A 72089-nucleotide genomic window follows, 5' to 3' on the forward strand; every position below is an offset into this window, starting at 1 on the left:
CGCAAAGGACCTACACACTGACACCGGAGAGGGATGAGGAAGCTGGTGTTACCGGGGTTGCTAGGAAAAAACAGTCTCCCTTCAAAAAGCTAATCCCTCAGCTCATCCTTCATGTGGATGTGGGATCCTTAGTTATACTCTACTTAGGATACAGGAATCTGCAAGCAAAATATAACAGAATTCCAGATTGAGCAAATCACTTGGAGCCTAAGGATAAGCAACACAGATTTGTTCTCTAGGGAAACTTTTATAAACCGGGGTTCATGGGACAATCACAGGAAATAAAATAATCCTCGCTAAAGAGAAACTCACACAATTCTACACACACACACACACACACACACACACGGACTAAGAACAGCCAAACATAATTTACTGTGAGTAGAAGAAGCAAACCCGAAATAAAATAATCCTCGCTAAAGAGAAACTCACACAATTCTACACACACACACACACACACACACACACACGAAGAACAGCCAAACCTAATTTACTGTGAGTAGAAGAAGCAAACCCTAAAACCCTAGGATGCTTCGTATTCCAGAGCCTAAAATTACCACATGAAGCAACCTAAAAGAGAGCCTGGAGGAAGTATGGATGAATCATTTTAAAAATAAATCATAGAAAGTGTAATAAAATCAGGACACCAGGTAAAAAGAACAGAACATATTTTTAAAAAAGAACAAATAGCCTCTGGCTGGTGTAGCTCAGTTGGTTGGAGTGCTGTCCCATGCACCCCAGGGTCACGGGTTCGATTCCCATTCAGGGCACTACCCACGTTGCAAGTTCAGTACCCAGGTGGGGCGCGTATGGCGTATGGGAGGAAACTGATCACATCGCTGTTTCTTTCTTCTCTTTCTCCCTTCCTCTCTCTAAAATCAATTTAAAAAACCCAGACCTTATGAAAATAAAATATATATAACAATTGATATACAATTCAATTGGGTGGATTAAACAACAGACTTTAACTTTTAACATCTAGTGTGTTCATTAAAATTCAGGAGTAATCTCTAAAATACTTGCTTAAAAAGAGAATAAATACAAAGGCACTAAAATGGAATGTGTAGGCTAGGCCAGTCACTATTCTAAGTGTTTTATATATTTTATTACTTAATGCTCACAAACTTTGAGTTGGGTAGTACCCCTTTTTTGTATAGAGGAAACTGAATCTCAAAGAGATGAGGTGTCCTGGTTAAGGCTGCACCGTTAGCAAGGGATGGATCCGAGCCCCGATAGGCTATCTATAGGCCCGTGCTCTTGGCCATGACTACATGATACAAAGCAGGAAAAATGGAGGCCATTAAATAAAAATCACGAAACAGATGTGAGAAATGAAACATCATCAGGAATCACAATATGTTTAGACGGAATAAACTTGCAAGTAAAAGATAGCCTCACAGATTTCATTTATTTGCCTGAAACAAAGTAAAAATTAAAACATAGATTTAAAGTTAAAAAGAATGACAGACAAAGGTCCAAAGTTAGAGACAGAAAAAAGATATACCAGATAACTACTAACCAACAGAAGGAATCATTCAAGCCTCCCAGAGATTCGTTATTTACTCGAAGCCCAGCTTGGCCTGACCTGCGCTTTGCAATACACTAAGTGTCCCAGAGCCTTAGTTGTCCTCCTGTACCACACAGAAGCAGGTCTCCAAGTAATGTTGTTTTGTTCAGCGGTGTTATGTTCTAATGTCTAATGTTGGTCAGAGAAAATACGGATCCCTGGCTGGGGCCACTGTGTGTGTGGGATCTGCATGTTTTTCCCATGTCTGTGCGGGGTTTTCTCCACGTAGTACAGATATTTGGGGACCAATCCTTTGTTCCTTGGTTTTACAGGTCCACAGACGGAGTTTTCCCCATGATGGAGCTGACCCAGGGTCTCACCCGAACCTGACTTAGGTGATTAAAATGATGAGATTTGGGACTTGTGAGTTGATAAGATTTAGTGTATATATAGGACACTGAGTTGATGCTATAATAATTGAGACTTCGGAAGATGTTGGGATGAGATCAGTGTATTCTACATGTGGAATGGGTATGAATCTTTGGGACCAAATGGAAGACTGTTGGTAGGCTAATGTCCCCCAAACACGTCCATGTCTTACTCCGAGAATCTGAACCCATTACCTTACACTGACTAAGGATCCTGAGATGGGAGATTACCCAGGTGATCAATCCACTGTAACCAATCCCAGGGCCTTTAGAAGCGGGGAGGCCTGATGGTCAGAGACAGAGACAAAAAGGAGAAGCAGAGGTCACAGTGAGAGGGACCAGGAGCTGGAAACGGCAAGGAGATGGATTCTTCACTGGATCCTCAGGTGGAACACAGCCCTGGCCACACCTTGACTTGCGCCCAGGAAGACTGCTTTTGGAGTCTGCACCCCAGAACTCTAAGAGAAGAAATCTGTGTTTCTTTAAGCCCCACAGTGTTATCTTTTGGTCAAACAGCAATGGCAAATGAATTCAGGAACCACCAGGAACAGGAAGCGCTGCTGCCTGCTGGGCTGTAATGAAATTCGTTGTTCCCGACTCAGGAGTCTTCCGTCTTCCATGCACCCACGCAATGGAGCCAGCTGGCTGGTTAGCCACGGGGGGTAAGACCTTAGATCTTCCCAGTCCTTGACATTTACTTCACAAAAACGACAGGAGTCATGGGTATTTTTCCAACTTTTAAATATCCTTCAGTCTTTTAATAAATCCACTTCTAAATCAAATACCATTTGAAGAGCTTTTACTCTTAATAAAAATAGTTTAATTTGGTTAATTATGAAGAATGTCCATATTAGAAGTTAATAAAATCAGCATTCTTTGCTACTCTTGCTCTTTCCTGAAAATATTCATCAAAAACAGCAGGTCTCTATTTGCAAGAATGTGTTATAGCAGCTTTAGTTACAAAAAACATTTCACTCCTTGTTCTGTTTAGTGTTAGATTCTCAAAAAAGAGTATTTTCCTCAAAAGACATTATGGGAAAGGGATTTCTTTTAATGGAATAATTCCTAAATGAAAGCTGACGTGACTTGGACTACTAGGCTCCTAGAGATAGTAGAAGTTAGGAGGCATTATAAACAAGGAATAGTTATACGAAGGAAATAAAAAACACTGGATGTGTGAAAACAAAGAACCAAAGAAAATTCCTGTGCAATCAAACGTATTTATTTTTTAACTTAAGCAAGCCAGGTGGTGAACAAATCCATAATGAATACATCACCGAGATTAGCAGTTGGCCATGCATGCAACCTGGAAGTGTAAAACCGAATTATTTCTGATACCAGGGGCATGTTTAAGTGTGTTGTACCAGGCCAACCTGAATATCTATTAGTGGGGTATTTACAACCCATTCGCCATCTTAACTCACAGCCGCATACTAGCCAGATGACCATCCCCTACACATCTGCCAAGTAAGCAGACTGCATGGCAAAGAGCACTTTACTTGTTCAGTGGCCAAGGGGACAACAGTGTGACCAGACACAGACAGACCAACACAGAGACACACACAGGTCACCTCCCTCACTCAGCTGATAACCTCGCTTACATTTCTTGGGGACTGGAGTTCTATGAGATATACCATGGACTGAAATTCATTGTAGGACTGTCCCCTGGTTTGAGCATGGGTGGCCAGAGGTCCTCAGAAAAGCTGTTTTGGCACAGCCGACAGAAATGTTGTCCACAGTGATGTGTGAGACGAGTGTCCTGGCACCCTGGTAGGCATTTGGGCCCGGAAAAAGCTGAGCTCAGTTAAGGGTTGAGTGCAGATACAGACATTTGCAGGGGTGGGGGTCCTACAATAAGAAATAGGATCCAGTGCCTTAGTTTATGCGGCTTTATGTATACCCCAGCCTCGTCTGCATGCACGGTCAGAAATTCACAAAATATTAGAGCCAGCGGGGAACATCTACTCCAGACTCCTCACCTTACAGGAAAAGGATGCGGCAGCCCAGAGGGAAAGCAATTTGCTAAAGGCAGAGAATGACCGTGGCAGGAACACAGAAGATAACCCCCATTCGAGAACGCTGATGCCCAGTATGTGGCCCAATTCCTCAGCATTAAGGAAGGTGAGACGGTTACTTTATTCCCCCCAAAGCCCCACCCAGATGTGTTTAAAGGCATAAAAACTCAGCTGAATCAGCTCCCTTCTGAGGGGGCTCTCCTCTCTCTCTCTCTCTCTCTCTCTCTCTCTCTCTCTCTCTCTCTCTCTCTCTCTCTCTCTCTCTCTCTCTGACACACACCACTTTGGTAAATGAAGATTTCTTGCTATACAAACACACCCCAACATCTTCAGGAAGAAAATTACAGAGCACGTTTCTCAATCCAGGTCTCTGTGTGAGGTCTGGGAAACTGGCTTATTTTCCAGAACAACAGACAACAGGTGGTTCTGAAATCAGAAGATCATCGTCCCCAAAGGAGGAGTTCTGGTCCGTGTTCACAAAGTTGGGGATGTCAAATTTCATGAGCCTGTTCAGCTCCTCCTCTGGCCGCCCGCTGCTTCTGGTGACTTCCTGCAGCTGCACGTCGCTGTCGAGGGCTGTGGTCTGCTGGCCAGCTCTGGCCTTCTCCAGGGGCTCCACCTCATTGATGTAGCAGTGAAAGAGAGACCGGGACTCCTCATTGCCCTTATCTGGCTCCAGTGGTCTTCCGAAGTCTGACACAAAGCTGTTCATTCTGAATCTCTTCTCCGAAGGCTCTGCGTTGCTATAGAGAAAAGGGAAAGAAAGGACTGCTTACACTCTGCCTCATTCTCCTGCTGAATCGTGGTTTGGGGCATGTAGGGCAGGCCAGGCCGGCAGATTTTCACTGAGCACACACGGAGTGCAAGTCCCTGTACAGAGCGTGCAGCCAAACATCAGAACTGAGAGACATCACTTCTGAACATGCATAAGTAAACCCAAGGCAAAGGCTCCAACATGAGGGCCCCTGGACCTCCCTGGAAAGAGACATCTTGTGGAGGAATCAGAGGATTTGCAGTGGGACTCCCAGATCTCCTGCATCAGGATTACTTCAAGTGCTTCTTAAATGCAGAGTCCTGAGCTACAGCCCCCAGAAACTCCAGAGGCAGGGCCCGCTAATCTGTATTTTCATAGAATCCTCCAGGATCACTGCTCATGGTCAGGTCTAGAACCACTGGCCTATATCAGGCTGTCTGAACAAAGACGATATTATCTCACAGAGGTTTCTTTTTAAAAAAATATATTTTATTGATTTTTTACAGAGAGGAAGGGAGAGGGACAGAGAATTAGAAACATCAATGAGAGAGAAACATTGATCAGCTGCCTCCTGCACACCCCCTACTGGGGATGTGCCGGCAACCAAGGTACATGCCCTTGACCTGGGACCCCTCAGTCTACAGGCTGACACTCTATCCACTGAGTCAAACCAGTTAGGGCCAGAGGTGAGTTTCTTATTTGTCAACGCTGTTTGTATCCATTTATCTCATTTGACTCTCAAAACTGACCAGCACAGCCTGACCAGCATGGCTCAGTGGTTGAGCATCGACCCATGACCTATGAACCAGGCAGGAGGTCACAGTTTGATTCCCCATCAGGTCACATGCCTGGATTGTGGGCTCGATTCCCAGTAGGGAGTGTGCAGGAGGCACTGATGGATGATTCTCATCATTGATGTTTCTATCTCTCTCTCCCTCTCCCTTCCTCTCTGAAATATATATGCTGGCCAGCAAGTCACTTGGAGCAAGAATTACTATACCAATTTTACAAACACAGAAGTTAAGGCAGGGAACAGACTACCCACTGGAGTCACAAAGCCAGTTAGTGATAGAAACAGGAATGAAACCCAGGTTTCTAATCTCTTATTTCATTCAGTGTGAAACAAATGAGCGATTTAATGGCAATAAGCCAATAAATGAATGAATGAATAAAATAGCTCTCAATTAGTCCTACAAGGACATTAAATATTCAATAGGTTGTCCTTTTATTCCTCCTTTCTTTCCTTGACTGATAAACTAAAAGACTTTTATGGGTATGTTGAATACCCTAATATTCCATGGTCTTTAACCCCTTCTTCCCAAATGTATACAAAGGTTGCTTACACACAATCAGCTCCTTAATGGCAAGAATCATGTCTGATTGTGTTTTCAAATCCAAACTGAAACTAACAAAAAGTAGGCTGTGTTCAAGGAGTGTGTAACTTTCTCCATCTCAGTTGACTCTCTTCCTTCCCATCCCATCACTCAGGGTAAAGTGCTGACGGCCAAATTCCCCCGGGGTGGGGGGACAGAGATTCAATGGACAGGTCTGGAAAATATGATCATATACACAAACCTCCAAATTAGCAAGAATCACCTGGATTTCAGAGATCGGTAATCCTAGAAGCTTTGGAATCCAGCCAGTTGAGGGACTTTTCTATCAGATTGTATGGGTTACATCAAACACAGAATTTCTCTCAGAAGCCCGAGCTGTTCCTTGTAGAAAAAAAGCCTGGTTAACATATTTCATCGTCTGCCAAGCAAATGTGATCTGAAGATCATTGATTTACACAAAAGTAAATCATTAAACATTCAGTAGGTCCTGTATTCAGAATTTAAAAAAAAAATGTCTTTGGAGAGATGCTGAATGACCGCTGCTCTAATGCAAATTTAAGTGGTCTTGTCATTTGTAGGGAGCGGCTGTAGGGTTAAGCCTTGGACTGACCTGTTGGCAAAGCCACAAACAAGTCCCAGCTTAGAGGGCACAGTCCTCTTAGCATAATTAGGCTTGACCTTATGATGGTCCCTAGATCTTATCTGGGTAGCTAATGGGCTGTGGGAGGTGCAGCAAGTGCTGCCAAAACAAGTGAAACTCACAAGAACACTGTAACTATGGTGACCACTACCTTGTTTACCTCTGGCTATAAAATAAAGGCTCAGCTTGCCTCTGGATCTCTCTCTGTGGCCTCAGCCAGGCTCAGGAAGATCACCCAGCTTCTACTGTCTGTCTTTTCTACATCCTTTGCTGCCCCCCCCCCCCACACCACATCTTTCAGTAGGTGATTTTTCTCCTCTGATTGTCTTCACTCAAGTTTTAAAAGATGTTTGAGAACAACGATGAGTATGCCAGCAACATGTGACCTCATACGCTGATATACTACCTGGCAAAAAGAAGGGCTTAACATGTTTGAAAAGGCATGATTAAGATTGCTGGGGCCCGCACTCTTCTCCAGTTGGAAGACTAAGAAGCTATGAAGAATAGCTTCCACCTGCCCTGGGCATCAGCTGAGCGGGAAAGCAGACCCAGAAACCCAGCTGTGTGCAGCGGTACACAGCTACATGGGGTCCGTTACGCACCCTTACTGAAGAACAAAGGCAGGGAGTGCAAGAGTTTCCTCCCTCCCCACAGCAAATCCCAGGTCTCTGAGATTCCCTCTCTCCCCCTTCTCTCCCCCTAAGCTTTTCCCTGAAGTTCTCTTAGTGTGAGAACAGTGTGACTTATCTGATTCTCCTCTGAGAACAAGGGAAAAGTTCGTCTTTGTACTCTCACTCTGGTAAACATTAAATATTCAGTAGGTTGTCTTTCTATTCTTTTCTTTCATTGACTGATAAACTAAAGGAATTATATGTGAAAACCTATGATCATGGATGGACACATCTTGCTTCAATGTAGTTTCTATTCATCCTATCACTGGGTAAAATTTACATACAGAAATCCATAGATCTTAAGTATAAAATTCAATGTATTTTTATTAATTTATACATCCATGTAACCACCATCTTCAGTCAAGATATAGATTATGTCCTTTTCCCTAGGAAGTATTCTTTCATTCATTTTCCATCCCCTTTGGGTAACACTACTCTCATCTCATTTCCATTGGTTAGCTTTGCCTGTTCTTGAACTTCCAATTCATTCCACTTCCTATAGGCAATCTGTCTTGAAATTTTCTTACCACAGATTAGTTTAGCCTTTTCTTGAAGTGGAATCACACAATATTCAGCCTTTTGTGTCTGCATTCCTTTGCTCAGCATGTTCTTTGAGATTCATCCACGTTGATCAATGTAACAACCATCTGTCTTTTTTTTTTTTTGCTCAGTATAATTCCACTGTATAAATACACTACAATTCATTTATTATCTTTTTAAAGGTTATTTGGGTTGTTTCTAGTTTGTGAGTAAAACTGCAGTGAACATTCTTGAAAAGTCTCTTTGTACACCTATGTTTTTATTGCTCTTGAGTACATGCCTCAGAGTAGAATTACTAGGTCATATGGTAGATACGTGTTTAACTTCATAAGAAAGCACAAAGTTTTCCAAAGTGGTCATGCCATTCTCCACCCTCACCACAGTGTATGACAGGGGTCCTCAAACGTTTTAAACAGGGGGGCCAGTTCACTGTCCCTCAGACCATTGGAGGGCCGGACTATAGTTTAAAAAAAACACAACTATGAACAAATTCCTATGCACACTGCACATATCTTATTTTAAAGTAAAAAAACAAAACAGGAACAAATACAATATTTGTATTTGCATGTGGCCTGCTGGCCGTAGTTTGAGGACCCCTGGTATATGAGAATTAGAGTTGCTCCACATCCTTGTCAGCATTTGGTGTCGTCAGTCGTTTTAATGTTAGCCATTCTCATGGGAGTGAAATGGCATCTCACTGTGGTTTTAATGTGTATTTCTCTGATAGCTAGTAATATTGAGCATCTCTTCCTGTCCTTATTGGCTATTAGTTTAACTTCTTTTGTGAAGTGTCTGTGTGAGTCCTTTGCCCATTTTAAAAGTTGTATTGTTTTTTGTTTTTGCTTTTATTTGTAGAAGGCTGGTAATATATTCTGAATACAGGGCCTTTGCCAGATATATGTATCGCAAGCACTCTTTCTTGAGTTTTGTAATATATTCTGCATACAGGTTTTTTGGTAGATATATGTGTTGCAAACATTTTCTCTTGATCTGTGACTTGTATTTTCGTTTTCTTAAATGAGCAGAAACTTTGAATTTCAGTTAAGTTCAATTTATTAACTTTTTTCTTTGTTTATTGCTTTTTTATATCCTCTCTATAAAATAATTGCCAAACCTCAAATCACAAAGGTATTTTCTTATGCCTTCTTCTAGAACCATGCTAGTTCTAGAAGCCACTAGCCACAGGTGACTATTTAAATTTGAATTAAGAAAAATTTAAGACTTGATTTCTCAGTCAGCTTACTCCCCTATCAGCTGCTCAACAGCCACATGTGCCAAGTGGCTGCCTAACTGGACAGCACAGAGAACATTTCCATCCTCACAGAAAGTTACCCTGAACAGAGCTGTTCTAGGAGCTTCTACTTTGGGTATATGATCTATGTCGAGAAAGGGGTCAAGGTTCATTCTTTTCCTTATGTTTATTTCATTGTTCCAACACTGTCGTCAAAAAGATTTTCCTTTTAATTAATCTCATAGAAAATTCATTGTAGTATGTCTATAGACTAGTAACAAACAATAATAAAATGGAAAAATAATTCCATTCATAATAGCATCAAAAATACAATACTTAGGAATAAATTTAACAAAGAATGTATAAGTCCTATAAACTGGACATTTCCAAGCACTGCAAAGGGAATTAAAGGAGACTGGCAGACTTCAGGTGGAAAGTCTTCTGACCATATACGAATAGACATAAACTAACAGAGCTTCTTCCTCCCAGGGTCAGAAGCCCTTCTGGTTTTGCCTACTAATATTTATTCTTCAGTGCCTTCCAACAGTCATTCTTTATATTTTGCCCAGATTTTATCATTGTTATTTGCAAGGCAATTCTGAAACAAGCAAATCTGCCTTACTCCTCTTGGTAAACATGAATCATGTGTGGTGCCACCTCCTGCAAGAAACCTTTCCTGACTCCTCCAATCTGAATTAGGTTGTTCACCTGGAGGTCTGGGTGGTTCTCTCCATTTGTCTTCTCATTCTGTATTACACCCCCCCCTTTTTTTTCACTTGGCTGGCACCCTGATTAAGATTATGAATTCTGTGTTTCTGCCTAGGTCATAGTAGATGCTCAATAAATTTTTTAAGTGAATAAGTGAATGCATCCATCATGAAAAGATCTTAAAACTAAAGCAACTCTTGCTTTTGAAGGAGGCCTCTTCCATAGTTCCTACAGGGTCAGAATTCCACTAAGGCCTAAAATCAAAAATATGTGAGATATATATATATATATTTTTTTTCATTGATTTCTGAGAGGAAGAGAGAGACAGAAACATCAATGATGAGAGGAAACCACTGATTAGCTGCCTTCTGCACATTGGACCGAGCCCACAACCCAGGCATGTGCCCCCGACCAGAATCAAACCCGGGACTCTTCGGTCCGTAGGCTGACACTCTATCCCCTGAACCAAACCAGCGAGGGCAAGAATATGTTCTTTAAAAGAAGTTACCCTGAGTGTGGGCTTCAGAGCCATAGTTACAGGAGATCCTCGATGCACTCAGACTGTCCCTCTGTGTGTCTTTGCTTGTGCTGTTCCTTCTACCCTGCTTTGTCTGTCAAATCAAATCCCGTCTTCACTGTGCAACTCGAAAGTCACTGCCTCATGGAGAATCTCTAATATCCCTCCTCTGTGCTTGCTGAATTTCACTGACCATCTCTTCCAGGATGCATCCTTTCCCACCTCCTGTCAGAGCTACTTGTGTAGTCTACTCTCTCCTATATGCTGCTATGCTATATTTTGTGCATCTTCGCATCTCTCAAAGGGCCTTGCAGCCACTAGACCCTAAGTCAGTGTACTGAGTGGCTGTTTCAGCAGCGTGTTCCAAAGTCCTGATATCAGAGAGGCACAGCCACCTCTAGCGTTTAGAGACATGCTCCTTCCTCTGTCACCAAAAGACAAGTCAGACCAGGAGGTAAGACTCCTCTGTTTGCCGAAGAAAAATACCCATAATGCTCTGGATTATTCCCCTAGGAATTTTCCAGACTTATGGCAAGATTTTACAAATGAAGCGGCTACTGCTGTGCTAAGAGTATTCGCATGCCCACTGCTGTACTCAGGTTGGTCTCATTTGTGAAAACTGGCAGGCAGATCAGCTGCAGCATCTGGTGTTTCCAGCAGTCACTTCCAGTGGACTTTGAAAGATGAATAAGTTACAAAGATGCATGAAGAGTTAAAGTTTCTACCCTAGCCAGTTTGGCCCTGTGGATAGAGCATAGGCCTTCGGACTGGAGTGTCTCAGGATCAGTTCCTATCAAGGGCACGCACCTCAGCTGTAGCCTCGATCCCTGGCACTGGGCATGTGTGGGAGGCAACCAACTGATGTGTCTCTCTCACATCGATGTTTCTCTCTCTCAGTCTCTCCCTCTCCCTTCCACTCTAAAAATCAATGGAACCTCAGGTGAGGATTTTTAAAAATAAAGTGTGAAAGCTTCTATACTTAACAACCTGAGAAAATCATAATAACCGCTAACATTTCTGAAACCATAGCCTGAACTGAGAGCTTTATCTCAGGTAGCAAGCCCAGAGGTGCCAACCAAACCCTCTGTGTGTGTGGAAGTACCTCTGGTTGCATTAGTGGGTAGTACTGCCTTTCAGGAAGATGTCAGTTTCTCTGGAAAGTTCCACTACCTTAGTACAACCCTCAGTACAGTCCTGAACAAGTCCATCACTGTGCACTTGCCTCTTAATTGACGGGAAATCAAAAGTAACTCCTGAACTAAGGTATAAATTTATAAATTGAATCAAATACATAAAATAGTCAGATTTTCTACCCGTTGCTATGGGTAGACCTCTTGGAGCGGCAGAACTTCTGTGGGCCCCACTCACTACACCCGCACTTTGCCAGCTAGCTCCTGGGGCCTTGGCCATTCTCAAAGACCTTGAGCAGGGACATTTTCCTGCTGTTAGCTTTCAGTTGCATTATATGCATCCTCTAGTCAGTGCCATATTCAGGTCATTGCAACCCAAGGTAAAATGTAATTTCCATTTTTACAAGGTCCTGAGAAATCCTGCTCTCACCCCTAAATAAAGAACATCCTCACCTGGACAAAGTCCACTTAGCAAAGGCTCCAAAAGGGTGGTATGTGAGGTGTACGATGTCTGTGGTTTGATAATTTTTTTTTTTAAATTAAATCTTTATTGTTCAGATTATTACATTTGTTCCTTTTTTCCCCCCCCATAACTCCCCTCCTCCCAGTTCCCGCCCCACCCTCCGCCCTCACTCCCCACCCACTGTCCTCATCCATAGGTGCACGATTTTTGTCCAGTCTCTTCCCACATCTCCCACACCCCTTTCCCCCCCAAGAATAGTCAGTCCATTCCCTTTCTATGTCCCTGATTCTATTATAATCAACAGTTCATTCTGTTCATCAGATTATTTATTCACTTGATTCTTAGATTCACTTGTTGATAGATGCATATTTGTTGTTCATAATTTGTATCTTTACCTTTTTCTTCCTCTTCTTAAAGGATACCTTTCAGCATTTCATATAATGCTGGTTTGGTGGTGATGAACTCCTTTAGCTTTTCCTTATCTGTGAAGCTCTTTATCTGACCTTCAATTCTGAATGATAGCTTTGCTAGATAAAGTAATCTTGGTTGTAGGTTCTTGGTATTCATCACTTTGAATATTTCTTGCCACTCCCTTCTGGCCTGCAAAGTTTCTGTTGAGAAATCAGCTGACAGTCGTATGGGTATTCCCTTGTAGGTAACTGAGTTTCTTTCTCTTGCTGTTTTTAAGATTCTCTCTTTATCTTTTGCTCTTGGCATTTTAATTATGATGTGTCTTGGTGTGGTCCTCTTTGGATTCCTTTTGTTTGGGGTTCTCCGCGCTTCTTGGACCTGTAAGTCCATTTCTTTCACCAGGTGGGGGAAGTTTTCTGTCATTATTTCTTCAAATAGGTTTTCAATATCTTGGTCTCTCTCATCTTCTGGCACCCCTATAATTCTGATGTTGGTACGCTTGAAGCTGTCCCAGAGGCTCCTTACACTATCCTCGCATTTTTGGATTCTTTTTTCATTTTGCTTTTCCGGTTGGATGTTTTTTGCTTCCTCGCATTTCAAATCATTGACTTGATTCTTGCGCTCCTCTGGTCTGCTGTCGGGCGTCTGTATAATATTCGTTATTTCAGTCCGTGTGTGCTTAATTTCTAGTTGGTTCCCCAATATAAGATCGAGGGTCTTATTAGTTTTCGTGTAGATCTCATTAAGTTTATCGGCAGCTTCTAAACAGTTCTTGAGAGACCTTAAAAGTGTGGTTCTGAACTCTATTTCTTCCATTGACAATTTTGTCCTGTTTCTTTGTCTCCGCATTTTGTTATGCTTCCTTGGTGCACCCCCTAGTGGTCTTTGTTCGCAGTCTTATAGATAAATCTTGATTGTTGTAGCTAAATCCAGGGAGGGTTTGACCTCCAGGCCAAGTGGCTATGAGAATCAGCTGTGTCAGCAGTGAGAGAACTTCTGTCCTCTAGGGAGGTGCTAATCTAGCCTTTGCCTGAGGCTATCCGGCAAATGCCTCTGTGCAGGGCTTGGGCGGGGCGGGTCGCACAGGATCAACAGGGTGGGCCGGAGAGAGCAGTTATGGCGGCTCTCAGTCCTGTCCCCAGGGGCTCTGCCTCTCTGAGTCCCAGCACCCCCTGCAAAGCTGGGAGAGAAAGCTGCACTCGCTCTGACCGAAGCCAGACAGTCCCGTTTGAGTCTGGGTCCCTAAAGACTCGCCCGGATCTGGAGCTCAGAGTCTGCGACTCCCTCCCAATTGAAAACGCCAACCACGCCCTCCGCCGCCAGCCCGCTCCACACACTCCGCACCTCAGAATTTGACTTCAGCACTGCGCCTCCTCTGAGTGTCGGTATGCGTTTCTCTTTCCTCCTAGTTGTAGGACTTCCACTCAGCCAGCGTTCCTGTGGTTCTGGGTGATGTTCCTTCCGTTTTTTGGTTTCACTTTTGAAGTAGTTGTTCAAAGCAGCAAACTCCGGCGTTAACCTATGCCGCCATCTTGGTTCTCTCTCTGATAATTTTTAAAGAAGTCTAAAATAGCCAACATAAAGCTGTGATCCAAGCCTTTCCTGCTGCTCTTTCTCTCTGGCGGATTATGATAATAGAGCCATAATGCTCTAACAAGACACCACAGACAGTGAATGGCTCCTTAGTTGAGAAAGCAGGGGAAATGGTTCTTTCACCTTCCTTCTCCATAAAGGACCCAGGTAAGAGGGTTTCCCCACAGAACAACCGCGAACATTCCATGGGGGAAATAGCCCCCTTAAAGCTGCTTCTCGGCCCTAAAAGCTTTTACGAAAGGTGATGGCAACTTTCTAAGAGTCTTTATCCCTCTTCAGTGGACTCCACTAGGGTGTACTGATACCCGGTTCTCTTCTCCTGGGCAGATTACCCTTCCCAGGCTGGGCAGCCAGGGGTGTGCGGCTAGCTCTGCCCACTGAGCTCTGAGAGGAGGGGATGTGTTCCTCCAGGATGAAGAATGGAAGGGCACAGGTGAGCTCTCCAGGCTTCCTCTTTCCTGTTACTGTGACCAGCGAGCTGAGTGTGGGAGATAGTGCAGCTCCAAGTGGAGAAGCTTCTGTCCACCCCTTGCCAACCCTCAGTAGACATGTAGACTGTGCAAGAAGTACACCCATGTTGTGTTGTCCTGAGCTGTGGAGAATGATTTTTACTGTCTTATAACCTAGTCTAACTCTTGCACACTCCCTCCCTTAACAGAAGCCACTGAGTAGTCAGTGATTCCAATTGAAGTTCTTATCCTAATATGATCCCGAGTTGAAAACTTTAGGGGGAAAAACTTGCCTGTTTTATTATGTCCTGAGTTCTGTGCAGGTGAAGAGATTTCAACTCTTGCCATCCAAAGAGATGACAAATATCTGTTCTCTCTCAGGTGAACTGTGATTGATTCCCGATGGCTATCTGGAGTGGTGTTTTGAAAATGATTCGGAGGCAAAGTCTTGGCCACGCATGGAGGATAACACAATTGATTAGCAATGTTTGTTGTGGGGATGGGCACAGGGAGCGGGGGCAGAGGTGGTGGTCTCTGTCATCCTTGTGTCTCACCACTGTCGAAGGGATACACATACCCTTCCCATTCTCAGCAATGATAAGACCCCAGTGAGCCATTCAAACCCACCCACCCACCCCGGAGATGCCTCCATGGGAAAAAAGAATTAAGTAGTACGTTCACCACTGATCTGTTTGGAGCTTGCAGACTTGGTCAGGTATCTTAACCAGAACATTGGAATCATATTCGTGATATCCTACTTGAGGAAGTAACTGTCCTTAGGACAAACCAACCAGAGAGTTTTAAAGCAACCAGAACTCAGACATAACCGTCCTTTCTATCCATCACCAAGACTCTCTACGTAGATTCTCTCTATTCATCTTACTGTTTTACTGAGAGACACACCCAAGCTGGCTCTGGGGGAGAATGAGGCACCAGTCTGACAAGTGTAGATGCTACGTGAATGTTTCTGGTCTGGTTGTCCCATGTGAGGTGGGTTTTTCTTCTCCCTCCTGCTCTTCACCTGGACCCCTGAGCTGCCACCAGGACTTCCACCAGCACTGAAGGGGTGGCCTAATCTTCACGGACCATTGTGAGCACAGCGTATGCCTGTGGCGCCATAGGCATTAGCTTGCTTAATCTTTACTTTAATCCTAGGAGGCAGGAATGACTGTATTTTTACAAATGAGGAATGTCAAAATCTCAGCAAGTCAATCTGGAAATATTTGATCCTAGAGCACACACTTGATTAGCTATGTGATAAAAGAAAACAAATCTGACTGCTTCCTATCTTTGATTCAACGTAGTGGTTAATAACAGGAGCTCCAGAGTCTAAGAGGCTTTGCCTGGTTCACAGCATTTTCCTGTTTGTTTTACCTGTGAGACCTCAGACAAACGATTCTGCCTCATTTTTCTTATCTGTAAAGTGGGAACACTTACAGGGTTTATTTCATCTTCCTGTGGGGATTTAGTGAGATTACACATATAAAGGGATTAGTAGACCCTGGCATATAATAAACATGTTTTTAAAAGGTTTTTATTAGTATTCTCAATGATTTCATCATTCTTTCCTCCATGCCTGATTACCACAGGAAAAATTAAAATGGTTTATTTCATATTAAAGTTGGCTGAATGGAAAAAATAATGGCCATTTTAGATAAAATTTCTGCCAAATAAATGTCAAGTTTATTAAGATCAAAAAGCCTTTTTAACTGATCCATTTAGGGATTTTTTGCATGTCTGTTTCTTTCAGTTTTCTATTGATATACTGCAACAAAATGCCATGTCTTACATTGCCCTAGACTCAAAAAAATACTTAAAATTAGTATTAGATTAGCCCTCTGAGACACACTTTATTAAAAGTAAAACAAAAAGGTAAGACGTTCTCCTTAACCTCATTGAAAGCATGTGGAGTTACAATGACCCGTTCTTTGATTGAGATTATTCAGAAACGCCATCAAATGAGAAACCATTTGCAGTTGAACTGAATGAACTGCCAATCAGAAGACTGGAAATGCAAGTCTCAGCTATCCAGGGTCAACATGACACGTTAAGGAAATGTACTAGTCAGATTCTCCAGAGAAACAGTAAACAGGATCCGTGCGTGTGTGTGTATGTGTGTGTGTTGTGTATCACCTGTTTTTTCTCTCCTCTTCCTTCTTTCCTTCTTTCCTTCCTTCCTTCCTTCCTTCCTTCCTTCCTTCCTTCCTTCCTTCCTTCCTTCCTTCCTCCCTCCCTCCCTCCCTCCCTCCCTCCCTCCCTCCCTCTTCTTTCTTTCTTTTCTTCTTTCTTTCTTTCTTTCTTTCTTTCTTTCTTTCTTTCTTTCTTTTTCTTTCTTTCTTTCTTTCTTTCTTTTTCTTTCTTTCATTTTTTCCTTCCTTCCTATTTATCTATCTATCTATCTATCTATCTATCTATCTATCTATCTATCATCTTTCTATCCTATAGAGAGAGAGGGATACAGATTTATTTTAAGGAATTGGTCCATGTGATTGTGGAGACTGGCAAGTCCAAAATCTGCAGGTAGACTGGCAGGCTGCAGACCCAGGGCAGAGTTGCAGTTCGAGTGTGAAGCAGTCTGCAGCATTCCTTTTAGCTTGAGGCAGATTAATCTGTTTCTAGAAAGGCCTTCTACTGATTAAATGAAAACCACCCATATAATAGGGATGTTCTGCTTTACTCAAAGAATACTGACTTAAATGTTCATCTCATTTAAACACACACACACATACACACAAGACCTTCACAGAAACATCTGGGATAATGTTTGACCAAATATCTGAGTACCATGGCCTGGCCAAGTTGACCCATAAAATTAACCATCACAGGAAGTCATGCTATACTTTGAGGTAGGGTGCCCATCTGTACAATCACCTGCATCCCACATCAGACAAATCCATCTCAGTAAGTACATCATAAGAATCCATCTGTCCCACTAAGGTGTTATTATTCCCTGACCACTCTATGAGATGTGCCCTAATCTGAGTTTGTACTCGACTTCTCTTACTACTGTTGTAATCTACATCATATTTCCAAATTCATGGACCAATATAATAGAAGAAAAGGTATGTGCAGATGTCCATAAGGACATGGAGAGAGAAAGGGGGAAGTTTGTGTCTTTTTAAAGTGTCTATTAATGAGATTCTCAACCATATAGCTCCCTATGCTTCAATAAAATGGTATTATCCTTTCATGTAAAATGCGTTTAATTTTTTTTCCAGATCCTGATGTCTGGACATAGCTGAGTATGGACAGAGCTGCTCCCTTTACCCAGACATTTGTTATAGTTCAAGTGTAGGCTGAAGACTGAACAACAGACACTGGAGACTGTATAGTGAAATGGTAATAAGAATATGGTAATTATACACCAATAATGAACTCTAAGAAAGAGAAACTTAAACAACAACACACAATCCCATTTACCATTGCAAAAAAAAAAATAAGATACCAAGGAATAAACATAACCAAGGAGGTAAAAGACCTGTACTTGGAAAACAACAGGACATTGAAAAAAGAGGTAGAGGAAGATACAAGCAAGAGGCAGAATACACCATGTTCATGGGTTGGAAGAATTAATATCATTAAAATGTCCGTACTACCCAAAGCAATCTATAGATCCAATTCAATCCCTATTAAAATACCAATGGCATATTTCACAGATCTAGAATAAATATTCCAAAAATTTATATGGAACCAAAAATACCCACAAATAGCCTCACCAAGAATAAAAGAATAAAGTTGGAGGGATCATAATACTGGATATCAAACTATACTACAAAGTCATTATAATAATAATAATAATAATAATAATAATAAAAAAGCCTGGTACTGGCACAAGAATAGGTATATAGAACAGAAATCAACCCACACCATTATGGTCAAATACTATTTGACAAAAGAGGCAAGGGCACACAATAGGATAAAGATAGTCTCTTTAATAAATGGTGCTGGGAAAATTGAACAGATACATGCAAAAAAATGAAACTAGACCAGGATGGCGAACCTATGACACAAATGTCAGAGGTGACACATGAACTCATTTTTTTGGTTGATTTTTCTTTGTTAAATGGCATTTAAATATATAAAATAAATATCAAAAATATGTCTTTGTTTTACTATGGTTGCAAATATCAAAAAATTTCTATATGTGACACGGCACCAGAGTTAAGTTAGGGTTTTTCAAAATGCTGACACGCCGAGCTCAAAAGGTTCGCCATCACTGAACTAGACCATCATCTTACAATGATGCACTATCCTGTGGGGTTGTCCTTCTCCCTGGCCACAACTTATGAATAGCCCCTTCATTAAACGCTCTTCTAATTACCTAATTTTAGTATGCTACTGTGTCTGCTGGAGCCAACTAAAACAGTATTCAACATATGTTTTATTTCCCTATTTTAAAAAAGTTGGGGAAAAAAATTCTCCAAAACATTTCTGAGTTTTTGAAAACCATAACTGAACAAATTCCTTCTAATGTTGCTCAGTATTCTTTAAGCAACCACGTAATAATTTTCTCCGTAAATCCAAAGCCCAACACAAATATTCTTTGTCCTGCCATGAATAACACATAATCTTTACTATTTCCTTTTTTAATCCTAGATCCAAGGAAACTCAGCATTAAACTCAATGTTTATTGGCAATGATAAATTCAATAGAATAGTCAGTAAAAATTATTTCTCTACTTCTTGACATGTTTTTAAAAACTAGTTTTCATCCTACTTAGTAGTCGTTGTCCTTGTTCAGTGTTTTTAATCTGGCGAGTCATCTAAATTCTCTTGGGACTAAGCAGAGAATATATCCTAATTAATAAGCACTTCAACATAAAAATCAGGCCTACATCAGCATTAAACTGTAAGAACGAACCAAGAAACCCAGGTTCACAAGGATCCACTTGAAAACAAGCCCCAGAGGCCAGAGACCAGGAGGAAGGCAGATCCCACCCACAGGTGCCTAGATGCAGGCAGTTATCCATAACCAAGCCCTTCTCTCCACACCCCGGGAAGTAACCCCAGCCCTGGATACTATTTCTGTTTCTTCAGTTCCCTGTGGAGCTCTATAGATATTTAGGAACAGCCCAAACTTACTCTTGGTGTGGGGCTCCTGTCTTGGTCAGCAAAGTCAGCACAAAAAACATGAAAATCACGAAGACTGCGAGACCAACCCAAAATCCAATCACAATAGAATCTGCAAGACAGTGAATACTGGGATTAGCATTTCACAGGAGCTGAAAACTGGAACATTCAAGAAATCTGAACTTTTTGATGCATGAAATGATTGTTGGTACATCAACAATCTATGGGACAACCCTGACCCATCCATCAACTGGGGACAGGTAAGATGCAGGGATGAGACAGAGAGAAGAGTCTGGGTCACCTCCATGTTCCTATCTCAGGTAACACTGAGAGACTTCTGCCTTATTGACCGCTGGGTTCCATTTCCCAGTAAAGGAACTGAGGACAGAACATGGGCCATCTAGGAGCCCAAGATTCCATTGAAGTATCTTGAGTTAGAAAATGCCATTTTTAGCAGAAACCGCAATATACAGTTTTAAGTGAATTCTGATTCAAACCAACCCATTTTTTTTTCACTGCTGTTCATGCTGGAATAGTTGAGGTCCTCGTTGTCTCTTGCTGAGAACATGCAAATGGCCTCCTGCGTTCTCTTCTATTTTTCCTTGTGCAGCCCAGTGTGAACCTGCTTTATCCCAGCTCTGATAATATTGCTCTCTTATGAAAAACTCTTCAACAAAGATAGTGTAGGGAGTGGCTATAGGGTTAAGCCTCAGACTGACCTATTGGCAAAGCCACAAACAAGTCCCAGTTTAGAGGGCACAGCCCTCTTAGCATAACTAGGCTTGACCTTATGACACTCCCTAGATCTTATCTGGGAAGCTAATGGGCTGAGGGAGATGCAGCAAGTGCTGCCAAAACAAGTGAAACTCACAAGAACATTGTAGCTATGGTGGTCACTACCTTGTTTACCTCTGGCTATAAAATAAAGGCTCAGGTTGCTGTCTGAGTCTCTCTCTGTGGCCTCAGCCAGGCACAGGAAGATGCACCTAGACCAGTGATGGTGAACCTTTTGAGCTCGGCGTGTCAGCATTTTAAAAACCCTAACTTGGAGCTCCAGTGGCGCAATCGGTTAGCGCGCGGTACTTATAAAAAACCCTAACTTAACTCTGGTGCCGTGTCACATATAGAAATTTTTTGATATTTGCAACCATAGTAAAACAAAAACGTATTTTTGATATTTATTTTATATATTTAAATGCCATTTAACAAAGAAAAATCAACCAAAAAAATGAGTTCGCATGTCACCTCTGACACACGTGTCATAGGTTCGCCATCACTGTCCTAGACCCAGCTTATTCTCTTTGTCTGTCTTTTCTACATCCTTTGCCGCCCCTCCTCAGGCTCACCAAACCCCTTGGCTGTGCTGGCATGGCACAGATAGACCCAACCTTCTCCAGGTTAAAAAAGTTTCCATACATAAAGCACGTTATACAATGCCTGGCATCTGGGAAAAAGATAATCTACATTTGCCAGCTATTATTGTTAAATTATTTCCTCCCAGCCTACCCCTACCTTAAAACCCATGTTTCACATCAGACTAGGGAACATTGTGTCCCTGTATTGACCTTAACCTTAGCCACAAATTCCTAATCCCCATGCCTTTTCAGGGGCTCTTACCTTTACCTGGCTACAACAACTGTCCCCAACCTAGAGCTGATGCAGGTCCATCCACCCTCAAAGCCATGCCTTACACCATCTCCTTCACCATGCCTGGGCGAATTTCCCCCGCTGATGAGCTCTCTCCTGTCCTTGAACCCCACGGCATTTTTGTCTGTGCTTCACTACGTGGGCCTGTCTTGGGAGATAGTCATGTGTATGTCCCTAGGACAGGGATGAGACTGGACTGTCTACAGACCCTCGCACAAATACACTAGGGTCTCAAATCTGGAGGAGACAACTGAGCTGAATTATTTTACATTTTCTGATTTATTCTTCTAAGAAGTCAACCTATGTGGGCATGCAGTGAGAATGCTTAGCAATTTTAAAAAAACGAATGGCTTAGACACTAAATGTATAAATGCAAAGCATTGCTCTAATTAAATTCTAATTCATTTTTTCTAAAGCAAAGAAAGCAGATTAGCAGTTTACCTTGTATAATTATACTTTCATTCTACATATACTACTGCCTAAAGGTTAACAGCTATTATTCAACAATGTGATGAACAGTCAGCATTCTGGATGCAAAACCCATATATCTTTCCTGGGGTTAAGCGGGCCAAGGAAATAGAAATTGTACACTTTGCCTTATAATGGAAATGAGGCCTAAAAAAGACACAAGAACAAGGCTCAAAAAAACACATGTAAGCAAGTGCAACTGACAGGTAACAATAACAACTCAATGATGGGGGCACCGACTGTGCAACACCATTGTACAAATAAGTGACAGCACACCATACTTCATCCGCTGCCTGCAGAACCAGAGCAAATTCTACAACGACACACACCAGCATCTCATTCAGCTGAGAGGTGAATCTAGTTTCATGGCTTCACTTTTAAATTCTGTGTATGAGGAAGGGGTTTTCAGGAGGGTGGCTTTCCTGCAATGGGAGCTGCATCTCCATCGGTCCTCTGCTTCCCAAACCCAAGGTAGGCAGAGGTGGGAGAGGGTGCGTTCACCCAGCCCAGACCCTTCCCTCTGTCCTTCTAGGGCCCCAGAGCCCTGATCAAAAAGCAGCAATAATGTGGGCATGGGAGGGTCCCAGCATAGGAGGAGTCTTAGGGGGGCAGAGCCGGGAGGTTCTGTGGTTAGAATTTCAGAATCTCTGTGATTCAACAGCATTTCCAAATGTTTCCTTGATAATGCAGCACCTATGTTTCTCATCAGAATGTTTCTTTTTTCCTTGCTCATTTATGCAGTTTTGCTTATTTACATTCCCCTTCAAACAAAATTCTACTTCCTTAAATTATTTCCTTTATTTCTTCTCTACTGCATCCTCTGCTGTGTGGTCCAACCCCAAGGTATATTCTCACCCTAAGCCCCTTTCAGGGATGAATGGAGAATCCCATTGTACCCTAGGAATATACAAGCTCTCCTGAAATTATATTTATATGCGAACTTTCATGGGCATGGGCACTGGTAAACTGGGGGACACACAGCTCCTGGTCTTCATGAAAATACCCTTTCTTGGGAGGAAGTCAGCGTAGAGGTTCAAACAGAGTGAGGTTCTGAAGAGTGCCATGGTTCAGGAAACCAAGGGAAGCCTTCCAGAGTGGCTTTGAGCAGCAGCTCCTGTCCTGTCTAGAGATGGAGCTTCTAAGAGAGCATTACAGTAAAGGGTAGAGCACATGGCCAGTGGAGTTCTAAATGGTGTGCATCATAATAAAATAATTTCCCCTCAAGTTGACCTTGCAAGGAACAGCAAATCAGTGTGAGGGATGATGAATGCCAAGGTCAGCATGGGAGTGGCCAGGAAATACTAAACGAGCAAATGCTTTTCCTTTGCCACATCTATATCCCCAGTTCTAATCTGTCTTATATTTCCTAATGTGTCCCATTAATCTGAGCCAGTTACAAACCTAAAATATTGGTGGTGCTGCAGATAGATATTCATTCTGAAACAAGCACACATCTCTGGACTATTTATGGGGTAATCAGGACAGGACCTGGGAGTGGGCAGCAGTTCCTGCTTGTTAGGTCAACTCTACTTAAGAAAACATGGATGCTTCACACAGGACAGTCAGCTTTCAGTTATGACTGGAATTGGACAGTAACCTCTCACATAATTATATTTCCTTGCTCTGTGCTCTCTGTGCTGGATCATTAATCAGTCCAATAACATGACACATGAGTCAAATAACACAGAGTTAGGAATGATCACAGGCTATTCTTGCCCATCATCATGAACATACACAGAGAATGCTCTCCTAGCTCCAGTTCCAGAAAACTAATTGACTGAAAGATGTCGATGACCATGTGTTACGTAACAAGGTTCTTCAGAATTAATAGTTCCAGATTCTACTTTTGTCGCATTTATACAACATTTGAAGGTCCAAATGTTTACACAGATTGGGAGAGCTGGAATTGTTAGAGCTTTAATGTAATATCTCAGCTTAATACTGACATTGATTCATGTTTCCCCATCTTTCAATTCCTTGTCACTCAGAATCATCAAGGCCCTCATGTAATACCATCCATGAGCAATCAGGGTGTTTAAAGGGGGTGTTTTCTGGGACTTTGTGGGGTAGAGGACAGAGTTCTGCAAAAAGATAGAATGTTCAGGAAAAGTAATCACTGGGGATTTCACAGGTTAAGACAAATACATATCATGCTTACAATGGAGAATTGTAAACGACTTACATTTATGAGCCTTCAGTCCTTCAAAGGAAACTGGTCCAATCTCATAATACTCATATTCCCAGGAGTCGTCAGCGTTAGATGCAGACTGCTGAGATGTTCTGTTAGAAATTGACCTCTGGGCAGACATCTCCACTGTGCACACATGGAGAAAGGTAAGTGCAGAACCTGTTAATTCACCCACAGCTGCTCAGGGACTCCGATTGCTCTTGACCACCTTTGATACTTCAGCAGGAAAATCCCTCGGGGAGGTCCTACCCACTAGGTCAGGGAGAGGCCCTCATGGCTGCCCACACCTCATACAAAGTGGCCGTTATTTCCTGTTCTCTCTCCACTAGACTAGAATGTATTTGATATCAGACACCATGTCTTCTTTTGTTGTTGACCCCCACTCCGCATAACTTACCCTAATACCTGGCACATAATCAACTTTCAATAACTGATGAAAGAACAAAAGGAAGGGGAGAGAGAGTACATCAATACCTCTGAGTTTTCGATCCAGGAGCCAGGAAACCCAGAGGTCAGAGTGGGACCATCCAGTTTGCAGCTCCGTGGAACCATAAAGGACACACTCACGGGGCAGACTCACTGAGCACCAAAGCCCCATTGAAGCAAGTCTTGCCCCAGAGGGGTGTCTCCAGCACAGAAGTTCTCCCACTGCAGACATAGCTGATTCTCACAGCCAATTGGCCTGGAGGTCAATTCCTCCCAGTGATAACTACAACAATCAAGGCTTAACTACAACAAGACTGTGCACAAAGACCACAAGGGGGTGCACCAAGAGTGTCCTCCTCAGGTAATTGAGGAGGCTGAACCACTGGGCTCTAGAGGACACTCAGCACAGAAAACCACTTTATCAACACAGGGAAGCATAAAAAATGTGGAGACAAAGAAAAAGGACACAAATGAGAAATGGAAGAAAGCAAACGACTGGATATAGAGTTCAAAACCACACTTTTAAGGTTTTTCAAGAATTTTATAGAAACTGCTGTTAAACTTAATGAGATCTACAAGAAATCTAATGAGACCCTTGATGTTGTGATAAAGGACCAACTCGAAATTAAGCATACACTAACTGAAATAAAGAATATTATACAGATTCCCAACAGCAGACTAGAGGATCGCAAGAATCAAGTCAAAGATTTGAAATATGAAGAAGCAAAAAACACCCAACCAGAAAAGCAAAATGAAAAAAGAATCCAAAAATACGAAGATAGTGTAAGGAGCCTCTGGGACAGCTTCAAGCGTACCAACATCCGAATTATAGGAGTGCCAGAAGAAGAGAGAGAGCAAGATATTGAAAACCTATTTGAAGAAATAATGACAGAAAACTTCCCCTACCTGGGGAAAGAAATAGACTTACAAGTCCAGGAAGCGCAGAGAACCCCAAACAAAAGGAATCCAAAGAGGACCACACCAAGACACATCATCATTAAAATGCCAAGAGCAAAAGACAAAGAGAGAATCTTAAAAGCAGCAAGAGAAAGACAGTCAGTTACCTACAAGGGAGTACCCATACGACTGTCAGCTGATTTCTCAACAGAAACCATGCAGGCCAGAAGAGAGTGGCAAGAAATATTCAAAGTGATGAACAGCAAGAACCTACAACCAAGATTACTTTATCCAGCAAAGCTATCATTCAGAATTGAAGGTCAGATAAAGAGCTTCACAGATAAGAAAAAGCTAAAGGAGTTCATCACCACCAAACCAGTATTATATGAAATGCTGAAAGGTATCCTTTAAGAAGAGGAAGAAGAAGAAAAAGGTAAAGATACAAATTATGAACAATAAATACACATCTATCAACAAGTGAATCTGAAAATCAAGAGAATAATCTGATGAACAGAATGAACTGTGATTATAATAGAATCAGGGGCATAGAAAGGGAGTGGACTGGCTATTCTTGGGGGGAAAGGGGTGAGGAGGATGTGGGAAGAGACTGTACAAAAATCGTGCACCTATGGATGAGGACGGTGGATGGGGAGTGAGGGAGGAGGGTGGGGTGGGAACTGGGTGGAGGGGAGTTATGGGGAGAAAAAAGAGGAACAAATGTAATAGAACAATAAAGATTTAATTAATAAAAAAAAAATACCTCTGAGCTTGCAACTTCAGCCTCATCACCTATACCTGAGTGAATATGTAAAGAACCTATAGTGCCCCAGCTGGTTTGGCTCAGTGGATAGAGTGTAGGCCTGTGGACCAAAGGGTCCTGAGTTTGATTCCAGTCAAGGGCATGTACCTTGGTTGCAGGCTCCTCCCTGACTGGGCCCTGGTCAGGGCATGTGTAGAAGGCAACCAATCGATGTGTTTCTCTCACTTAGATGTTTCTCTCTTTCCGTCTCTCTTCTACTCTCTCTAAAACAGAGGTTCTTAACCTGTGGGTCGCGACCCCTTTGCGGGGGTCGAAAGACCCTTTCACAGGGGTTACCTAAGACCATCGGAAAACACATATATAATTACATATTGTTTTGTGATTAATCACTATGCTTTAATTATGTTCAATTTGTAACAATGAAATTGGGGGTCACCACAACATGAGGAACTGTATTAAAGGGTAGCGAAATTAGAGAAGGTGAGAACCACTGCTCTAAAAGATCAATGGAAAAATATCCTCAGGTGAGGATTAACAACAAAAAAAGAGCCTACAGAGAATAAATAAAATCAGTATCAGGAGTGAACTAACTCAGCATATCTCTACTGAGCATCTACTATACAACAATAAAGACATGCAACCTAAGTCTAGTCAAAAGGGGTGAAGAAAAGAGAAGTGGACAACATAAGTTGCACAAAGGGAGAAGATCCTCAATGGATGATCCTCCTAAAATTTGTCCTGTTTTTGGGATATCCCAAATGTCTTCTTTCTGAAGACTTCAGATTAGAAAATTCTGACATTTTGGAGAGAAGAGGTTGCACTGTGCAGCATGGACGCCAAAGGTGACAGGTCAACAGAGCCAGTATTAAATACTGAACATCTGCTGTGTGCAAGACACTGTCCACTGTGGGTGATAAAGAATAACTGGCACTTTAAGCAAACATGTCGGGAGGTTCTATGCGAGGAGCTAGGGCTTAGGGAAGCGTTGTGAGAGCCCTACAAGGGAGAGCTCTGTGTTTGTAGTAAAGCTCTATGGTTCTAGTTTCCATTCCCTTGACTCCCTTTCCCTCCTTTAAATACCTTTCATATTGGCACAGGCCAGAACTTGCGCATGACTTGCTCAGTCTGCATGCCCTGGTTTGCAAGCCTTTCTTTTTCCTGAATAAATCCTTTCTGCTGATCATATTGTTCAAAAGATGGAGTGCTCTGAGCCAGAGTTATGTATATGCCTGTGTCAGAACTGGTGTGACTCAGGCCCAGTCAGACGAATTATTCCTCCAAAGGTAGAAGAGAGCGAGCCAATTCTCACTTGGAAAAGAAAGCTATGCAAATTTTAAGAAAAGCTGGCCTTTAAAGAAGTATTCAGCTCCCTGACAAATGCCAGCACAAAAATAACAAAGCCATCCCCACAGTATCATCTTTGGCCTTTTTCTTATTTGAACAAGGGGTTATTTCCCTCAACAACAAAAAATTAATTTCCTCAGAAAATGAGAATTAATGACTCAAACCTAAGAGGCACTATCCTCATTCATGAGAATTTTATGAGAGACAGAGAGGAGTAGCTAGCTCTTCAGTTGGAGGGTCAGAGATAAATGACAGATTAAGATAAACGTAATTTTAATTGTAGAATGTTAAGAATTTCACACCGCACAGGGGAAAAGTCACCGAAAGACCAAGGTCTTCATCTTTGCTCTACTTCCATTTGCTATGTGGCCAGGCAAGACACTCGTCTCTCCCAGCCACATTTTCCTCCTCTGCAAACCTGCTCATCCCCGCTGCCCGAAGATGCTGTTGTCAAGAAACGGTCTGGCTACGTTCACTAATAGCTACCATGATCACCCAGCTGGTTTTTTTGCTTCTACTGTTACTAACCCACTGTAATCCTTTCTCCACACATCAGCCAATGATCTTTTTTTTTTAAAAAAATTGCTCTTTTCATTCCTTTGCCTAATTCTTTTAATGCCTTCTCACTGATCTAAGGATAAAGTCCAAAATCATTAAAATGTCCTACAAGGTCATAACTTGGGCCTGGATGTCTCCTCCAATCATACCACACACCCTATCAAACTGTACTTGCATTGACTGCATTTCCTCAAACACTTCATGCTCTCTGCTACCTGCACACATGCTGTTCCCTCTGGAAGGAGTGTCCTTCCTACCACTACATTCCAACCCATTCTTCCTTCTCTGCTCATCATCTACATCAGGGATCAGCAAACCTTGCCAACCACCGGCTCCTGTACTGACTGCAAGTGAAGAATGATTTTTACATTTTTAATGGTTAGAAAAGTCAAAAGAATGGTAATATTATGTGACATGAGAAAAGTACATGAAACCCAAATATCAGTGTCAGAAATAAAGTTTTATTTGGAACACAGCCACCTTCGTTTGGTTTTGCATTTTTTAAGGCTTCTGTAGTATTACAATAACAGAGCTGAGGAGTTGTCACAGAGATAGTGTGGCCCAAAGGCTAAAATATTTACTTTCTGTTCTTCTATAGAAAGAGTTTGCCAACCTAGAGCAATGAAAAAGAAAAAAAGAAAGATGTGAGCTTCAGTTTTTCCATCAGGAAAACGAAGATGGCATCAGTACCTACTTCACGGGATTGCTGTTAAAGTTTAAATGTGATATTGCATGAAATGTCACTCGCCTGGATCTAGGTAAGATCAATCAATAGTAGCCGGGACTATTATTATTATTAATTATTAGCTAAGCAATGCTAGTTTGGGACAGAAAAGCCTAGGCTTGTTCTTCAGACATCAGCCACTCCCCTGTCAGCCAATTCTACCAAGTTCACCACGTAGTTAATTGATCTATGTGTTCTAGACAAATGAATAAAATTACAATAAAAATAACTCAGAAGACATTTGTTTAGTTTGCTTGAAAGTTATCATGAGAAACATGTACATCCTGGAATTCATGCTGCTCCATCCATCAAAAAGATGGTAATAATCTCTCTGTTTACAGAAGGGAAATAAGATGAGGTCTGGCTTGAACATATCATTTTTATTGGAAATCAGTATTACAGACAATGTAATAAGCTGAGCAGAGGAAAGCACCAGGCTTCATCTAATGTCAAGACTGTTAATAGAAAAACAGCAAAAGTGCATAAAACAATGAAAATAAAGCCAGGATAGTGTTTTCCGTGTTCTGCCTCAGCTGCTGGCCCCTGGCTATACTGTTCTCCACATCTGCACACATTGCTGGCCACAGCTGTGGTTTTCCTGTCACCCTCTAGGGACAGAAAGAAACACTGACACCCCCTCATTGGGCTGATCAAGGACCAGCATAAACAATAGCCGTGAAAGAGACAGACCCAAGAAATATCAACCACTTACCTACCATAGAGAAAATGTTTCTTAAATCCTCCTTTTTCTCCTCCTTACACCACCCCTGCTTATCTAATGAACCATTTAGGGATGGGGAGAGACCAAACGTAATGAAAGTCACATCTGCAAAGACCCTGAAAGTGGAAAGGCTGATCTTTGTGCTGACAAACACACCTAGAGACAAGAGTGAGTGAATAACAGAGCCAAAGGTTCTGGGCAAATAACAGTATCAGAGGTTCTTCAGGGAATGAAATGCTAGACAACCCCGCCCCAGCAGCCACCATTTCGGCAGTCTTCGCATAAAAGCAGGGGGTTTTGTTTCCACTGTTTTTCCCTCTCAGTTCTTGAATCCCAGAGACAAAGGTTTGGAGGACAGACCTCTGGCCCCTCCTTTAAAGCAGTCACCTCGCACCCTTGCAAAAGTCCACGAGGCATTATTTTTTTCATCCACGAGTGATCAGCTTGGGCGGTCAACAACACAATGACACACAGCAAGCAGGTGGCTTAGCCAGGACAGATTTTGTATAGCATCCGTTATCGAAAACAAGGCTGCCTTTCTGAGCTTTGCGGAAACATAAACTCACTGTGTCACCATACGGAAGCTGCCAGCCTGTCTGGGTAGCAGCCCCAGAGGCTGATATTCTCACCAGGAACATCTGGCTCACAGCAGGCGGTGAGGGAAAGGTCGTCTGGCACCAGCTCACTCGTGCCTGGGGGTGCTGAGAGGCAGGCAGGTGCTCTCTCTGAACACAGCAAACAGGAAACGCAGCACTTGAAGGAGCCCTCTGCGCCTCTGCTTCTCACATATTTTCATAATGTAGGATCCATGATGTCAGCATCATTAAAAATAACTTCTTCAAGAGGAAACATCCTAACCAAGCTTCCCGGAGCAGCAATAAGAGATTAATTGTTCTTCTGAGCAGCTAAAAGCAGCCTTGCCAGCCATAATGAAAAGTTACCACCTCACCTCAAAGCCACACCTGTAAAGGAAGTCTACCTGTGCATGGGGTAGTTTAGGCCAGCTTCTGGGGAGGAGAGGGATACAAATATATCTCAAATCCAGTTAGAAAGAACATGATTAGCAGGCCCCAGACACTTTTCGTGGCTATGTAAACATCACCCCTTCTCCCATGCATGGCCCCAACACTTTCATCCCTCTGCTGACTATCCAGTCTTTCCTCCTCCAACCTAGGTTCCCACAGCACTCCCTGGCACTCAGCTTCTTAAAGACACAGGTCAAGCAATGCTCTCCATCTCCCCAATTTAGTGAGATGTTGTCCTGGGACATGCAACCTTCTATGGGGTGAATAAAGGCTCTTCATCAATATCCTTGGTGGGTTATGATGGGTACACACACCAATCAGGCCGTTGCCTTGGAATTAGACAACCTTTATTTCCATGTTAAGGAGTAAACATCAACAGCTGAGTTTTCCCAGTGATTGCCAACTCAGGAATAGGACTAGCACATTAAAGAAAAATCCAAAAGATGCCTATAACCCCTGAAAATGAGCGTGTGTGCGCGCGCACACACACACACACCCCAGAACAGACACACACACCCCAGCACAGACAGAAAGAGCACCCAGAAAGGCACCCCAGAAGCTCCCAGCCAATGCCACAGATCCAAATACCCATGGTGACCAGCCTGCACAGAGGAAGAAGACCTAATGACCTATTCAAATTTCAGAACAAAATTCTCTATTGCAGTGCGATTCTATCTTCTTTGTCTTCCATTCACAAACTCCAAAAGTAGGCATGCCACCTAGGACACCAACCTCTGTTCTGGCCTGAGCCATAAATGTCTCATGAGTTACCTGTTCTTATGTCTTTCTTCCTCATATTCTTAAGAACAACAGTCCCTAGCACAACACAGAGATGTCACCCTCATGACCCATCACCCAATCTCTCTCCCACAAAGGCATCTGAGAAACCAGAGGTAACGACCCACCAGGCCACACTCTAGTGGCTGAGAAGGCCAAGGTTGGAACTTCAGAATCACAGCTTTGGGAGCTTAACTCCCTCATCGCATGGAGATGTGACCAGGCACCCAAATCAGAACTGACGGTACACCCAGTTTACCTCTACCTAAGTGGGTAGAGTCACACAGAGATCAAAGAGAGGCTTGGAGGTTCTGAGTTGGGCAAATGGTTAGCTCAGAGCCAGCTGGATACCCCTAAAGCATGTCTATAAGGCAACGCATGCCAGCAAAGAACCGTGCCCGAGCCTCTAACATCAGAGCCTTTGCGATCTCCTCTCAGGGCCGTGCTTTAAAAATGCTGACGCGATCCTCTTCCCCAGCTCAATTCTTTTTCCAGATTCCCTGTGAGCCACCACCTTCTACTTGCTCTTGTCACTTCAATTCTCAAGTTTGCAGATCCCTTTTCTGTGAATCCATTTTAAGTCAGAAACTCCTTTCATGGGTGTGCATTTTTACTTTCTCCAATTAAAGAGGTCAGGCATCTGGACCCTAGAGTCTTCTCCTCCTCCTGACAACCATCTTTGACTTGAGCATGCATCTTACTTTTGAGGTCTGACACTCTGGCTACTAACACACTGGGTTCCTTCTCCCCTTGCAAATGGACATACTTCCCAAATTTCTCTACACCAAGCATGTCATTTAAACGAGGCCTATGGCCTGCAAGCCGCAAGTTTGACATGCTTGCTTTACACTATCAACTTTTTCATGCCATTCCCTGGTATATCCGAGAAGGCACTCAGTTACCCAGCAGACCTCAAAAACATGGTGATTGACAGCTGGCCACGAAATTGTGGGTGCATGTTCCTGTCTATTCCCACTTGACTGCACAGCAGCTACTTGTTTCTAGGAGCTAAATGTGGAACACGAAGTGTTCTCAAGCCTGAAGAATTTCTCTGTCTTAAAATCAGAATCAATGCCAATAGAAGGACAATTTCCAAAACCAGACAAAGGACTTAATATTTCATGGAGCTAGATATTCATCCAACACCTGAAATGGAGAGACAATTAATGAGTGGGACTCCTTCCTCCACCAATTGTGCAAGAAAATGAGTAAGGGGTTGAGACTCCTAAACTCGCCTCCTCCAATAATGCCCTGCGTACCTATATAGTAGTCAATAGGCCAGAAAGTAATTTTTAAAGTTAGTGTTTCCCAGCTCTGTTCCACTCTGGCTCAGTCCAGCCAATGATGATTGCATGAACATCCAGGGACTGAAACACAATGACTGTCCCTTGAGCCTCTGGAGATGTTTGCAGACAGTAACAGATCTTTGCAATACACCCCATAGTACAGGCTATGCTAGGACTGCACAGATCAATCCTCTAGTGGCCTCCTCTGTCCTCCTGACTCTTTACCATAAGCACCGTCAGGGCAGGGCCTCCCTGCTCTTCACTGCAGTACTTCCAGCAATCCACACAAGGCCTGGCTCCCAGCACACGAGCAATAAATACTTATTGAATCAATTTCTTATAATGTGGAGAAGCCACAAAGTTATACTCTTTCACTCTCTTTCCCAGCCCTGAACCTGAGGCAGAGTTCTCCCATTCTGTCAGAGGCTTCAGTTGCCCGCACAGGGAAGAAAACACACTGTAAAACCTCTGTGGGGAAAGGATTTCCTGAGACTAGATGAGGCGTGACTCTGAGATAGGTGTGGGGGTGGCAGGCCCACTGCCCCCAGTGGCCACACCTCAGCCCAGCCCTGCAGATTTAAGAAGCCGGGTTTTCACAGAGCCCTATGTGAGGAAGCTCTCATGACCTGAGTCACACTGACCAAGCATAGCGGAACGATTTACAACCAGAGCATCACTTTGTTGAATTACAATAAGGAATAAATGCCCAAGTGGATCAGAGCATATTTTACACGGTCTAAGAAATAAAATTTAAGATCAGAAGAGTAGCTGGTGAGTGTGGAATTCGGGCAAAGGAGTTATGTAATAGAACAGGGCTCTATTCAGCTACCCCATTGCATGCGTGCCAGGATGCTGTGCTGTCTCATATCCCAACACAGATGTCCTGCTGCAGCCACAAAATGAGGCCATTCCCACGGTGGGGCTGGGGTCCCCACCACAGAAATGTCACAAGGTTAATTAACTCCTGCCTTTTGCTGGATCTTGCTTTTCTTGGTCTGGACTTCAAAAAATTCTAGGCATATTGAGGCGTGGAATCTCAAGTCGACCACACTGACATAGCTAGGTTTTCTGGACTCCAAATATTGTTTACTTGTGTTTGCTCTATTCCTGATTCTTCATAGAGTCAAGTCAATGACCAACTATCAAAAAGCAGTGCTTCACAGTGAGATAACACACCCATTAGGATGGTTGTTATTTAAAATAAAATTCTAAAAAACAGAAAACAATAAGTGTCAGCAATGATGTAAGAAATCGAAAACTTTATGTTTTGCTGGTGGGAATGTAAAATGGCGCAGCTGCTATGAGAGACCGTAGAGCAGTTACTCAAAAATTTAAACATGGAATATCTTATGATCCCTCAATTCCAACTCTGGGTATACACCTAAAGAGAAAAAATTAAAGGAGGGACTCCAATAGTTATTATACAATCTCCACAACAACATTACTCACAATAGCCAAAAGGTGGAAGCAATCCAAAGGTACACTGGCAAATGAATGAATAAACAAAACGTAGTATGTACGTGCAACAGGATATTATCCAGCTTTAGAAAGAGGAAACTCTGGCATATGCTACAACATGGATGGACCTTCAAAACATAATGCTAAATGCAATAAGCCAGACTCACAAGGGCAAATATTACAGAGTTCCACTGAAATGATGTACCTAGACCAGCCGTGGACAAACTACGGCCCGCGGGCCGGATACGGCCCGTTTGAAATGAATAAAACTAAAAAAAAAAAAAAGACCGTACCCTTTTATGTAATGATGTTTACTTTGAATTTATATTAGTTCACACAAACACTCCATCCGTGCTTTTGTTCCGGCCCTCCGGTCCAGTTTAAGAACCCATTGTGGCCCTCGAGTCAAAAAGTTTGCCCACCCCTGACCTAAACTATTCAAATTACATAAAGACAGAGAGTAGAGTGGTGGTTGTCAAGGGCGAGGGGGAGTGTTTGATGGTTCAGAGTTTCAGTCTGGGGTGAGGAACAAGTTCTGGAGATGGATAGTGGTGATGGTTGGACAACAAAGTGAATGTACTTAATGCCACTGACTGGTACACTTAAAAATGGTAAATTTTATATTGTCCATATTTTAAAAGTTCTAAAAATTGTTTTAAATAAGGAAATAATTTAAAAACCAGTACTTTTTGACAATGTACTTGGAAGGAATGTAACCGAGAGCTCCTCAAAGCAAAGGAGCACCACAGGTGAGAAAAAATGGTGCTGGGACATCCAGACGCCCTCCCGGTGTGGGCTCCCTCCGTGGCCAGCCTTCAAGGATCCAGCTTTGCTCTTTCCAAGAGCTCGTGTGGTGCCTCCTCTCCACGGAAAAGCAGTGCTCTGACGGGGCTGCAAGGAACCACCCTTCTCCAAACCAGGGAGAGTATTTGTGCTGAAGGCAGCCACGGTCCTCTGAGGAAATAAATTTCTGTTGTTTAAGCCACTCGGTCTTTGGTATTTTGTTATGGCAGCCCTGGGAAAGTAATATAGCTGCTAGAATTAATTTTTGAAATAACAATGTTCTTTTTTAAAAAAATATTTTATTGATTTTTTTTACCAAGAGGAAGGGAGAGAGATAGAAACATCAATGAGAGAGAAACACTGATCAGCTGCCTCCTGCACACTCCCTACTGGGGATGTGCCCACAACCAAGGTACATGCCCTTGACCGGAATCAAACCTGGGACCTTTCAGTCCACAGGCCGACGCTCTATCCACTGAGCCAAACCGGTTAGGGCAATAATGTTCTTTTTGATAAGATGATTCTATAAACTGTCCTAGAGAGCCCATTAAAAATGACTTCCCTTTTACCCATCACTCTTACTATAAGTAAACAACAAATATATTTTTTGGAAGAAAACCATTTTCAAAATGCCATTAATCTCTCCCAGTATATGCCATCTTCAATAAATATGTTTATTACCAGGTACATTTTCATCAACATGTACTTCAAGGAGAAAGAGCACTAGTTTTAAGCATGCTAAGATTAGTATAAGTTAATTCAGCCCAACAAAAATATTCTGAACATTGTGAGCTCAACTATAAAACATTTAATGGAAGGTGAAAAGTAAAGGCCTGTAACCCCAAAGAATTCAGGCTTCACACACACACAAACACACACACAGGTTAAGGTGCAACACTAAAGTCTGATGACACAAACAGACAACAGGTACAAAGGGTTCGTTAAGAAAGGGAGGGCTCATTATGGCATAAGAACCTGGTAGGGGACCTCAAAGATGGTCCTCTGAGCCCTTGTCCACTCTATTCCACCTGCCAGGCTGGACTGGCATCCCCCTCCTCTCGATTCCTATCTACCTTTGAGGGTAGGGCTCAGTCACCACTTGCCCCATGGGGTCCTGTTCAAGTATCTCAGCCCAGGAGGACTCTCTCCCCTCTCTGAAAGCCCATCACACGGGTTACTGGAATCATTTTAATAAGGAGAGAATATAAATCAGACTGCCTAAGGATCTGACTTTGCCTCTTACTGAACCTTTAGAGGGATGTGCATAGCTGCTATATTACACAGCCGGGTGCATTACCATTTTAGTGGTACTGGGGAAACAACCACCCTTTCCATTTTAATTAGTGTAGTTTTTTGAAATAAGACTCGGGCGAGTGAGATCCTGAATGCTCAGTTGGTAAATAAGCCTGCTTCGTAGTTACTGCTCAGGTGTCTATCTCCAAGCAGCACACACTGTTCTTTATGGCCCAGAGCGGAATCATTCTTTTACAACCAAGCTAAAAGGAGAGAAATTGGGTATTTCCATCTCTATTCCCCAGAAAAGAAAGTTTAAATCAAAGTAGTGATTTATTTAAGAGCTGGAGACAGAGCAGCAGGAAAGCTACACTTTCTGATGATCATCTTATCCTCCTGGGTCTGGGGTTCACAGCTTCTCCACCTACTCCACCCACAAGCCCGGATTACAAGAAAACCAGAGCTTGGCACAGTGAAAGCAGTCGGGCTCCAGGCACCCTGGGACTCCTCGGCTTGCGTGAAGGAGTCCAGCCAGGAGGGAGCCAGAGGGGGCCTTACCAAGCGAGGGGCAGAGAGTAGGTCCCCCATCTGCTTGCCTAGGACTCAGGATGCCAAACAAACCCCGAAACCTCGAGCATATCTGGCAAGTTCTCCTGGAGCATCAATTTTAAGAGAAGACTTGGAGGATTATTTTTTTATTAAATCAGTTCAGCTATGATACAGAGCAAACTGCAAAAATCAAATGAATATTCCAGATAAACATACACTTGCTTCTGGGAGCCTTGGCCTCTGCTTCGGACTCCCAGAAACACAGGTGCACTCTCCTCCCCTGCTGGGGTAATTTAGTGGGAAATTTAAAGAGGTTCTGAGAGGAAAATATGTAGGTTTACATGATACCGTTTCCAGATCTTCATCTTATAATTATTTCTTTTCTCCTCCTGCACGCCCCCTCCAGATAGAATTACATTTTCTGGGGAAATCTACACAAAGGTTAGTAGAAAGAGGTTATGTTGACAACCATTGATCCACACTCATCATCTCCTAATTTTTCTTCTTTTTCAACCAGGCAACTTCAGAGCCAACCCACAGGAAGCTGCCCCTCAGCCTGCCCTGCCTTTGCCTTCAGCGGGCGTTTTGCTGTTCGCAAGGCCATGCACGAAGAATACAAAGGCGCCTTGGAAGAGAATCATTTTTTGAAGCTTATATTTTCCCTTGAAGGGTCATTAAATTTACTTGTGTTCTCTAGCCAGGCGAAGATTGCATAGATCTTGGGGAAACAAATACAAGCAACAATTAAAGCCAGATTTTAACAGCCCTAACATTAGCATCTCATACATTCTCAATTTCTGCTTTTTTTTACTTCACCATAATGGACTGAAGAATCACATTTGCAAGGAAGAAAAAGCAAAAGTGCACATTTTCCCCTCTGTCCACCAAGACTAAGCAATTCTCATACTTCAGTCAAGGGGAAAAAATCACTATGCACCCTGAAATAAGCCAAAAATAACATGACCAATGTCTAAAAGCTGGTCTCCAAAATAAGAAAACCTTGAACATGTCCCATAAGCCTGGACTCACTACGAAAAAAAAACAGCTTCTCTCCCGATTGCTTGCCATCTGAATGTCTGAAGATAAGCTATGACTTTTGGGAATATGATAATTGTGAATATGAAAGTTTTCAATCTTTAACAACAGACTGATGTCCACTTGAGAACCCTGGTAATTTTATGGGGTATTTTCTTTCAAGCATTTATGCTTTATCTGATGAGCCGGTCTTCTGAAGCCTGACCCCTTGCGCTCTAAATGCCCCTACCTCTAAACCTTCCACTGTCTGAAGCACATGTAACATCCAGCAAACGCACTGCTGCTCTTTACTATTTCTTTTTTTAAATATATTTTTTATTGATTTCAGAGAGGAAGGGAGAGGAGACAAAAGATAAAAACATCAATGATGAGAGAGAATCATTGATCAGCTGTCTCCTGCATGCCCCCCACTGGGACCAAGCCTGCAACCCAGGCATGTGCCCTGACTGGGAATTGAACCTTGACCTCCTGGTTCCTAAATCCAGGCTCAACCACTGAGAAACACCAGCCAGGCTACTCTTTACTCTTTCAGCTGAAGCATGTATAATCCATGCTCTGAGCTGGCACATGTGTGGGACTGAATCAACAATTTCATTTTTCTCCTCCACTGCCCCTTAAAATGCATACTTGGGTTCATCCGCCCTGCCCTCAGATGAACACTTGCGCAAGTACCATGACTTTTCTGCTCAAGCAACCACTTCAAAGTCCCCAAAGAACTAAAATGTGCAGTCTGAAAAGAAAAGAAACTTCAACTTCGTTATAACACTAAATCCTGCCCAACGCCAGCTAGGTCCTGCCGCAACTGGTCCGCAGCAGGGCTTGGGGGACAGTTAACCTCTGTTCTCTATCTCCACCTTATGCCCAACTGCTGCAGCTGCTCACCCCTCTGAGATCAGAGCAAGCGGACAAGACTGTAATAACTGTTTTCACACTCTCTATGGGTGATTTAGTGATATTCATTGTCCTTAACTGACTGCTCACTCCTACCATAGCTTCTAGATTTCTGGAAACTCTAGCTGCTGAGGTGCCCTTGCTCTTGGGCTGAATTTAGAGTGGCCCAGGGCAAGCCCCCCCTCCCACATGACCCCACCTGGTCCTCAGGACATCCTCAGCATCCTTTATCCCCACAAACTCTGGGGAAGGAGGTGATCCTGCAGCCCAGGCCACCTCGTGTGCTCCAATGCAGGGAACACATGTACAGCTCAGCTAGTGGTCCCACAATAGTCCCCCCCCCCACACACACACATTAGGTTTGGGATAAAGGAAGGAACAAAAGATCCCTTTGAAGAAGTCCTCTCTCAATCCTCATATTCTTGAAATGACCAATGGTTTGTGAGTTATGAAAAAGTTCTCAAATATTTACACTGAAATTTCTACTTGGTGGCCTGGTACTTTCCTTTCAAATTTCACTGACCTTGAGTAAGTGTCTCAGTCAGAACTTCGATTTAGTACCCTATTTTTTATAAACACCAATGTTTAGAATAGCCTGTTAATTTCCAATTGTTTTTAGAGTTCACTTTTCTCATATATCTCTTAAAACTGAGGAACTTGAGTACTGAAAGGGGCATTCAGAAACATCAAACTCAACATAAAATCTTCACGCAGTTTGGAATCCTCTCCCAGTCCTGACAGAAGATCACCCAGCGTGGGCTCTGATCTGCTTCTACCTCCTCTTCCTCGGGGGCCTGAGGACTGGCCTCGTAACTGGACCAGGCTCCTTCCTGCAAAGTTAAATGCTCCCTGTTCTTCATGTGGCCTGGCAGTCAGACCCTCGTCATCCAGGACACCTTCCTCCGGATGCCCTGAGGTTGGTCGTCTCTGTCCTCTACAGAGGGGCCACCCAGAATGGTCACTGAGTAAAGTGGGCCCGGGCTCCTTTGATCCAAATGCCACAGGTTGGGGGCAGATGACAGTGGTGAAGGGCTCAGGTTGTAATATTCTGATCCTAGTTCTACTACTTACTAGTTATGTAATCTTCTGCAAATTACTCAATCTCTCTGTGCCTAGCCTTCTCATCTGAAAAACGGGAGTGGTGCCAATCATATTCCGTACTCGTGGGATTGTTACAGGGATTGAGATAAAATTGTGAAACGCTCCTAACTGTGCCTGGCACATAATAAGCTCCATATAAATGTCTATTAAAAGGCCTGCCCTTATCTCTGCAACCCCTGTCTGCTCCGGAGCAGCTACTTCACACTATGTGTAGTTCATTCAGAACTTGGTGGGCCATTGAAACACCCAGAGTTTCTCTCTCACATGAAGTGCTACTCACCAGGGCCACTCCTTCCTTTACTTAAAAACATTTTTTAATTAAATCTATTGGGGTGACACTGGTCAATAAAACCATGTAGGGTTTCGCCTGGTCAGTGTGGCTCAGTGGTAGAGCATCGACCTATGAACCAGGAGGTCACAGTTTGATTCCAGGTCAGGGCATGTGCCCAGTTTGCAGGCTCGCTCCCCAGCAGGGAGTGTGCAGGAGGCAGCCCATCAATGATTCTCTCTCATCATCAATGTTTCTATCTCTCTCTCCCTCTCCCTTCCTCTCTGAAAGCAATAAAAATCTTTTAAAAAACCATTCAGATTTCAAGTATAGAACTCTATCCCACATCACCTGCATCCTGCATGGTGCACTCACCACCCAAAGTCAAGTCTCTTTCCGCCACCAGTTAGCCCCCCTTTGCCCTCTTCCACCTCTCCCTGCCCTCAGCAATCACTATACTGTGGTTCATGTCAATGTGTTGTTGTTTTTTTTCCTTCTTAATCCTGTCACCCTTTTCACCCAGCCCCTCAACCTCCATTGGCTCTGAACCTAAATGTGGAACTAGACCTTCAACCCTAATGTGAACTCAACATTCTAGTATTACTCCGTAGTATTTTTTTGAGTCTCGTTAGAGTACCCTACTAGATTTGTAGTGGCTAAGAGGTGCAGGGAGAAGCACAGACTTCCTGTATGTCCACTCTTCCCCTAACCTCATCCTTAGGGACAGTGTAAGACTTTGTCACATGCCTCTGCAAAAGCAGGACACACTTGAGATTGTCCATGAGGGGGAGGGGGGTCAGTGACTTTATAGGTCCCTTACTTAGGGAACCTCATTGAAATGTAAATAACAACAGCCACCCAGCTCTGAGGGCCAAAGGGGACCAGGGAACCAACCTACCTACCTACCATGTATCAGAAAGAACCTAACTAAGCTGCTACCACACCCTTACAATAACAGGTTAAAAATAAAGGAATAAGAGATGAATTCTGATTGGCAAAATACCTCCACATCTGGGGGCCTAGAGAAATGGGGAGGAAAAAGATTACATTTTCCAGAATGTGCTGATGATATCATTTGCAAGATAAAAGATGGTGACCACCCCCCCCCCCCACCCTGTGGGCAGAGTGGGGTTAGCCTGGGAAGATGAATGGGGCAGCTAGGATAAGTATGCATACCCAAGCAGAGGGCAGCAGGACAAACACACACAGGGAGGGGTTGTGAGGCTGGGCCTCACTTCCTCCCTTCCCCCTCCCTTGGTCCCTATCCCTGGGGCCTTTCGTTAAAAATAATAATAACAAAAGAATTATCACACAAGGACGTGGTTCATAAAACAATACTTACTAGTAGCTTTGGGAACATGCAATGCACTCTGATGTTTTCTCTTCCCTTCTAATGATTTCATGTTTTTAAAAATGCTGGTGTGACTCACTACACGGATGTCATTACCCCAATGAGTCAGGACCCACATGCGAAAAGCAATGGCCATGACTGTCCCTAGCTACAGACCAGCTGGTTGCTGGAAAAGAGGAAGAAGTTAGTTTGGCATAAATTGTCTTCATAAATTCTTTCCTAGGTGGTCTCGAGCTATCTTCTTTAAGGACTGACGTTGGATTGCTGCCAAGATTTCATGTTTCCCTCTTTTGAAAAGTCTCCCGGCTCTGCTCTCATCTCGCAGGCTGCTCCAAGGTTACTGTGGGCGCTTTCATGCGCTAGAATGTCTGCTACTTGGGCCTTGAACAATCCAGCCCACCTGCGGGATTTGGGCTGGCCCTTCTGATTTGAAAAGAAATCGACAGAAGCTACTCTTTCTCCTGTTACCTGTTAATATCATCTCATCTTCCATCAACGCTGAAGGACCTTGCCGCTCAGAACAAACTCTCTGTTGTGCGCAGGCACCCCAGGGGCTCATGGTGGCCTCTTGCTTTCTGGAACTCATCCCTGCAGGACTGGGCCACCTTCCTCCCCGAGTTCTCGGGATGCGCCCCAAGTGATGGACCTAAGGAGCCTCACAGCCCTCGTTTCCAGACCCTACTGTGAACTGGGGGATTCGGCTGGGAAACTTGTTTAATTTGTAAGAATTCATGTACGTACAGGCGTTCCCTTCTCGCCCCCGGAGTAGCACAGACACTCGCCCACAGCTCCCTTTGCTTTCAGAACGCTGTGGAGTGTTATGTTGCCTTTGGATTAAGTCCCAGGTAATCTTGGATTTTTCGTGTTACCTTTGCTGTGGAAGCCTCAAAGCCTCAGAACAAGTTTCTCACTGGGCGACTCTGTTCCGTAATTAATTACGCAGAAAGGATGGCAGAGGGAGGAAAACGAACCCGATATTTCCCTCTCTAATCAGTAACGTGGCCTGCGGGCAGGCCCTCCTGTGCAAGCAAAATGAATTCACTGTCAAGCAGGGTTCATTCTGAGAACCCTGCCCACTGCAGGGGCGCGCCCGGCCAGCACACAGCGCGTTTCGCTGGAACCCGCGAGAACCCTGCGCCCAGAAGGTCTCGCAGTTGCAGGACATGACGGGGTGAGGCAGGCGGGGAGCAGAAAGTTTGCTCACCCTCCGGAGAAGGTGTGACCCGGCTCTTAGCAAAGAGGAGAAAACCCACCCAAGTCCCGAGCGCCCCTGCTTGCAGCCTGTCCTAAGCCCTCCGGGGGGACATTCTCAGCAGCGGGCTGTGGGGAAGGTTTTAAACTTAGGCCCCACTTTCCCCTGGGCACCCTCAAACCCCGGTTCTCCGCTCCCCACTCCCATCCTCCCCCCAAAATCCCAAACTAAAAACCACCCCAAACCACATCCAGCCGACCGCCTTCGCCAGAGCCTCAAGCACTCCACTCTGAGCCCCGGGTTGCTCGTCCCAGGGCACCCCCTCCCTTCCTGGCTTACCGGATGGTGCGCCCGGGCCGCCGGGCGCAGCTGCTCGGAGGTGCGTGAGCGCTGCCTGGCCGCTTTCTCTTCCTCCCCCTTCTCCTCCTCCCTCCTTCGGAAGCCCGGGCTGCCGGCTGCCTGGGGCTGGGAATCCCTCCGGGCTCCGCGGTGCACTGCACCGGGCGGAGACGCGCGCTCCCGACCCACCGGAGGCTGCGCAGGGTGCAGGAGCCGCCTCCCCGCCCCGGATGCCGAGGCCAAGGAGAGGTGAGCTATGCAGAGCAGTCTCCTGCTAAAGCCGCCCTCACTCTCAGTCTAACTCTAACCAGACCCTGCTGGTTAGAAAGGAACCGAAGTCTGAGAATATTCTTTACCACCCACCCTGGCTCCTCAGTGAGTCTCTTGGGCCAACTTCGAGTAATGGAGGTGAGCGAGAGGGCGGGGCCAGCATGAATAAGATCTATGAAAAACCTTTAGCATTGGGTGCAAGTTCAGTTAAGGGCAGGGCTCTCCATCATGTGGTACTTAAATTGCTACCTCAGTTTTCCTTCTCCTCCTGCTTCCTGGGACATGCAGGTGTCAAATGTCCCCCAAACAGGGCCCCGGATAGGAGGGGACCAGAAGTACATTCAAGTTAGCAGACATGGCTCACCCCTCACTTCCAGTCAATAGTTACTGAGTCCATATTCCATGCCAGACACGGATCTGGGCCCTGGGGATACAGCCTCCTAGAGCATATATTCTAGGGGAGAGACAGGGATAAACATAACGAATAAGTAAAATATGTAGTGTGTGAAACAGCCCCAAGTGCTGCAGGGAAAAATAACGCAGGCAGCGGGTAGAGAATGTGGATGGCCTGTGAGCAGCTTTGAATCAGGTTGCCTGAGGTGGCCCCCCAGGGATGAGGGCTTCTGAGTAAACAACTGAAGAGGAGTGTGCAAGTCACTCCGGTCCTGGGGAGAAAGTGTTCCCCCCCTGAGTTGTTCTTTATTGTATAGGACATTTCTTTCACTACTCATGGGCACTGTGTCAGGCAATATTATCACCATTTCCATTTCACAGACGAGGAAACGATGGTTTGGAGAGGTTAAAAGAATTGTGCGAGGTCACATGTTAGTAAATGGAGGAGTTTGCCTTCAAGCTCAGCAAGCCTGGGCCCCAGGCCCTGGCTTAACCAGATCAGATTGCAGTGGGGAAAATACAGCAAAAGCAGCACCCAGGCGGCGGCCGACGGTGAGATTCACTCAGTCTCCCGGGGCCAGAAAAAGATTCCTGGAGATGACATTGTCTTCACTGACTTTTTTTTTTTTTTAAAGATCTGTGTCATCATTACATGTAAAATGAAAGTTTGCAAACCATCTGTACAACTGTGTGCAAACACCTCAGCCTCATTCACAGGCAGTTTAATTCTAGATGAAATCATTTGACCATCTGTGATGAGACTCGTTAGTCCTTCCCTAATTCTCCAGTTGCATATTCCGTTCATCTGAATGGGATCCATCACCATGGAGTAGAGCCTGGATGGTAGGTCAGCAGGGCATGGTGAAGCTGGTCAGAGAGAGCAGAGTGACAGAATGAATGAAAGCATGAGGAGAAAGAATGAAATCTTGCCATTGTGACAACATGGATAGACCTGGAGGGCATTATGCTAAGTGAAATAAATCAGAGAAAGACAAATAGCATTTGATTTCACTTATATGTGGAATCTTAAAAAAAAAAACACTAAAAAAATAAACAAAACAGACCCACAGATATAGAGAATAAGCTGATGTTTGCCAAAGGGAAGAGGGGTAGGAGATGGGGATTTTATTTGTAAACACGAGAGAGAGAGCAGAGCTACAGAACTGCTGCTGCTGACAGGCCAGTCTCTGCCTGAGCCGTCAGAATCAGGGCCTGTCTTGGGCAGAGTGCCAATGGCTCCTGAGGCAGAGGACAGGGCACACTGTACTACGTGGAAAAGGCCACTGACCAGCAGCTTCAGAGGCTGACACCGCAGCACCCAGTGGGAGCAGCCTCATCAGTAGGATGGCAGAGCGCCATTTCTCCCCTGGGTTTCTGCCTTCCCGCGCTCATCCATTTCCTTCTTCCTTTCCCGGAGCCAGCAACGTCTTCCCGTCTTCCCTTCAAGGTCCCTCTCAAAGGCCTCTTTTTCCAGGAAGCCTTCCTCACTGCCCGGCTACCAATGAGCGCTTCCTCTAAAATCTGATACCTCTCCATGGCACGTGTCATTTTAGAGGGTAACTCTAAAATAGGCTCCTCCTATTTCTCCAGAGCCAGCTTCATATTTAATTTCTCCACGGGTCTTAGCTTAGTGCCATGCACCCAGTGGACATTTAATAAGTATTTTTTAATACATTTTATTGATATTTTTACAGAGAGGAAGGGAGAGGGCCAGAGAGTCAGAAACATGGATGAGAGAGAAACATCCATCAGCCGCCTCCTGCACACCCCCCACTGGGGACGTGCCTGCAACCAAGGCACGTGCCCTTGACCGGAATCGAACCCGGGAACCCTCAGTATGCAGGCCAACGCTCTATCCACTGAGCCAAACCGGCCACGGCTTAATAAGTATTTTTGTTAATAAATTAATCTATAAGAATACAGCTTCACTGTCCCTTAATTTTGTCTTTTCATTCCAAAATAGTTTTAAAGCTCAGAGATATTTACTGATAGGACTGAGCTATATGTAGCTAGAGTTGTTGTTTGTCAATAGAACTTGACAACGGGTTTACTTTGAGATAAATTCTATTTGTCCCATTCTGAAATGGGAAAACTGAGGTTTAAGAGTCATTTGCCCAAGATCACCATGCCAGTCAATGATAGAGACGGGACTTAACCCCAGGACCATTTGACTCCAAAGTGGGTGCTCTTCACCAAAGTCTCATGTGGCACCTCATTCAATCATTCAGTCATGCATGCATTCATTTGAGCTTTCAAAAAATATTTAAATTTACCGAGTTCAGCCCTGCACCAGCCATTGTGAAAACACCAATGATTAAAACACAGTTCTTGGGGAATTTGAGGAAGGTGGTGTAAAGGTGCAAACTGCCAGTTGTAAGTAAGTACTAGGGATGTAATGTACAATGTGATGACTATAGCTAACACTGCTGTGTGATATATAGGAAAGTTATTGAGAGAGTAAATCCTGAGTTTGTTTTTTTCTTTTTATTGTATACCAGAGGCCCAATGCACGAAGATTCATGCAAGAATGGGCCTTCCTTCCTCTGGCTGTCGGCACTGCCTTCGCTCTGGCCCAGAGCCGCCTTTCTGCCTTCGTTCAGGCCCAGAGTCACCTTTCCGCCTTCCCACACTGCCCAGAGGTGAGTGGCCGGGGCAGTGCGAACACCTGTGTGTGCCCCACCCCAGCTGCTCGGCGCCTGTGTATGCAAATTAACCCACCATCTTTGTTGGGTTTTATTTGCATATGCACTCCTGATCAGCTGGGGCATTGCAGAGATATGGTCAATTTGCATCTTTCTCTTTATTTGTGTAGATATGTGAGATGATGGATGCTAACTAAATGTACTGTAGTAATCATTTCACAACATATGTAAGTCAGACCATTATGCTAACTTAAACTTTTACAGTGATATATGTCAATTGTGTCTCAATAAAACTTGGAAAAACCCATGGTTCTTGCATGCAAAGTTGCAAGAACCTTGCAAGGCTGGATCCCAACCTTCACAGCATCTGCACCAGGATTCTCTCCAAGGGCAGAAGGAGAGGCTAGGTGGGCAGCTGGCGGGCCAGGAGGCAGAGTACTGGCAAATGCGACCATGTCCCAGGGAAGCAGCAGAAAACAGGAACACAGTGAGCCAAGGCTGTAAGCCCTCAGTGACGCTCCATTGCCCCACCAGACTTCACTTACTATTATGGGTTGAATTGTGTTCCCCAGATTCCTGTGTTGAACTCCTATTCCTTAGTACCTCCAAGTCTGACTGTATTTGGAGACAGGGCCTTTAAAGAGGTTATTAAGATTAGATCAGGACATATGGGTGTGCCCTAATCCAATCTGAGCAATATCCTTGTAAGAGGAGATTAGGACACAGATACAGGAGCACTCATGGGCAGAGGACAACCATGTGGAGAGGCAGCAAGGGGACAGCCATCTGCAAGCCAAGGAGAGAGACCTGGAACAGGTCCTTCTCTAACAGCCCACAGAGGAAACAGCTCTGCTGGGACCTTAATCTTGGACTTCCAGTCTCCAGAACTGAGAAAATAAATTTATGTTGCTCAAGCCACCCAGTCGACGGTATTCTGTTATGGCAGAACTAGAAAACTAATGGATTTACAAAACACAAATTCAAAGTAAAAAATAACATTTTTAAGAATTTGAATATGGTAACCACAGAGTATAAACTCCCAAATGAGGGCCCTCCCAATCAGGGGTCCCGTGCCTCTATATGGGCCCTGTGCCCGTGAAGCCAGGTCTTGGGAATATGGGCATGGCAATTTGAAAACAACTTGGAATTCATTACTGGAGAGATGTGTGGAAGCTGTGGGAATGGGGAAAATGGCTCCATGAGAACGTGAAGTGAAAAGACAAGAGAAGGAGGTTGATATCAGACGCTTGGAACATGAACCTGCAAGGAAGACAGAGAAATAGAAGGTGAACAAGAGAAGGCAGAACCTGATGAGAAATGGACAGTAGTGTCTAAGAGCCAAGGTCATGATTAAGAACTGACACCCATTGGCTTTTGCATGGAGGTCATGTGGTAGGAACCCAGGCCAGATTGCTGCTGGCTAAGGAGCATGGCTGTAATTAGAGGCTACTCCTAGGAGGAGGCTGTGGAGGGGAAATGTAGTGGGACTGCTGAGGACTTTTGTGCAAGCCTGTGAAAGCCCAAGGGACTAGATCCAGCCCACATTCTATCACCAAGGCCATGTCAGCCTTTAGGAAGGCTGATGGAAGGTCTAACAAAGGCACTAACTGTCCTGGCCTTGAGCAACAGAGCTGCAGTGGAGTCTTTGTTGTTTGCATACTGACTATCTGAGCCCCTCACTAGCCCCATGAGAGCAGCAACTGTCCTGTCTCCATCCAGCACCAGCAAGGGTACCTGGCACCTAGTAGGCACAGGGACATGTGTTGAATAAGTGAATGGGCTGAGGAGTTACGGGAAAGGTTGTGGAGTGGTTTGTTTTTTCCCCCAATTTTTATTCACTTATTCATTTCAGAGACTTAAATATGTTTATAGATTGAGAAGAAAGACCCAGAAGGAAGAGAAGTTGCAGAGTTGAGACGAAATAACTGAGTAAATAAATTACCAGTGGATAGAATAAGAAAATAAATCAAGGTAACTGCAGCAGGCAAAAATATATCAGAATCATCATTTGAGAAATTCAGTGATTTGTTCATTCAGTGGTGAGCACCCTGCTTTATCCTGGACCCCTACCTGGAATAGGGAATTTAGGGGGAGGGGAGGAAAAGTGCATGAGGAAACATAAGAAATATGCCCTTCCAGTTGCACAAGGTGACACCTAATAGTTAAGAAATTTTTAAAATTCTTTATTGTTTAAAGTATTACGTTATATCTCCTTTTCCCCCCATTGACCTGTCCCCAGCCACTCCACCCCCTAGCACATGCCCTTACCCCCCTACTGTCTGTGTCCATGGGTTATGCTCATATGTATGCATACAAGTCCTTTGGTTGCTCTCTTACCCCCTCAAAGAAATTTCTCAAAAAGAGAAACAACAATGAAACTAAACAAGTGTGTTACCAAGTGTCTGAGTAATAAAGATTTGGAAACAGAATGAACGGGGAAGGGCGGGGGAGATACCTGGAGGCATTAGGTAACCCAGTAAAGTTGGAGAGGAGATAGGTTAAAGGAGGTAGAGAGTAAATAAGGAACTGTGGGCTCTGGCACTGGCTGGCTGCTTTCAGGATCTGGAAGGCAGGGGCTGTGTTGGCCCAAAACCTGGGACAACTCCATTTATTTTCTAGTTGACTAGGACCCATGCCAAGGTGCCCAGCAGGAAGCAGTCCAGACCAGTCTCAGAGAAGAACATGTCCCCAGTAGCTAATGTGTCTGTAAGGAAGACTTGGCAGTGTTTCAGCGAGTCCAAAAATGAGGCGAGGACCAACTGGAAAAAATGCTGAGAGAAAAAAATGACATTGTTTTCAGGTGTTAATATATACAACACAGTTACCTCTCTGATTTGGTTGTTTCCTTCAAAAAATACCATGCATCCAAATCTAAGGCAAAATCACACACACACACACACACACACACACACACACACACACTCCACTATGCAAAGTTATCCAAGGGAACAGCACAACTCGGTTCAACAATACAGTTGCTCAATTCAGTTTCAGAAAATAAATAGGAGGTAAATGTTTGGAAAGCTGAACTTCTAAGATATGAGACACACAGGCTGCAGTTGGCCATGTTCTAATTGTGAATCTCTCCTGAGTCGTTAATGGTTGAAGCTCTCCCCCTACTTTCCTAGATGACCTGAGAGTCGTCACCTTTTTCTTTCTCGTTGCATATATTGGATTTCATTGCCTTGTCTTGACTTTATACTGTTGCTCTTTTCCAATTAGCACAATCATTCTTGAACATATGTAAACTGCTTTCCTCTGCCAGCTGTTCCCTTTTGTTCCAGGAAGGAGGCGCCCACCAGGGAATGGCCTAGGCCAGTGATGGCGAACCTTTTGAGCTCAGCGTGTCAGCATTTTGAAAAACCCTAACTTAACTCTGGTGCTGTGTCACATATAGAAATTTTTTGATATTTGCAACCATAGTAAAACAAAGACTTATATTTTTGATATTTATTTTATATATTTAAATGCCATTTAACAAAGAAAAATCAACCAAAAAAATGAGTTTGCGTGTCACCTCTGACACGCGTGCCATAGGTTCGCCATCCCTGGCCTAGGCACTGAGGAGCACACACAGGCCTCTGACACGCGTGCCATAGGTTCGCCATCCCTGGCCTAGGCACTGAGGAGCACACACAGGGCCCCTCCTTGTGATAGCCTCCCACACCCTCCCTTCCGATGCTCCGGTGTTTGCCTGGAGCTTCCTTCCCTCTTGCTGTTCATCCTATTTTCCCTCCAGCAGAACTGCACAGACTTCCACCCACAGAGCATGGCACCAGGCAGACAAAACATTGAATGTATTTTAATTCATGTTTGGCATTCAATCAGGAAGACGGGGCTGCCAGCCACTCTGAAATGTCAACTAGAATACATTTTATTTTATTTTATTTTTTCATTTTACACTACCAAGGAGACACAGCGCACCAGGGAGAAACGACAGCCTCGTGGCCATAACTTGTAGCCTGAAACTCTAATACATGGATACACGAATATTTCTTTTCCTCAAAATCAAATTGTGCATTTGAGAGTGAAGTTCTGGTGGCTTCTTATTTGTTTACCGTCACAGTAATGAAGAAGCTTGGTGCACTGGGACTGGGCTCATTGACTCTCCAACAGCAAGTGGGAAAGGGAGACCGGCTTGTCCTGGCTCCTTGCTTCCTACCGTCCCTTACATCATATCAAAGCATGCAGGAATTATCCAAAATGGAAAAACAGGTTGACTCCAGTTCTGATATTGGAGGTTCCAGCCACGGGGGTGTTCGGTAGGGACTCACGCCTCTCAGTCTGCCTGTCTGCTCTCCAGGGAGGAGGACGAGTTAATGTCTGCAGCCCTGCGTGGCTTCCTCTTCCCATGGTGTCGATTGTCCCTCCACCTGCCTCTACCCGATCCCTTAGCCGAGGAGGAATTTTGCACTCATCGTCTTTACATGAAGGATTTCATTCTCTGGTTTCAGTTTGTGACCAAGCCAGTGTGTCCTCGCCATCACAGAACATAAACTCGCCCAGATGCAGTGCCCCAACATGACACCGCTGAAATGGAAACCCATCACCACTTGCCTCCCAGACACCCCCGCACCGCTGGTCCAGACCGCTGCTCAGTCATTCCACACCCTCCTTGTTTCTCCCTCGTCTCCAGGAGCATCAGGCAGCCGGGGGCCCTGGTGAACTTGCCTGGGAGAGGCTGCCTCTCCCTCTCAGCCACAGCCCCATCACCCTTGACTCCCTTCCCCTCCTGTCTTCCTGCACAACTCACATCTATAGACAGAAACACACACACACACACACACACACACACACGCACACACAGAAACAAATACACACACACACACACACACACAGTTTTAAATCTATTGTGATGTTACGATCTCAAGAGGAGAAGCCACTAATCCTCAGAGCTCATACTCCATGCCATGTGCTTTGTAGACATTACATGGAATGCTCAAAGCAATTCTGTGAAGCAGCCACTATTATTATCAGCCCCACTTTACAGAGGAGGAAACTCAGGTTTAACAAGAACAGGAACATGGTCCTGAGAAGCATTCAGCTTACTGCTGCCTCTCAAATTCTCACTGATACTAGTCTCAATATTTTGACTCCACCAAAATATGTGTCTTTATTTTGTAGAAACTGACTCAATGTGAAGAAGGTTGAAGAGAAAGAAGAGAAGGTGGAAGGGGAGGAAAAGGAGATATGTGTGCATGTGCATGTGCGTGCATGTGCGTGCGTGTGTGTGTATGTGCGTGCATGTGTGTGTATGTGCGTGTGTGTGTGTGTATGTGTGTGTGTGTGCATGTGTGTGCGTGTGTGTGTATAAAAGCTCAGAAAGGAATGTTGAAATAAAATTTTATCGTTTTCAAAGTAGCATCTGCATTTTATAGGAAGCTGAAGAGAAGAAAAGGAAATGTTCTATAACTTCACTAACATAAAACTACCAAGGAGAGCATTTTGCACTTACTTTTAGGTTGTGGTAAATCTGGTTGTTTACAACTGTTTTTACATAGTAATCACATGGTACCTATAAATTTGTAGTTTTTCACTTAATCCCAGTATATTATAGGCATTTTCTATTTTACTATATAAGCTTTATAAGCATTAACTGTTCATAGCTGGAGTATTTAGCTGAGTGGGTGCCACATTTATTTAACTATCTCATTATTGACACAGAGGTAGATTCTAGGTTTTTCCTACTATACATTTTGCTGCAATGATATTTGCATTCATCTTCTATAATGGCAGGTAGGACAAATTTCCCGGCAGTTATTCTCTCTGTACTTTAATTTTTACCTTTTACATTTGCAGATAGTTTTCAGATGTTTACCAATAGGTGGTGCCAGCAATGCCCACCTTTACAAGAGCCTGTGTGGGTAACAGCAGTCAGACGCTAGTAAATGTTTCTGTTCAAAAATTCTAATTTTCTACTTATCTTACTAAGTTTATAAATGAGAATCCAGTTTAGCCTGGACACAAGAAATCTGAGGGCAGGGAGAGGATACCATCGTTAAGTATTTGAAGGTGGAGGAGCTGGGGGAGAATTGTTCTGTGGCCTCAGGTGGAGGCAGGTTTCTTCTGAGTGAGGGGAACTTGCCAGGTGGCCCCAGAGTGTCCTTGGTGGCTGGACAAGCCCCAGCAAGGACTGATTCTGGGAACTGGTCACCCTGCAGGCTGATGGGGTTGCTCTGTAAGATCTCTTCCAGCCCTGAGATGTGGCGACCCTAGAAGTTATACCAAATGAGTCTTTCCTGTTGTAAAAAAAAAAAGAATCAATTACCATAATTTTGAATTGTTTAGAGCAAAAAAGCAAGATTTTTTATTGTACTGGGCATTTATTTAATAAATATGTATTGTGAGTTTATTATGATTCATCACTCTTTTGATGCTAGGAATGCAAATGTGAGCAGAACAGACAAAAATGTGTGCCTTCAGGGAGCTTACAAATACCTGACAGTTTTCAAAATGTTTTGTGTGCGTATTTTCTCACGTGGCCTCATGATGAGGGCATGAGGGGAGCAGGGAGGGCTCACAGTCCCTAGGAAACTGAAGGTTATATAACATTTCATGCGACTCTGAAGAAACCAGAAGGGAAAAATAAGGGTCTGCATATCGCTTACAGAAATGCGTGGTGATCTGTGTATAGGACTGATGCCTTGGCAAAACGGTCTAACCTACTCTTCATTTCAAAGCATAGATTATTTTGAGAGTTGCGTGATTATTTCTTAGTGCCTCTCAGCATGTCCTTTTAAATTAAATTCTGACCTTTAGTTTGCCAGTATTTGAACTAAGTTCTGCAATATTATCACTGGATTGCATTTACCCAGAAACAGAGTTATCTTGTGGCATCATGGGCACACATATATGTATACACATATATACACATAAGTGTCATATATTTATAAATGCATGTAACACATTTATATATTACAGGTAATACTTGAAAGAAGATTGGAAGGGGAAGGGGAAGAAGATCAGGTGATCATAACTTAAAGCTCACATCTATGCAGGTAGAATGGAAAACCCGCCAAAGCTCAGTCCTGAGGACAGCTCCATACTCGTGTGTCTGTGCTCTGGCAAAACAATCAGCCACCCTTGTTCATTTGCAAAAAGAATAAAATTTAAATCAATTAATGAAACAAAGCTGTTTGGTGGGATCTAAGCAATGAAGGAGAAGCAAAGTAGCAGGCGATGAGGACGCAGGGTCAGAGTTACAGAGACCTCGGATCAAACCTGCTTATGCTCCGTTTGGTGACAAAGCCTCAGTCACCAATAAGTAACAGCTAATTCTGTTTCGATCTCAGAGGCACATAAAAAGTGTGATCCAGGATGGGCCGCTTCAGACGAGCATCACCGCGAGATCTGAATGGGTTTTGCTCAGAGAGACTTTCACAAAACTGGAGCGTCTCCTGGGCGCCGAAGCGGCTGCTCTCTGTGGTGCGTGCTGTGGTTTAGTCCTGTGCCCAAGAGCATCTTCTAGGGCCGGGTGACTTCCTTCTCACAGGAAATGGCGACAGCTTGGGGAACGCAAGCAAAACATAATAAAGGGCAAAATTTGCCAGGAAGAAGTATTTCCAATTCAAGTAGAAAAGGAGTTGCTCACTGTCTGCTGTTTTGGAAGGTCTCAGAACGTGGCTCTTTCCTTTGATGAGAAGAAGAGTGGCTAGGGGACTGTCTAGGGCGGGGGGATAAAATGGACACATATGTAATACCCTTTGTAATACTTTAAGCAATAAAAAAAGAAGAAGAAGAGTGGACTCTGGGAAGAATGCTTTCAACATGGGTTCCCCAGAGCCACGCTCCCCGAGGCTTTCCAGTGAGCAGCCACTTGATCACAGGAGGACCTGATAAGCAGGTCTGCAACCCATTCTCCCTGCTGTTAAGTGGGCAGGAAGAATGGATTGCAGGAAGTAAAGAATGTGACTTGATCTAATATCCTTGTAAAGATATTAATGGCAGGTCTCCTGCCTAGCAAAGTAATTGAATTGGTAGTGGGACAGGCTCAGCCATGTGTACCAGCTTGCCCAGGATGGCTTCTGCTAAACAAAACAGATTTGTCAATTTCTGGGGCAGGGCTCTCTGAAAAGTCATGTAAGCTGTGGAGCCTGCTGAATAGAAAGGGGAGAGGTCTCAAGGCTAAAATGGTCCTCTTCTAAGTGAGCGACTTGACAGCACACATTGCTTCGTGACTGCGCAGACGCACCCGGGCCAGAAACGATCCAGTACTTTTAGAAAGGGCCTGAGGACGTGGAGCTGGCGGTCCTACACAGGTTCCCGCTCACTCTTTGTCTCCTTGAAATGCTTAGTAAAACTTGAGCCTGGGTAAGATCTCTGCTTGGTGTGAGTCTGATTTGACAGACCCATCCTTGTGACCGGTCAGGAGTCTGGTAAAGGAGGAGGGAAGGGTGTGTTCAGGTTTTCAGTAGCAGATAGCAGGCTGTCGGGGGAGCTACGTGCCTTCTTGGGAGGCCCAGAAACTGAAGACAAGTATCCATTTTTGTTGTTGTTGTTAATCCTCACCTGAGGATATTTTTCCATTGATTTTTTTTTTGAGAGAGAGAGAGTAGAAGGAAGAGAGAGAGAGAGAGAGAGAGAGAGAAACATCGATGTGAGAGAGACACATGGATTGGTTGCCCCCCACATGAGCCCCAACCAGGGCCAGGGATTGAGCCTGCAACTGAGGTACATGTCCTTGACCGGAATTGAACTCAGGACCCTTCAGTTGTCAGAATGATGCTCTATCCACTGAGCCAAACCAGCTAGGGCAGTGGTTGGCAAACTTGCGGCTCGGCAAACAGCAGCTCATGAGCCACATGCGGCTCTTTGGCCCCTTGGGTGTGGCGGTATTTTGTGGAAGACCCACACTCAAGGGGCCAAAGAGCCGCATGTGGTTTGCGAGCCGCGGTTTGTCGACCACGGAGCTAGGGCAAGACAGGTATCCATTTTGATGGCCTTTGAGATCTGCCATATGTAAGGACCTGGGACTTGGTCCTCAGAGAAGAAATAGTCTAAGTAGATGACTATTAAGAGGATAAAGGGATGGAATTTAGGAACCCAAGTATAGATGTCACTCCCATCACACAGATTTCTCTCAAATTCAAAATAAAGGGCTTTCATTATAAACTGTTCTTTGACTCTGAATTCAGCAAAGCTAAATCTTGCCAGATGGATGAATGCTTGAATAAAAGTGGTCAAACAAGACAATCATGCCAAGCAGGAATGCAGACATTTTCCAGGGAGCATGGGGATCAGTGTGTTCTCCATCCTGCCTCCTGCCTCTTACCAACCCCACCACTTCAGCCTGCAAAGTTCACTTTGTCCCCGGACTTCCCAATCATTATAATTTTCTACCCATTTCCTCTTACTTTTATTTTCATTTCTCTGGGCTCAGCATTGGTACAATACTTGCCTTAGAGGATAAAAACCAATGTTCCCAAGAACTTTCTAATAATGGAGAGAGCATTCATTTCCTTTAGCCCTCCTGCAATAAGCCTCTGTACAACTCAAATGAGTCAGTAAGCAGCATGCCACCTGATTGGATTCAGAATATGAATGTGCATGTGGTGGCTTTAGTCACCAGAATGTCACCAGTGAGGTGGGGATGAAGAGATTGTGCTCCAGGACCAGGTGAAATCATTTAATTCACAAATCAGACAAACTAAGCAAGGCATGTCTTTAGAGGGTAATTAAAGTGTTTGAAAACCAGTTCTTCCCTCCAGCTTCCGATGAAAACTCAGGGCTTGCAGTGCTAATGGGAGAGCAGTTCTTCCCAAATTCTAATGGATGTTCCCTCAGATTTTGGAAGCAGAATAAAAACCAAAGAGCAATCAACTGTGGCTCCATTTCAGACATCTCACTGGGCAGGCGAGGTTTAACTCTACACCAAATGCAAGGTTTAAATCGACAACACATGCTCCTTAAATTTCATGCAGACATCACGGGTTTCTGCATCTTCTAAAGAAGATAATAGAGTATTTGCAACAGAATTAGAGACCAGAGACCAACACACCTCTCCCCAAAGACGTTTGTTTATGTTTAACATACATTTATATATCTGTAGGGCGCAGCTATAGGGTTAAGCCTCAGACAGACCTATTGGCAAAGCCACAAACAAGTCCCAGCTTAGAGGGCACAGCCCTCTTAGCATAATTAGGCTTGACCTTATGACACTCCCTAGATCTTATCTGGGAAGCTAATAGGCTGAGGGAGATGTAGCAAGCACTGCCAAAACAAGTGGAACTCACAAGAACATTGTAACTATGGTGACCACTACCTTGTTTACCTCTGGCTATAAAATAAAGGCTCAGCTTGCCTCTGGATCTCTCTCTGTGGCCTCAGCCAGGCACAGGAGATCACCTAGACCCAGCTTATTCTCTTTGTCATTTCTCCATCCTTCACCGCCCTCACTTAGGCTTGTGAACCCTTGGCTGAACTGGCTCAGCACATATATCATTTACTACAGTTCTTGCATTGTTATAAGTACTTTATTAAAATTAACTCACTTCATTCCCATAACAACTATATGAATGAGGTAGGTATTGTTGTGGTCTTCATTCCCACTTTATAGTTGAGGAAACAGAGGCATTGTGAGTTTAAATAAGTTGCCCAAGGTCACACAGCTTCCCTGATTCAAATCTAGAGTCTGTTCCAGAATCTATGCTCTTATATACTCTGCCATGTTGTCTTTTTAAATGTTTTCAGAAAAAATAATTAAAAGCATTTAATTCATTCCCCATCTTAAAATCTTCCTCCTCTATCTACAAAGATAAATGCATGGAAACCTCGGCATATGGGGACTCTCCAGCGAAGAGTGCAGATATCACTCACAAGACGATGGACAAAGTGGGCAGCTGTGCCTCTGTTTCCATCATCTTGCCTAAGCCTGCAACGTCCCCTCTTGTCCCAGTTTTGCCTCCATCAATTGGGTCTGAGTGGAGGGTCCCACCTGTTTCCTGTTTCCTGTTTCCTGTTCCATGCCCAGGCCCCCACATTATTGTTGTCCATTGAGGATGCCAAACGACCCTCCTAAGATCACTTATTCATTCATTCATTCATTCATTCCATAAACTCCTTCCATGTGCCAAACCTGTACTTGGCATGAAAAATAATTGAGAGCATTTTCTAGGTGAGTGAATATATGAGAATGTTACCAGAAATATAATAAACACTAGAGGCCCGGTGCACAGATCCGTGCACTCTGAAAGGAAATTAATTAGAAGGTGGCCAGCAGGGTGGGGCTGGACGAGATGGGCCAGACACGCCCTGGAGCCAACCTTCTGAGGTCCCTCCCTGGCTGCGCACCTGGGGTGGCGTGGGGCTTGAAGGGCAGAAATTAACCCAGTACAGATGGTGAGGACAAGAGCCACAGGGCACACACCTGAGTCCAGACCCCAGACCACTTCCTTTGTTACTATCATTCTCCTAAGAGTGAGAAGTGGCGATTGGTACCAGAACCCACTTTGCAGTCTCTGCAGATTGTTACTTAAGTATAACGAGCCTGCATATTCTTAGACAAAATGGCTATCATTTCTTCCTATAATTTTCATAATTAGCCAAACTACGTACACAGAGACCCCAAGAGCTATTTCCACCTTCTTCCCCAGAGCTGTGTTCTCTGCTCTTAGCTTCATTCTGCTGCAAGTGGCCAGTGTTTTGGAGAGAGACCATCTCATCAAGCAAACAACGTTCGGTTTACTCACAGCTCCATTTCCTCTTGGAAGAGCACCTTGGCTCCAAGCAAAATGGTCAATGCAATAGCCTTAAGTGTTGTGCATGGTTAGCGTTTCGTTTCCATACTCTCTAGGCAAAGCCCCCAATACCCTTTGGAGACTTCATTCATTTAATAGCTATTTACTGAAACATGTCTAAGTAGGTACAGTCAGTGGTAAATGTGCCAACCAGTGTGACAGGGCAAATCGAACTAAAGGATCTCGCATCTGGAGAAGCTCAATGCCCTAACTAGTGTGGACAGAAGCCCTTGGCACAGCTACAGATTGGTGACTCAGTCTGTCTAAGGAAAGCCTTAGGTGCCTCTGTGCTCAGTGACCCCAGGGGGCTTTCAGAACTTGGTTAAGCAAGGGCAGTGTGAGCCATTGGATGGGCTTCTCTGGGACAGTAGCAGGAGTTTGGAAAGAGAGCTTGGAAGAGAGATCCGAGTGGTGACCTGCAGTGACCATGAAGCAATCGCCAAAGCTATGTGCTAAGAACCATGTTCTGAGACGCCCCCTCAGGCAGGTAAGGGAAGGCTGGTGACACCCAGCAGAGAAGGGCCATGAAGCAACAACAAGCCAAAGCCCAGTCCTCATGCTGATGGAGCAGGTAGGTTTACTTCATATACAGGCCAATCTCCTCACCACCAGCAAAAAATTAGTTGTCCCTAATGATACCTGATTAAATTCTTGGTGTTGTATGACCAGTCTGGGGATTCAGAGTTACATAAAGGCAACATGTTGTAAAATGGGACGTGGTAAGAGACAGGAAAAAGCAATTATGGACTCAGATATGGTTTTTATGTTATTTCCATTTGAGACACAAGATCTGAAGAAGACATTTTTTTAAAAAAAAAAATTCCATTCTAATGGACACATTAGGGCTTTGATTGATAGGATATAGGAAAGAAATATAGGTTAAAAAAAAGATGCTCAATCAATACTTCCTTTCGAACCAGTGGACACACAGATAAGGATTTGGAAGGCAAAACCTAAAATCATGCAACAGGTCACATAGCCTTTGACCAGTTTATGGTTTGGGATTAGGAAGACCACTTGGTTTACAGACTCCCACACTTGAGAGTGTCCACAGCTCTCCCCAAACCAACCAGTATAACGGTTCCACCCAATTCCTTTTCAGCTGGAACGCTGGCACGTTTATTTCCTAGCAGAAAAGTACACTTATAAGCTCACACTTGTTCTCACTAGCCTGACTATTCCTAAGCAGCCAGCTCATTACCCGGGGCCCCACGTGTCTCTTTAGAAGGGAATCCAAAGCCATAGAACAGAAAGAAAGGGAAAAATTCAATCACGACTTTTGATGCCGTGATTCCAAGGGTTTGTAGTACCTCCTTTGAGAGAGCTACAAAGACATCAGGAGGTAGAGATTCACAAGGTTATGTGGTGTGGCAGCAGGGGAAAGCCATTTTACAGCAGTTACAAGAGCCCGAGAAAGCATTATTTTAAATCTCTTCACCAGGAGTTTCTGGCTCCTATCGTTACTCAGGATGACCATCCTTGCCCTAAACCACACAGGTTGCAATGACTACATAATGCAGATTATTTCCTTCTAGCCAATCACTTATTGAGTATAACCCAATAATAGCAAGTGACCCTAAATTCTGGGAAAGTTCAAGGTCTGCTGCCTCATATCCTGATGCCCAGAAATGCAGGTTCTCAGCAATGTGGCTCTGAATTAATAAAGGAAAACGGCAATCGAAGTTTTACTCTTTTGCTTTCATCCTTTTGTCAAATTTTAAGAACTTTACCATGAAAATCCCAACAAATTAAGGAAATTAAACTCACAATTCTAAATAGTTAAAAATTTTTCACTTCTTATTTTTAATGAGAAAAATTATATCATTCCTTTATGTGTATTTGTGTTCTAAGTACAGGACCAGGAAAATATAATTCAGTGAGGAAATTCAGGACAAAGGCAGGAAATAAAATCTATTTAAAATAAGCCAGAGGTGACTTGAATTTTGTTTATTTGTTTGTTTTTCACAAAATTATTTTTCCATCACTTCTTTCACTTGGAGAAAGTCTGTTAGCAGGGAGAGGATGAATTTTACCAAAGAGTTATAATCATCCTTCTCTGAGCAAAAATCACAATCTGACCAGAATGTCTTGCTGGCATTACTACCACAATTAGTCACTGCTCCTACTGGTGAACCTCCCCCTATATTTTCATTTTAGTATTTTCTAACTGAGGTTAAAATCATCATTTATGACATGGTGTGGCTGTAAGAAATAAATAAATGAACAGTGAGATTATAGAAAACAGGAAGAGATTATGTATGATCATAGTGATCCTTGAAGTTGTGTCTGCGGGACTCCATCATTTTGGCCAGTGTATTGTATCCTAGGATTGTCATAGCAAAACCCCATGAACTTGATGGCTTAAAACAACAGAAATGTATTTCTCATAGTTCTGGAAGCTAGACGTTCAAAATCAAGATATTGACAAGTTTGGTTCCCTCCGAAGGCTCTGAGGGAGAGCCTGCTCCATGCCTCTCTTGCAGCCTCTGGTGGTTGCCAGTAATCTTGACATTTCTTGGCTTGTAGATCCATCATCCTAACATCTGCCTTTATTATCACAGGGAGTTCCTCCCTGGGTACCTGTCTGTGTTTTCTTAAAACTATGCTAGTTGTAAGGGGCCCACCCAACTCCAGCATGACTTCACCTTAACTTGTTACACTTGCAAAGACCCCATTTCCAAACGAGGTCACCTTCACAGGCACTTCAACATAGTTTTTTTGTGGGACATAATACAACACACAACAGTCAGAATTTTAACAAAAATGACTGAAGGGCAAGGAACCATTTTGTATCAATTATCTCACTGCTAAAAATGTAAACCTTTAGCGTAACCTATGAGATACGGATGTCAGCAAGTTATGTGTCATACAGGTCAAAACTGACAAGTGACTTTTTAAAAGAGACCCATCTAGTCAGTGCCCTTTAGTCTCATTAAAGTTGCTCATTCATTTGAGTTGCTACACTTAGTCTCTAGAAACAGCCTATTTGAAGTTGACTTTTGGCATCCAGACTTCTCTGTATGAGACCACAATTTCAGGTGTTGGAGGTTATGCCACTTACATATTGGATGCCGAGATAGGGGACACAAAGGGGCTACCACTTTGGAAGTTTCCTGCATGACCCACCAAACGTGGCCTGCGTCCAACGGAAGGCCAAGGCAAGAGCGCTTGGAAAGTAGTTTTTCGGATTTCAAAATAGTACTAGGAGAATTGCCTTAGCAGATGCTCCACTGAAATTGGCTTCATTTGGTGTTGTTCCCGTCATCCTTGGAGGAGTCCCGGCCAGGAGCTCCTTACCTTGGCCATTCAAGTTAAGACATCCCGCCTCTTAACAAGTCAATGGGGCAGTTTAGAGAAAAAGTCAGAGCAGAGAGAAATCATCAAGCTTTGTGACTGACTCCATTTCTATCTTTCGGAATTAAATATGGGAAGCCCATGATTTGGGAGCATTGTCAATGCCATGAAATTAACAACTACATAGTAATTGCTTTCACTCCACAATCTTCCCCAACATTTTACAGTGAAAAATTTCAAGCATATAGCAAAGTTGAAAGAATTTTACAGTAAAAATCACCTAGAGTCATTTATTAATATTCACTATCCTTGCTTTCTCCATATATCTATCCACTAGTCCAACCCTCTAGCCAACTATTAATCTATCTGGTTTTTATGCATTTCCAAGCGAATTACAGACATCAGTACCCATCTAACTAAATACTTCCGCATGCATACTGTTAACTAGAGATTCCTTTTTAAACTGTAGGATAACCCACATCACCTAGGAGCTATTTATAGAGGAATGCATAGCACTTCCATGAGGATATTTCATCTCAGGGTAAGTGTTCAGGTAGCATATTCCTTTTCCTATTTCAGTGAATATCTAAAATACAAGACAGGCATTGTTATAAAGTTTATATTAAGATATTTTATTAAAAAATGAAAAAATTAATTGAGACAACTTATTGACAAATACTGTCCCTTCGTCCCTCCCTGGGCATATATATAAGAACTGGATTGTTATTGTTTCAGAATTCAGGCCTCACAGGTAGCTGTCTTATAAACACACTGAATGTGCTGGCAAGTTCTCTCCAAAGACTACAATTACATCTTGACTGGGGCATCTCTCATGCTGCTTACCTATACTACAATCCTCTTTCAAATACAAGTTTAAACTCTGGGTCTCATTAATAAAAACTCCATAAAGCGTAACTTTATATTTTATTAATATTTGTCAAACTCTCTACCTTTTCATTAAAAAAGAAAGTGCTCTTGCCCCATCTATTCTCATGGGCTGCTATGAATTGCCTGGATAACATAGCCCCATTCTGACAGAAAAAGGTTCAGGTAAAACACAGAATTGTATTGATTGAATGGAGAGCAATAACAAGGACAGGGAGCTTCATACACTTAACAAATTAATGAAGCAATTACCTCTCTAGAAGACCAGAAAACCAAATACTGTGAGGCACTTTCTTCTCTCCTCCTTCCACATAGGAGCCTCTCTTTTTGACCTGATTATAACTTCCCTGTTTTTAAAATCTGCACGTTTTCATGCCTCCATGCCTTTGCTGCTGCAGGTCTCACACTGAGGAATATCCTTCTAAATGCAAGTACCACCTTTGTGACAGATGTTTGGAGCCCTCCCTGATTATGGTGTAATTGGCTGTGCCCTTCCATGTCTTCCCATACCCAATGCCCACATCTCTGTTTTATTGTTCGATGGGCTATCTGGTGATTAGTGGAATAGATGTGTGGTGCCTCATTACAATGGGCAGACGTCAGATGTAATCTTTTTATCCTTAGGAACCAATATGACGGCCTACAGAAACCAGTGTGGTGGCCCCAAATTATGCTGACTGCATGGAGTATGAGGTATGAAAACATATTTGAGAATGAGAAAATCCAGGCACTCATTCTGTGCTTACAAATTTCAAACATTTTGAGGAAATGGAATAATTACTGGTCTGCTCTACTATGTTTACAACATCAGGGACAGAATACAAGGCAATCCTTTGGGTGCACTAAATAGATCTTGAATACAGTGAAATACATTACATTTCAAAAGATGCACAGAGTGCTTGCCATCAATGCTGTTATCCTATGGGGCACATAGACGTGCACAAGCTCCATCTGTTGTATGTTGATTGTCCTTTGGGAAGGCGATAATTTGGGTATGTACTTTCTGATAATTCTTATATCTAAAACTTCCAAACTTAATGTGCTATCAATTTATATTATCATTTTGTTTTGTTTTTTCCTTGAGGAGAAAAAGCCTACAAATGTTTCTGCCTTGACCTCACCAACACCAACCTCTTCATCTCCAATCATAAACAGATAGAGGACTTCTTTATGAAGCCTTGGTTTTGAAAATGGTTTCCTTACATGTCAAAAAAAATAGCTTTTCATTTATATTTCATAAAAAGGATCCAATCATCAAATTCAAGCTCAGGTTCATATTTTATATCCAAAAGCTTGTTAAAACGCTTGAGTCCCTATGTAATCTCAGTTATCTTTAATTGAATACATTATCCATAATTATCATAAAGGAGCACATCATTTAGCAGGAAATTGAACCAACCAGAGGAACATATGCCTTCTCTCAGTCCAATTTCACACCGAATCTACCCAAAGGAAGTGGAAGCAAGCCCTCTGGAGTCAGCCTCAGATGGGCCGGACTGCAGTGCAGTCACTGCTGTTGGCCCTTGGGACAATACGCATCCTCTCTAAACCATTGTTTCAGCCCCTCTGAAAGAGGAGTAGTAATAACAACATGTCACAGAGAGCTTTGAATTACGAATAATAAAAAATCGGTACCGTGTAGTGCCTGGTGTTGGTGAGGTCAAGCAGGTTCACAGTAAGTGTTTTTTAATTACATCATGGTTTCATCTGCCAATTAATATTTTCTCTGCCTTGTTGCTGTTTCCTCGGTCTGGAGAGCATCCCTTGCTCATCCTTAACTCACCCAATCAGGCAAGCTCATCTTGGTCCTTAAATACCGGTGTCAACTCTGGTGAAAACTTCCCGACTCCCTCCCACTTCTCCAGGACAGGTTAGTCACCCTTGAAAGTCCTGCTTACTTTTGCCATTGTCCTTAGTATGCACTGTAATATAATACGTATTTACTCGTCTGTCTCCCCTACTTCAGTGTAAGTTCCTTGAGAAGAGAGAGTGTGTCTTGGTCTTTATTCTCTTAGTATCTTTACTCCTAGCACCATGTCTGCATTTGGAAGGGAAATAAAAATAAGGGCTCTTAAAATGATTTCATTCAGACAGCTAAAATTAAAATAAACTAGATATTAATGGCATTTTAATTAAGAATTCAGAGGGATATTTCCTATTGTGCCAAATATTTAAAAATTTCAAATTTCCTAGTTAGTCATTACTCTCCTCAAAAAATAAAAGGGTAGTTCTTTTCTGTTAATCTAAAGGACTTCAGATTCTGGACCTAGTGTTTTCTTTGACTACCATATAAGTAAAATGAAACGGCAATCTGTCAGAGGCAGATTCAAGCATAACATGAACAATGTCCAGGATATATGTCCGTCTTGTCCAAAGTCCATAGTAGTAGTAGTGTCTCAACAAATCCATAGGTGAATAAAGAGTGAAGGAGAAACACTCTTTTTTTAGGTGAAGTTAAAGCAAGTTTGGGGAAATGGTTAAGAAGGTTCAAGGATGAGTATGTGCAAGCTGATTTTATGTATTTAATTCTCTGATGAACTGTGTGTGTGTGTGTGTGTGCGCGTGTGTGTGTGTGTGTGTGCGTGGTGGAGTGATGCTGGTTCCAAACTGGGGCTGGAATATGTAAGAATCCTCAATATTTCCCCCTTCAAATCCCTCTTCACACACAAATGTTTCGTCAATTAAGGTTAATTTAATTAACAAGATCATCTTTCAAAATGGAAACCACTGCAGGGTAGGAAGCGGAGTGAGGAATCCTTTGAAGGCTGTAGTGCCGCACTCCGTTTGAATTAGAATCACACCTTGCTAACTAAGGTGGGAGGCAATCTTGCACCAGAAGAAAATGAGACAAATCTGGCTCTGAAAGGCTCAGACTCCCACCGTGACTCTATTAGGGCAGAACAGCGTACTCAGATGTTGTTACCGTGGGAATCTGGAGAGGCACTCTACTTCCAACACCAAGAAACGCGGTTTTCAAACCAAACACATGCAGAACCTAACATCACATGGGTTTTTTTTTAACACAAACAAGTAAACAGAGAAAAAATATTTTAAAGTTACAAGTACCCCCTTTATCTTGGAAAGAAAGATTCTGCTAAGTGAAGGATTTTATTTATGATGACATCTGGCTTCCTTAAAAGCTGGTTTTAAGAGATGGGTGTGAGGAGGCCCAGCTGGAGGAGGGTGCGCCACCCTGTGGATCTGCCTCAGGCTCAGGGCGGAGATGTGGAGGAAGGAAGGGCTGGAGGGAGGGAGGAGAGGAGGGACTGTGTGGCAGGCTGCAACGGAAGATGAGAGGAAAATGTGTCCCCAGTGTGGAGCAGGTGAAAGTCTCTGAGCTGTGACATAAACCAGCTTCCCCACCAGCCTTCACCGAAAAGTCCACTTCTCACCGATGCCTGAGGAGATCTATGAATTTCATTATTGACAGAACTGAAAGAAAAAGATAAACATACCCCAACCAACAGAAGAGATAAATATATATTTCCATCCTGTAGGGGTTTGCTCCTGGTAACTAGTCAAAAACGGTGACGTTATTTAGAGTCAATAATGAATAAACTCTTTAAAAATCCTGGAAACCAAGTTGAATGGATCATGCTTCACAATGTCAACCGACAGAGCTGTAAATATTTCCCTTCACAATCACAACAATCTAATGTAGGGTCTCTCTGCAGTAAATTCCTCCCTCCTGGCTGAGGCCATCAGTTGCCATGGTAACAGAGTTAAAGCAGCAAGTGGCAAAAAATCATTATTCATCCCCAGCAGGATGCTTTCCCCTTTTACAAAATAACCCCAACACTCAGGCAAAATAACAAAAAAAGGCAAGCCCTAATGTGGACACTCTCGAATTCACAGACACAATCTCTTACTTGCTCCACTAATCCATTTCCCCCGCACCACGCCATCACGTGACCCCTACCACAAATTTTTTTTGGTCCATCCTACCTCTTACTACGAATTTCCTCTCTTTGGACAGAAGTGCTAGTGACAGTGTCATTCTATGGTTCTTCACCAATGCGCCGCCAGGAGCCGGGACAGCCCCAGTAATAAACACCCCAGAGCCCCCCCCCCCCCATTCATCCACACTCTAAGTCCATTCATAAGCAAACCCAGCTAGATCCTTACCTGTGGGGGTAAATGCATCGCCTTCCGCTCCAAACTGGCCTTCTTTTCTGAGTTTCTTGTTTCCTCTCAAGATGGGGCCACTTTCCTTAGTCCCAGGTTCCTAATTGGGATGTCACCTTTACTTCTCCGTCTCTTCTGCAGTTTCACCGGCTGCTGAGGGACGCAGACACTTCTTTGTCTTGTGGCTCCACTCCAGCCCTTCCTCGCCCCCCCCCCCCCCCACGCCACCTGGCACACGCAGACATTTCAGGACAGACACTTCACCAGCTGCCCTCTCTCCCCGCGTCATCTTCCTTCTATTCTCTTTTCCCCTCGGACCTATTTCTTCACCCTCTGACTTAATGCAGACGTCGAAGAACGTTTCTCTAGTCTCTGACTTGAAAAACAGAGAACTCCTGGTAGGGCGAGACCTGTCCTTGTTGAGAACATCAACTGCATTAGAATCAGCTGCTTTGGGGTAGAAGCTCCACCACATAGGATATTTCTTAAGTCACTTAGCCTATAGTAAAATTGGTCTTGTTTCTCTGTACATCATTTTGCTTAAAGTCACAGAACCCCATAGAACAGTGGTTATCAACCTTGGCTGCACATTTTGATTCTAATGTGCAGCCAAGGTTGAGAACCACTGCCGTAGGAGATGTTAAGTAAAGACTTACTGTATCTCAAAGACTTACTATATCTCAACTTCTATGGAATTTCTTTAATATCTTTCAATGAAGTTTTATAATTTTCTTCATAAAATATGTACGTTTTCATTACATCCATTTTAGTACTTTGTATTTTGTTGCTATTGTATCTAATATGCTTTAACAATTACACATATTATGTATATTTTGGTTTGTAGGAATGTAACTGATATTTATATATTTATCTTATGTCTAGTATACATTCTGACCTCAGTTATTAATTCTAATAATTTTTCTATTTTTCTCTTCAATTTTCTATTTAGATAATGAGTACTATCTGTGAATAATGATGGTTTTGTTTCTTATTTTAAAATTCTTATACCTATAATTTTTCTTTCTTCCTGTACTGGAAGTTGACCCCCTCCCTCCCTCTCCCCTCTCTCCAAAAAAGAATAATAGTGGAAAGTCCTTATCATTTTAAAGGAATGCTTCCAAAGTTTCACCATTAAATAGTTTATATGCTTTAGTTAAACAAATTTTATTAGATTAGGGGAGTCCCTTTTTATTTTAGTTTGAAAAGCATTTTAAACAATTTTAATGTGTTAATTTTATCAAACTTTAAAATTATGTTTTCTACATTAAGTATGATTTTACTGTTGCATTAAAACTTTTATTAGGTTTAGTAAATTTTCATCTGTTCAAGTTTGCAAAGAAATGTACTTTGTTTTCTAAATCAATTTTTAAAATGTTTTTTCTGCGTCTGCTGAGATGATTTTATTGTTTTTCTCTTTTAATCAGCTAATGTGGTAATAGATAAAATATAGACATAGATAAAAACAATAGATTTTTCTAAATTTAACTCAAATTTATATTCTTGGACTAAATAAACCTAGTTGGGTTAAAATTGTTTTTTGATCATTAAATTTTCTTTGGCTATATTTGGGATGCTTTTATCAGTATTCATAAGTGATATTAGCATATTATTTTTACTTTTTAAATCAAAGTAGTACCAGGTTTTAATATTAAAGTAATACCAATCGTATAACATGTATTTTGGAGTGGGCGATTCTTCACGTCTTCTGTTTTAAGGTAAAATTCCCATATGGCAGGAATCTGTTCCTTCAAAAGTTGGTAGATTTCATTTGTAAAACTGTTTTCTCCCCTGATTCCATGGGCAGATTTTCATATTCCTGATTGATTGTCTTTAATATTTCTAAGTCTGAACCGGTTTGGCTCAGTGGATAGAGCGTCAGCCTGCGGACTGAAAGGTCCCAGGTTCGATTCCGGTCAAGGGCATGTACCTTGGTTGCGGGCACATACCCACTAGGAGGTGTGCAGGAAGCAGCTGATGGAAGTTTCTAACTCTCTATCCCTCTCTCTTCCTCTCTGTAAGAAATCAATATTTCTAAGCCTGCCTGTTTGGGCTGCTGTAACAAAATACCACACTGGGTGGTTTATAAACAACAGAAATGTATTTCCCACAGTTCTGGAAGCTAGAAGTCAAAGACCAAGGCACTTGCAAGGTCACATTCAGGTGCAGAGCCTCTTCCTGGTTCATAGGGGGCAACTTCCTGCTAGTCCTCACAGTGTGAAGGGGCTAAAGGTGTCTCTGGGCCTTTTCTATAGCAGCACTAATCCCGCCCATGAGGCCTCCACTCTCATGGGGTAAGCATCTCCCAAAGGCCCCATCTCCTGACACCATCACCTTTGAGGGTTAGAATTTCAATATACTGCATGGAATTTGGGGGGACAGATGGGGCACAAAATTTAGACCATAGCAGGGATTCTGTGATTTTTCTTTCTTTGAGTCAGTTTTACCAACATATTTACCTAGAAAAGGATTTGTTTCAACAAACTCTTCTAATTTACTGGAAAATTTTGTTCAAAGTATTTTCTTGTGTCTCATATATCTGTAGTTAAGGCCATTTTTTAATTTCTATTATTTACTAGTTCTCTCATCAGTCATTTCAAAGCTTTTATTGGCATTTTAAAAGAATGAATTTCTAGTTTGCCCATCTTCTCTAATGTATTTTTGTTCCCAGTCTCAATACTTCTGCTCTTACCTTTATTATCTATTCACTGTGGATGCTTTATCACACCTCCTTTTCTTCCTGGGACTAGGGAGCAAAGGTTGAGAGGAGGAAGAAGGAAATGTACTATTCTTAAAATGAACTTAAGTCAAGAAAAATCAAGACTGGCATTTCCTCTGAGAAGGGCTAGACTCAAGTTGTTCTTTACAGGAAAAGTTGTGAAACCCATCTTCTGAGCTATTTGGAAAGCCCTAAAAGCTATGTTCTAAGGGAAGGTTTTCAGAGAATATTAATGTTTTTGTTGCATATTGAATTTCTATGAAATCTTAGAGGCAAAGGAAAGGATTTTCTTTTTTTAATGCTGTGATTCATTGCAGAACTCGTCACAAATGCTACATTACAGCATGGCTGTCAAGAAAGAAGAAAATAAGGAAGCAGTGACTATATAATTTATAAGTCACAATCCATGGCCTGAGCTTTTTTGGTATCTGGCATTTTGTCTAGCTGATGAGCTCCTACCCACATGTAGCCACAACCCACACAATTGGCAGGATTTCCCTATCTGCAAGCACTCAAATGCTATGGAAGTATTGGGAAGCACTGGTTCATAAATGTCTTGATTGCCATTCACCAATGTGATCCCTTTGGTAACTCAGAATTTCTGATGTCCTCTGAGCTCACTGGGTTGATTCTTTTATCCCTCAATATAATAGAGTTTATTTTTTAATCAGGAAGCTCCTAGTTTAATGTGCACAATTAAATCGACCAACAATGATGATGCATGACAATAAATGCCACCCTGGAAATGTGCAAAGGTTGCTATGGATGAGAGGTAGAGAAAGAATCCCTCACTCAGCCTTAAGGAGCCGTAACAAGATTCCTGGAGGAAGAATTGAGGTTGAGATTATCAAGCTGATGGAATCTCTTTCAAAATGGGCATGGATGGGTAACAGGAGTTGGCGCCAGATAGGTCACGGAATTGGTGGTCTGTATAGAGGCAGTGAGGCCAGGCCCACAAAGGGGCCAGTGTTCCCACGAAAACACTCTAGTCTAGTAGCGAGAAAGGAGGCAGGAGAGGAGGGGTGAGCGGTGAAGTGCACCTTTGTTCACCAGAATGGCTGGGGTGCCTTCCCACACAAAAGAGGCTCACCAACTCTCAGCTCCCACCCAAAGGTGGAGCCATGCCACTCACTGGGCCAGAGCCGCTCCTAGAGTGAGCCCTCTGCCCCCATCTCACCTGACTGGTTTGCCATCTGCCTGTTCTTTCAAATGACTTATTTGGAGATAAGATCTCTCTCTCTCTCTCTCTCTCTCTCTCTCTCTCTCTCTCTCTCTCTCGACCACAACATTTGCTAACCTACGCTGTCACTTCTAGCAGAAAGTATCAGCTAAGCGAGACCAGGGTGGTAGGGGCCTGGGGCCTAGGCGGATTTGGTCTGTAAAAGCCAGGTGTTTGGACAGGAGAAAGATGAAATCCATGCTGGTTTACCAGCGGGCTGACCCACCATGTGCTTAGGGTCAGCACAGAGGACTGAAACTTCAACGCTATTGCGACAAGAAATGTAAGCACATTGTATTAGAATTTCTTATATTTACATCAGTTTATGTGAAGATAGGAATCTGGCTCCCCTGGGATTGGTCATTGATACACAATACTCTGCTTCTCTCTCTCTCTCTTCTCTCTCTCTCTCTCTCTCTCTCTCTCTCTCTCTCTCTCTCTCTCTCTCCACCTCTCTCCCTCTATATATAACAATAGATAGAGTTATAGAGAAATAAATATATATTATTTACATATGCTTATAAATATATATTTAACTATGTCTATCTACCTAGTGACCTATCTATAGATCTCCTGTTGGCTCTATTTCTCTGAAAAACCTTAATACATATCCCAATTGTTCCAAAAGTATTTTTCAGATGACTAAGCAGCCACATTCAGTACAATTTCACTTTACATTTTGTAGGTTCAAGCAATTTATTTTTAGGGCAATGAATATACCTTCCATAGATTTTTTGTTAATGATTTCCCTTATTTCCTCCCAATCTATTGCTTACTGTTCCAGGTCACTCCCTCCCCGCCCCAACACACCCATCTCATACTCTTACAACAAACACACTAAAAGAATAGAAATGATGGGTTCAGCAGAGAACCTGGAATCTGGAAATACTATTTGATCAGCAGTCATACTAGTGAGCACTAACGCTGCCACCTACGCTGCTGCTCATCCTGCCGTGAGACTTAGATATGGCACGTGTGTAAGAATGAGGTGGCAGCTCTGAAAGAAACAAAGTTTTTGGAGAAAAATGTGATTAAACCGGGATCAGCAGAGATCTTGGAAGCTTACAGAAGGTTTTGGCGATGTCGACAAGGGAGAGATGGAGAGTAAGAGATGGGATACTTTCTCCAGGGCTGACAGATCAGGGCTCTAATGAGGATGAATGCCTGGCCTCTGGATGGCACTGGTTCTCTCTCTCTCTCTCTCTCTCTCTCTCTCTCTCTCTCTCTCTCTCTCTCTCTCTCTCTCTCTCTCTCACACACACACACACACTCACACACACACACACACACACACACACCAAGATTTTCCATGACCGGGAAGACATGCTTCCTCCCCTTGGGGCTCAGGTTTCTGCTCTTCTCTGACTCTGTCCTTGGTTTTCTCAAATCAGCTCCGTGATTGGGAAGAGAGTGAGATGATATCCCAGTGGACTTGGACACTTAGTAAGTTAAAATAGTCATGTTTTGGTGTTCAAATCCACCTTTGTGGGCTCTGGTTATTGTGGACAATTTCCCTCCCAAATCACTCCCGGGCATACTCACCAAATCACTGAGTAGCTCTCTCGCCCTTTCTCCTCATGAAGTAGCACCCAGGGCATTTGCTCAGTGACCACTGGGAACAGGGTTTCCGCCACCTCACAAATAAGGAAAATAGCTTTCAGATTCTATAAATAATACATGCCAAAATTTTAGACAATACAGAAAAGTATAATGAAAAATGGCTAAAATCTCACCATTAAATTAAGTGAGCACCCTTAACATGTGACCATTCTAGCATGTATTTTCTGTTTAGATAAATACACATATATAATTTTAACCAACTGAGATCATGTTATATATGCAATTTTGCAACACTTAAATATTTTATTGAAAACATTTTAAATTTGCATTTAAAATGTAAGAGTACAATAATTTTATTGTAAAATAAAAGTTATAGCTATAGTAAAAAATAAAAAAAGTTATGGGAATAAAAAGATTAGAAAATTTTCTTTTTTAGCCCTCAATTGTACCATTCTTGTCTCAAAATGCTGAAAATAAGAAAACTGATATAACAGAGTATTCTCTACTCTCCATAGAAATTGTGCAAAATTCTAAATGAAGCAAATGACAAAGCTATGTTTCCCTCATTTTATTGATGTTAATAATTTCCTAGTTGTGTTCTATGCAAATGAAACTTTTCAGATAATATAGAGTATCAATTCAGTTGTCACGCTCTACCAACAATTTTGAGACCCAATAAGTCAGAGTTTAAAGAAGAAATAATTGAATATTTAAATGGTGAAGAGCTCTTTACATACCAACAATTATTTGTTACAGCGTTTGGAATTAG

General features: G+C 43.2%; 1 protein-coding gene across 1 annotated transcript; it reads right to left on the reverse strand.

Moving 5' to 3' along the window:
- Nucleotides 1–3135: 3135 nt before the first annotated feature.
- MRAP2 (melanocortin 2 receptor accessory protein 2) lies at nt 3136–42849 on the reverse strand. Its single transcript, XM_059701061.1, is given in 5 exon segments — nt 3136–4361; nt 4363–4693; nt 19473–19572; nt 23758–23889; nt 42482–42849. Coding segments are annotated over 4 exon segments (612 nt in total). The 5' UTR covers nt 23885–23889; nt 42482–42849; the 3' UTR covers nt 3136–4307.
- Nucleotides 42850–72089: the final 29240 nt, after the last annotated feature.

The sequence above is a fragment of the Myotis daubentonii genome, chromosome 6 (genome assembly GCF_963259705.1).
Source record: "Myotis daubentonii chromosome 6, mMyoDau2.1, whole genome shotgun sequence".
Classification (NCBI taxonomy): Eukaryota; Metazoa; Chordata; class Mammalia; order Chiroptera; family Vespertilionidae; genus Myotis; species Myotis daubentonii.